The sequence below is a fragment of the Furipterus horrens genome, unplaced genomic scaffold (genome assembly GCF_987537825.1).
Source record: "Furipterus horrens unplaced genomic scaffold, mFurHor1.1.pri manual_scaffold_8, whole genome shotgun sequence".
Lineage (NCBI taxonomy): Eukaryota > Metazoa > Chordata > Mammalia > Chiroptera > Furipteridae > Furipterus > Furipterus horrens.
The window spans coordinates 100,149,277-100,217,629 of NW_028327178.1; the positions used below are offsets into that span (position 1 = coordinate 100,149,277).

Here is a 68,353-nt window from a genome sequence, read left to right on the forward strand (position 1 = left end):
CATTTGTCTCCCACACATGCCTCAACTGGGGAGTGAGCCCAAAACCCAGGTATGTGTCCTGATCAGGAATCGAACCCACAACCTATGGGACCAACCACCTGAGCCACTGGCCAGGCCAAGATGAGCAGTATTTGCATCACACAGATACAATAGGCGCAGATAATATCAAGGGCATAGATAACAGTAAAATGCAGGGAAATAAGTAGGAAGTGATGCATTTTGAGTACTTTCTTTGTTTTCTATATAGTTTATTTAATTGTAAGTTTACATAATTTAATTTTTAGTAATAGTTATGCTTAATTACTACCCACAAAATGCCCCAAACTTGAACCAGTACAAGTTGATTTCAGCACACCACTGCTCAACAGTTGTAAAAATTAGGAATAAAATTATTGCTAAAACAATCTCATTCTAGTACAAACAATATTCATCCAGCGATATGTGAACTAATTGAGGAGGGATATTACCCAATTTTCCCTTTTCTGTTCAATAATTATTTTTCACGGTTTGTAGGATTGGTTTCGTGAGCATGTATGTATGTCAAATTGTACACTTTAAATATGTATAGTTTATTTTATGTCAGTTGTATCTCAATAAAGGTGTTAAAAAACTTGGTAGAATGTTAAAAATTGTAATGTATTTATATTGTTTTGATCAATTGTATTCTTATAATAGCTGTAATGATAGAAAAAAATTAATCCCTGGTCTTATGGTCTTAGAAAGTGAAGTAATGATCCAACATTCATTTATATATTTTATGCAGAGAAATATGACAGAGCTATCAATAAGCTATGTAAGCATAAAAAAATACACATAGGGAAATGTGGTGGTGGAACATAGAGTGGAAATTTGCATTCGAGTAGAAAAAAGAATGATGTAAGATTTCTGACTGTTCAAGAAGAGCCTGTTCATGTATTTTTTAAATGGATGGTTGTATCAGATTGCTCAGGTACTTAGTTCACTGGATACATTTTAAAAAAGAATGTAACTTTATTTTTAAGTGTATGACTTTACAATGTGTCAGAAATTACAACATTTGTAACTATGTAAACTTTTGATGAAAAAAGGTTAGCTGTCAACTAAAAAGTGTGCCAGGAAGTACATAGTTTTCAATAATCATTTAGAGAGTACACTAGAGAAAAAGATTGAAGTCTTCTAGTTGAGACAGTTAGTGGAAGCTCTTCTATAAAACTATGCCAACCCCCCTGAAATTAAGAAATTAACTCACCCTTCTCCAGGGTCAGAGAATCTCTCTGAAGATGTGCAGTGTGTTTGAATACAGTTATTTGTGGATCTGTAGGGTTTGAACCTGTGCTTTTTGGATTGAGGGCAAAGGGTACATGGATGGTTCTAATTTGTAGTGTACATCTCCATGTAAATTTTTCTGGGGCAACAAACTTCAGATTTTCTTTTCAGATCTACAAAGAAGTCATGACCCCCAAAGAGTTAAAAACAAGTTGACTAGAACCCGAGGCACTTTAAGAAGTTCTAATGGGTTCGTCTTTGGCTCCCAGGAAACAAAATGCAATAAGTAGTCAAGCTTTGTGGACCTGAACTGAAGTCCCAATTCCCTGCCTGAGACTGAAGAAAAAACAAAAGAAAACAAAAAGCCAGCCAAGCAAACAAACAAAACCCACACAACTTTTAGGGTAAGAAATTCTTGATTAGCCCTGGGCAGGTAGCTCAGTTGGTTAGAGTGTTGTCTTGATACGCCAAGGTTTTGGGTTTGATTCCCAGTCAGGGCACATTTGAGAATCAACCAGTGAATGCATAAATAAGTGGAACAACAAATCTCTCTCTCTCATCAATAAAAGAATATTTTAGAGAAGTTCTTGATTAAAATCCTGGTTCCAGCACTTGCCAGTTAGAGGAAAGTTTGAGAATTACTTTGCTCCTTGGTAAATGTGGGTAAAAAACCTACCTCTTGGGGTAATTAGGAGGATGGAATAAGGGCCAGGTACCTTGCACATGTCCCTCATGTTGGTTTTCCCACCCCTTTCTTACTTTCTACCCCTGATATGGAGTAAGTCTGGGGGATGTTCTCTACCCCCCCCCCCCAGCTTTCTATCAAGCAAGCAGAGAAGTGATTCAGGGAGCCGACAGGCACCTGCCCCACACACAACTCAAAAAAGGAGCTGAGACTCAGCCTCCAGCAGGAGGGAGGCTGCCCCTCCCGCTCTTCCCAGGTCCCCTAGGCCAGAGTTAACTGAGGCTGGGTGCTCGGCTGGAACATCCAGAGCTACCAAGGCCAAGAAGCTACAACTATCCTGTCCCTGATGGTCCAGCTCTAATGCCTCCTCCTCTTGGAAGCTTTCTAAAATCCCTTCCCTCTCCTCCTAGCTCTCCTCTCGCTGTCCCCGAGACCTGCAGGTCTCCACCTGTCCCTTTCCTTGGGCATACATTCCTTTCTCACTATATCAGTCACAGGTTTAAAGCTTAGGCTTCAGGGTCAGAGAGACCCGAGGCAGGACATGTTAACCTCTCTGTGCCTCAGTTTCCTCATTTGTCACTTGGGAGTCATTATAGTTGTTATATATCATGTGTGTGGAGAGTATGGTGCTTAGCACAATGCCTAGCACGGAAGTGGTACCTGTTTTTGTCACTACAGAGGTCTCCTCAGTCTGGAGTTGTCCCCTCCCCAACAGCTCCTCTCTCACACAACAAACAACAGGTAATCCTGTCACTATTTTCAGAACAGCAGAGAGAGTGGGCATGGGGCTCTCTCTTGGAATGGCACCAACCCTCTCCGGCCTTCCTCAACATGCAAATCTCTCTCAGTTCCAGATAACAACAGCCTGGAGCTTCCAGAAGCCCTGGAATGTCCAGCCGCTGCTTTGAATAACTGCAGACACTGGGAAGGACACTCCCAGACCTTTCAACCTAGGAGATAGGCAAATCCATTATCAGACAGGCAAACCAAGGCCCACCAAGTGGGTCAGCAACCCCCAGAGGTATTTTAAAGAATTCTAAGAATAACCCTCACCTCCTCTGATCACTCTTTCAACCTTGCTTTTCTCTATTTTTTTGATACGCTTTCCTTACTTCACAACACGTATTGATTCTTTTACTTATGCATTGTCTGTCTCCCCACCAGATGTAAGCTCCATGACAGCAGGGACGTGTCCCCAGTGCCTACTCAGGTAAGTGCTTGCCGTACAGATAATTGGATGGCTGACATTGGCATGTTTGTCCTTAGAGGCAAGCATGGAAGGCATTTGTTCGGTCATTCCTCCAATGCACTTTGGACGAACAGCTTCTATGTGTGAGTCCCCTTGAAGCATCCTGGTGAAGCAGACACCATCCTTGCTCTTATGCAGCTTCCTGATCAGTGAACGATAGGCACCAGGGGCTAAGGACCTGCTACTGTATGCCAAGCTCTGGACTGGCAGCTTTAGGCGGATCTTCTCTGTGTTAGAGCCGCTCTTGCAATTTGCTAGGAACCATGTCTTGCTCAGAACTCTTTAAGAAAATAGTCCCAGAGGGTAGCCAGGGCTGGCGTCATTACAATCAGTGAATAGCTGAGGAAGGCAAAGCTCAGGCGGGTAAAGTGAGTTCTGGAGCTTTCAAAGCTTCTTCTAAACCCAGGTGCCTTGGTTTCTAGCTCAGGTTCCCTGGGCTCTTTCCACAGACTCTCTAGTGCCTCTGAGTCTGCGCTAGAACCCGCGTCATACACCTGAGCCCTTTACTGTGGTAGCGCAGGGCCCTGAGTCACATGCCACAGCGTCTGCAGCCAGAGCGCAGCGCACGGAGGGGGACACTTTGAACCTCAGCCCATCACGTCACTTCACCAGCCATTCATGGAGCCTCCGCTTTCCTCCCACTTCCCCTGGCCCTTTGAGGCCCTTTTCCCAGCCTCCATCCAACATCTGGTCAAGGTGGAGCTAGTGCAACTCTTTTCCGGATGCCGCAGAGCCCAGAAGGTGCTCTTTGCAGACAGCAAACGCTGTTGGTGCAACAGAGAGGTAACAGGGTAGGGGGGTAAAGAAGCCAGCGGCTGCCTGGTGGCCTTGTGATTTATGACGCGGGCAATTCATATCTCATCTGCACATTTCCTCCTCCGAAAAGTGAGGATTATCAAGTGGTGCCCCCGGGGCTGCTACAGACACTGTCTCCTTTGCCTGGCACAGCCTTGCCCTGACTAACTAACCTCACTCACCTTTTAGGTTTACCACTATCGGGCTACTTCCACAGAGAGACCGGAAAAGCCCGTGTCTGTCCTGGCTGTCACCTACTAGACCCAAAAAGCAGAGACAGGGATGGAATCTGTATGGGCACTTTATTCAGATGGTCAGCGATCTGAGAAGACAGCGGGTTTTTACCTTAACAGACCGTCTTAAATTCCACTATAAATGGGCCCTTTTTATAAGGAGGAGAAAAGTGTAGGGAAGGGGTTTGGAATTCAGGGGAAAGAATGATTGAAGCTGCCTGCGCCTCGTTCCATCCCTCCCAACCCCCCCTACTGCCTCCCCCACCTCCCAGGGGTGTTGTAAGGTGATTATGAACTGTAAGCTGGAAACCTTGGGCAAGGGTTGGTGGCTGGAGCCTCCACACCTCCCTCTGTCCACTCAGTTCCTGCCACAGTGGCCTCCTTCCTGTCCCTCTGATATGCCAACCTCATTCCTGCCTCAGTGCTGTGCACTTGCGTTCCCTCTCTCTGGAATGTTCTTCCCAGATATTCACTCGGTTCCAATCTTCACTGCAATCAGATCTCTGCTTATAATGCCAGCTCTCCAGGGAGGTCTTCGCTGATTGCCATTTCTGAAATAATTCCTGTTCCCATCCTTGTTCTCTCTCCCCCTCCCCCCATTTTCCTTCATAGCACTTCTCACTACTTGATGTTAAATTTTAAAATTCTGTTGACTTGTTTATTGTCTGCCTCCTCCATGAGAATATAAACTCTATGAAGTCAGAGTTTTTCTTTTTATTCACTTTATTTGGGTATATCTGTACAAACCAGACCATTTCCTGGTAAATGCATGACGAATATTCATCAGATGAATGACTGAATGAATAATAATGAAAAGAAGATTAAGAAAACAGCTTTCCTTCTTCAAATAAAGCCCTGACTCCTTCAAGGTCCAAGCAAGGAATAATTTCCAGGTGGGGCAAGACCAACCACACTCCAGCTGTAAACTGAGGGAGCCTCAGTTTCCTCACCTGTTAAGTGGGAATATTGTATCCACAATTCACAGCATGTGTTAGAAATTATATGTGTTAAATGAGATACTATAAGTGTCTGGCACATAGCAGGTGCTCAGCAAATGCTCCTCCCCGAACATGAAGGCACACATAGCCCAAAAACAGCCTGGGTAATTAAGGATTCTCAGCCTGGGGGAGAAAACAGGCCATGAGCCCTCTCTCTCCTCTCTCCAGCTTCCCTTCTGAGAAAGGAACTCTGGCCAGAGCCCAGGATGGTCACTGATGCAGAGGACAGGCAGCCAAACGCTAGCCTCCTTCATGGAGTTTCCAGCAAGTGTGACGCAGTTTGTAACCTGTCCCTGAGACACGTGTCTCCCTGAAGTGTTTCCACAGAACATTCCTTGAAAGGGATCACGTAAGCAGGGCTGTGTGGCAGTCTAGAAGAGAAAGGAGGGTGAAATGTAGGGAGCTGGAGAGCCTTGGGGGCGGGGTGGGATTAGGAAGACGGTACCACATTTCCTGAGATCCTACTATGTGCCAGGTACTGTGCTCACTCTGCTATCTACCTAGATCCTTCGGTAAAGCTGAGAGGTCAGCTATTGCCACTCCCACATTCCAAGGGAAGAAGAATAACAATTAATATCCCTAACGTTTATTTTTATTTTTTAAAAGATTTTATTACTTATTTTTAGAGAGGGGGAAGGGAGGGAGAAAGAGAGGGAGAGAAACATGCATGTGAAAGAAAATCATTGATTGGTTGCTGGGGACCAAACCTGCAACCCACAGGCATGTGCCCTGACGGGGATCGAACTGGCAGCATTTCGCTTTGCGGGATGACGCCCAACCAACTGAGCCACGTAGGTCAGGACAATATTGCTAACATTTACATAACGCTGATTACGATCAGGCAGTGGGGTAAGCACACATTTGACTCCCTGGACAGCCCATGACATGGGTACTATTCTGATCCTCATGTTATGGGGGAGAAAACAGACTCGGAGAGATGAAGTAACTCCCCCAAGGTCACCCAGTAAGGCAGTAGTAGAGAGCCAGGATTCAAGTACAAGCAGGGCTCCAAAGCCCTGAGACCTGTATGAGGACGTTTCCCAGGGGGTTCGTGGGTGTGGATCTGAAAATTGACCTCAGCAGCAGTTGTCCTTACTCGCCCACAGTGAAGGCCCAGTGTGGGGGTGACGTAAGTGACCAAGTGATCAGAGGCACTCTCTTTCTCTGCACCCGGGGGACAGTTTGTCCCAGCTTGTGGCTGTTTGTCATTCTGCCTCTGACCTAAAGTTTAAAATTTCATTCATAAGTTTGGAACCACAAACTTGGCTGCGAGGAAAGGGCCTTTGGAGATCAACTATTCTAGTCCAACCCCTCATATTACAGATGGAAAAAAACCAAAACAAAACCCTGGGGTCCAAAGAAGAGCATGCACGTGGCAAGGTCACAGAGTGGTTTTCTCTTAGAAGGAGGAGTAGGTTTGAAGTCAATTACAGATCATCTTGTTCTGTAATTACCAAATATAGCTGTACCTCTGAATCACTTGGGCAGCTCTTTGTTTATTAAAAAAAAATTTTTTTTTATCCCTGCATGGTGTGGCTCAGTGGATTGAGTGTCAGTCAGCCTGTGAACCAAAGGATTGCTGGTTTGATTCCTGGTCGGGGTACATGCCTGGGTTGTGGGCCAGGTCCCCAGTTCTTTCCCTCTCTTTCTCCCTCCCTTCCCCCCTCTCTAAAAATAAATAGGTAATAGCTTTAAAAATTGATTTTTAAATCCTCACCCGAGGACAATTTTTTCATTGTTTTTAGAGAAGGGGAGGGAGGGAGAGGGAGAGGGGGAGAGAAACATCAATGGGTTGTCTCTCCTATACGCCCCAACTGGGACTGCTGGGAATTGAACCTGCACGCTCCAACCGAGCCACATGAGCCAGGGTTCACTTGGGGATGTCTTTTTTTTTTTTTTTTTTAAGATTTTATTTTTATTTTATTTATTTATTTTTAGAGAGAGGGGAAAGGAGGGAGAAAGAGAGAGGGGAAAGAAATATTGATGTGAGAGAGATATATCAACTGGCTGTTGCCTCTCTCACGCGCCTCTACTGGAGAGTGAACCTGCAACCCAGGCGTGTGCCCTGACCAGGGATTGAACTGGTGACCTTTCGCTTTGCAGAATGACACCCAACTAACTGAGCTGCACTGGTCAGGGTGGGGAACTCTTTAAATATACAGATTTCTGCACTCTGCTTCCGGGGATTCAGACTTTGGTTTGCAACAAGGTCTGAGAATCTGACTATAGGTTATGTTCCTCAGGAGATTCAGGTGGAGCAGGGCCAGGGACTGCATTTGGAAGTTGTTTCATAGTTTGGGATACTAAGAACGAGCAGGGGACTTGCCTAAGGTCACATGACAGGTCCTTGTGGTCCTAGCTCAGGCTTTGTGGTCTGAACCCAAAGCTCATTCTTCCTCTCCAGGCTGCCTGTGGTCAAATTCTTATAATAGACCAAGGGAGCCCTGGCGGGGTGACTCGGTTGGAGTGTCATCCTGTAAACCACTGGTTTGATTCCCAGTTAGGGAAAGTGCCTAGGTTGTAGGTTCTGTCTCTGATCAGGGCACATACAAGAATGTAGGCAACCTATCAATGTTTCTCTCCCTCTCTCTCTCTCCCTCCCTTCTCCTCTCTCTAAAATCATGAGCATGTTCTCAGGTGAGGATAAATTTAAATTTTAAAAAATGGATTAAGGAGGCTGGCCAAGGAAATTACTGTGCTTTTCCCCAGTCCTTGATTTCCTTGTTGTACCTTAATTAAGACACAGGATGCTGCCCATTTCTGGGGCTAGAAATGGTGAGAATTCAAGAGCTGAAATCCTCTAGGGAAAAGAAAATTGCAACAGGCTGTCCCTTGGGGGTTTCCCAGAAGTTAGTTCCCAGAAGTTAATTTGAGACTCTAAGGATGACGTCAGGTACCAGCACCAGCTACCCAGCCTGCCCCAGCGCCTCAGGCTCCAGGCTACCTGCATTTTCCGTTTCAAGAGAATGGGGTGGGTGGGGGAGAGCCTTCCCTCTGTGGGAGAGATGGAGTGGAGAGAGTCCAGCTGTGTCGTCAAGGGACACGGCCTCAGGAAGAAACACACATTCCAGCACCTGGAAGGAAGACAACAGAAGCTGCTTTCAGAAACTAAGTTAAACCTCTGAAGCTCTTTTCCCAAACCTCTCCTCCCACCACCCTTAACCCTTCACCCCAGAGCTACTTGAGCTGAGGGCTTCACCGCTCCTTTTTCACCTCCCCACCACTCCTATACTCATTTCACTGTTTCCCTCTTCTGGAATGGGATCTTGGTGTTTGGAATCAGATGGCCCAGGTTTGAATCCCAGCTCAGCTTCCTAGGAGCTCTCTGACCTAGGTAGAGTCACACCCTCCCCACTCTGAGCCTCACTTTGAAACTATACCTTAATTTTTAAATTTTTATTGATTTTAGAGAGAGAGGAAGGGAGGGAGGGAGGGAAAGAGAGAGAGAGAGAGACAGAGAGAGAGAGAGAGAGAGAGAGAGAGAGAGAGAGAGAGAAAGAGAGAGACAGAGAGAGAGAGACAGAGAGAGAGAGAGAGAGAGAGAGAAAGAGAGAGAGAGAGAGAGAGAGAGAGAGAGAGAGAGAGAGAGAGATTGATTTGTTTTCCACTTATTGATGCATTCATTGGTTGATTCTTATATGTGCCCGGACCAGAGATCCATCCCGCAATGTTGGTGTATCTGAACAATGCTCTAACCAACTGAGCTACCCTCCCAGGCTCAGTTTCTACTTTTAAAAATGAGGATGATATCTATCTCCTTGGATTGTGAAGGATGAAAAAGATCAGGTAGATATTTAAACAGACGTTTTCTCAGAAAAACTAGATTATGAATTAGGGACCAGAGGGATTTGAATATATACAGAGTGGGCAAAAGTAAGTTTACAGTTATGAGTATGCGGAACAGTTTATTCTTGTATTATTATTGATTAGTGTATTATTAATTATTATTATCATTATTAACCTATTTTTGCTCACCCCTGTATTTATTAAACTGAATTAAGGCACCTAAGATAAGGGTTGGGCCAGAAAGCAACTCAGAAATCTTTGGACCCTAATGACTTCCAAACTGGAGTCCAAGCAAACTGCTTACATATCTCCAAATGATAAGGGAGATCACATACTTACTCTTGATAAAAGTCTCAAGGTTCTTTATTTTTGTTTAGAATTGTATCAACCCAAGGTGACAATATGGTTACCACATGCTGTTCAGAAGTTCTGATTTGTAGTTACATGAGTCTTTTGATTCTTTTTTTAAAATGGGAATATAATTAATGGAGGGTAGATTAGGTGTTGGAAAACATTTATCTTGTCTCACTGCCCATTTCACAAACAGGGAAGCTGAGGTTAAAGAAGGACGTGGCTGGCTGGGCACGCAGCTGATGGAGCTAGCTGGAAAACCCAGTTTCCTTTCCTGGAACCAGTTACTTTCCTTCCTTCCACTCTGGAGAGAGGGAACCTATTATCAATGAAGTTACGAAGTTTTGGACTGCTGGTCAGTAATAAAGTGACTCATCTGTTGCTTGCTGTTGCCCTTTCTCTGTTCTTGACCCTTTCAGCAAATATTTACAGACTGTCTACACTATTAGGACTCTAGAGAAGGCTGAGAGAAAACAGCCATGGCGGCAAGCAGTCAAGATCTGCTCCCAGGTCCTTCAAGACTTCTGAACCCGTGCCCTGCCCCCCAACCCCCATTGTAAATATATATGTATACATGATAAAATATCTACTACTCTGCCTACTAATTAGGTTTTGTCTGAGAGCAGGGGCTCTCTTTAGTATGAGTCCAAACCTTTCTGGCCCCCAGTGGGTATAAAATCAATGCTGTGGTGTTCGCAACATCTGAATTCTAATCCTGACTGCCACTCTCATGTCTTTGAGAGTACATTGCTCTCTTTCTCTGACCCTTAGTTTAATCATCTGTGAAACGCGGTCAGCGGGAAAATCATATGTGGAAGAACTGGTAGACTCATTTCAAGTATCCCAGACTACAGGAGAAAGAAAATGCTGGAAATCTTTGCTAAAGAGAGTCAACATTTCCTCGCCATTGGCTACTTCTCTTCCTTCTCCCATAGCTGCTCTTTTTCTCCAAGATTCCCCTCTAGAGGGCACGCAAGCTCTACGGCTCTCCGTGCCTCACTTCCGGTCGCCTTCACTCTTCATCTCACGCATGTGCACACCTCGCTGCCCGGCGGCCCCGTACGCCGGGTCAGAGAATCAAGCGAAACTTGCGCCACCACGCCTGCGCAAACTCAGCCCCGCCCCTCTACGCCGTCCCCGGAAACGCTCTCCTTTCCTACGCAGCCGCTACAGGGGCCCCAGTCGTTGGAGCCGTGCCTCTCTAGGCCGGAATCGCCTCTTCTCCATGATCCTGTCTGTCAAGACGGTTTCGGGGGTCGGCTGGTGAGGCTCGGCCACGTTCGGACGCTTCGATTCTCCAGTTGGTAACTGGTGAGTGAACCCCAAGAGAACGTGAGTACGGGCGGGGCGTGAACAGCCGGACAGGCAGGATTGCCCCTCACACTGGGAATGGGTCTGTCCGCCCCGCTCTCCCCTCGCTCCCGGAATGGGCTCGCCCCCTCCGTCCCAGTCCCTCCTCCTCGGCTGGGTGGTGTTGCCATGGTGACGGCCGGCTGGCTGAGCCCCCGCGTGTGTGCTCGCAGGTGCCGGGGCGTCCCGGAGCCCATGGCGCGGCGGCGCTGACTCAGGCCCCGGGCGGAGGCCGGGCCGAGGTGGCCGGCATGGCGGGCCAGTTCCGCAGCTACGTGTGGGACCCCTTGCTGATCCTGTCGCAGATCGTCCTCATGCAGAACGTCTATTACGGCTCTCTGGGCCTGTGGCTGGCGCTGGTGGACGGGCTGCTGCGCAGCAGCCCCTCGCTGGACCAGGTGTTCAACGCTGAGGTAGGATCTTCGCGCTGGCGCGGGCGGGTCCGGCCTCACCGGGCTCTAGCCCTGACTGGGCCGCCTTCTAGCTTCGTGACCCTGGGGGAGGGAGCTCACCTTGCAGAACCTCAGCTGCCTCCTCTGTCAAGTGGAATGGCTGATAACAGAGACGGGTTTACACAGCACAAAGGGAAGGGGCCGGCTGTCCTAGCAACGGGGCAGCGTTCCAGGCAGCCCGATCCGTCCTTCTGACGCTCTCGAGAAAGTGCCTTCGCTTCGCTGAGCCCCAAGGTTCTCAGGTGGCCAATTGGGCAGGGGGATGGATAGAAGAGTATCCCCGAGGTGTGATGGAAGCGCCCCGCACTTGGAAAGCAGGCCTCCGTGTAAGTTCCACTCACTGGCTGTTTCTGAACCTGAGTTCCGCTGTTTGCAAAATCACGAGACAGCAGAGAGGCTGTGGCCCGCAGTCCACGGAACCTGTGCTTTTGATTCAGAAAGGCTAGGCGTTCCGGCCCGGCCCGCACACGCTCGCTGTGGGCCTTCGGGCAGGTCGCTTCGCCTTTCTGAGCCTGTTTCCTCTTCTGGAAACTGGACACATGATCCTTCGCAAAACGTTAGGAGGCCCAAAGGGGCCTAGGAAGGTGCGAGTACTTTATAAAGTGTAGCGGGAGCCTAGGAGGCGTTTGCCCCCCGGGAGGCAGCGGTGGCGGATGGTCGGGAGCACTGCTTTTGGGGCCGGGGGATGTGGGATGGAATCCTTACTCCTGTTGCTTATTCTGTGGGCAGCCCTTGGGTGAGTTTTATCCAGGAAGAGGCAAGAATGGCAACAACAGCAGCAACAGCTTTGTGAGGTGGTTGTGCGGACGCATGAGGTTGTGGGTACTCCAGGCGGCTGTAAGCTGACAGTGTTGTGCAGGTGTTTGGTGGTCAGCAGTATTGGGTCAACAGTGGGGGAGCCCGCACCCCCACAGGTGCCCAGCAGCCCCCTCGGAGGAGCCCCTGTCCTGCTGGGAAGGGGACGTGGGGGTCCTAGGCTTCGTTGAAGAGCCGTCTCATGCACCCAGTCTAAATTCTAGACTGGGGTGGACAAATTTTTTTTTTTAAGGGATGAGCTAGTAAAGATTTTAAGTCACAACTGCTCAGCGCTGCCCTGTAGCACAAAAGCAGCCATTGACAATACTAAGGGAATGAGTGTGCCTGTGTGTCAATGCAATTTCATTAGCAACAATAGGCACCTGGCCCCTGGGGCCACAGTGTGCTGAACCCTGTCCTAGACCTTGCTCTTGTTGTTTACTTATTCTTTCACTTTGGGCAAGTCACCTAACTTCTCTGAGCCTGTATTTCTCCTCTGTAAGATGAGGGTAGTAACCGCTTCCCAGCTGCGGGGAGGGGTCACATGAGATACCAGGATGGGTGTCAGTGAAAGCACCTTGTTGGAAATAGACAGCCGTACAGATGAAGGAGAGGAAGGCGCGCATTGTCTTCTGTGCCCTGGGAAGAGTTCCTTAGGAGGCTGGCTGAGGTCCTGGAGCCTGGGCTCGACCAAGTCACTTTCTCCAGCATGTTTCCGTTTGTGATTCCCCCCCCAGATCCTGGGCTTTTCCAGCCCTTCAGGCCGGCTCTCCATGATGTCCTTCATCCTCAACGCCCTCACCTGGTGAGTATCACCAGTTCTGCTGCCTGGCTTTTGGGGTCTTAGCACTGGAACTAACTTCCTAAATTGGGATGTGAGATAGGCTGGCATTTGTTCGGGGGGGCGGGGTGCAGTGGGCTAAAGTGGGTGGCAGAGGCTTGTTCTGGGCTCCTTCATTGTGTTTGGACTCAGCGGGAAAGCTCTTATGTCACGCTGTGCATGCTGCCTGTAAGACAGCTTCTGTCCCAGGTCACCTCCCTGATGTGGAATGAGGTGAGGAAAGGGTTAGATTGGGAGTCAGGAGAACTGAGTTCTAGCCTTGGTCTGTGTGCCATTGGCCAAGTTACTTTCCTTCTCTCTGGGCCTCAGGCTCCTCATCTATACACTGAGGGGTTTGACTGGGTAGTGTGTAACGTCACCCATAACAGTTGCCTGTCTCTTGGGAGGCAGGTTTGCATAGTGATTAAGGTCTCAGGCTCTGGAGGCAGACTCACTTGGCTTTGAACCTCAGCTTTACCACTAGTCTAGTGACTATGGACAAGTTAATCTGTCTAAGCCCCAGTTTTCTCATCAGTAAAATAAGTCTAATAATATTACCCACATCATAGTTATAAGGATAAAGTGACCTAATTCATGGAAGTACTTATAATAGTACCTTGCACATCACTGCTCTTTTTAAAAAATTGATTTGAGGGAGAGGGAGAGAGAGAGATCAATTTGTTCCATTTATTTATGCATTCATTGGTTGATTCTTGTATGTGCCCTGACTGAGGAATGAACCCACAACCTGGCACAATGGGACGACCCTCTAACCTACTGAGCGACCTGGCCGTGGCGCACATTACTACTCTTGACCTTACACTGGAGATTGAAAGCTGGTGGGCTGACTCCAGTTGGCTCCCAGATCTGTTCTGTTGGGCTTACACAGTTGTCAGTACATGCATGGTGTTTAAAACATTTTTCCACTTAGTTGAAAGTCAGGGTATTTTATATTTAAAACATTCTGATTTCTGATTTCTCTTGAAAACTGGGAAGATTGATTCTAGGCCAGACTTCTTGCATGATGATTTACCCAGCTGCAAGTAGCTCTTGTCCCCACTTTGGATGGAACATGTATGCTTCAGGGTGCCACAATCCTCACCCATTTCCGAGCGACAGTTGCCATTTATCATCAAGCTCATACTTTTGTTTTTCTTCTACTTAGTCTGACTCACTCTCAGCCTTACCTGCCCAGTTCCTCTAGGCATCTAATAATGTAACCCTTGCTTCACTTATCTTGCTTGCTTCTGACCTCTATGCTGTCATCCTAATTGTCCCTACTCCCCAAATGATTTAAGGCCAGGACAACCCAGTGACAACTCACTGCTGTCCTCTCCCCACAGTGCCCTGGGCTTGCTGTACTTCATCCGGCGAGGGAAGCAGTGTCTGGATTTCACTGTCACTGTCCATTTCTTTCACCTCCTGGGCTGCTGGTTCTACAGCTCCCGTTTCCCCTCGGCGCTGACCTGGTGGCTGGTCCAGGCCGTGTGCATTGCGCTCATGGCTGTCATCGGGGAGTACCTGTGCATGCGGACGGAGCTCAAGGAGATCCCCCTCAACTCAGCCCCTAAATCCAATGTCTAGACTTGGGTTCTTTGGACACCCTGCTGGGCAGTGGCCCCCCCTCCCATCCCCCATCCCCAGCACCTTGGGCTGCTCAGACCCTCCAGATGAGGCCCATCCTGCGTCTGAGAGGAACCTTGGAAATGTGAAGCCTGTTTGTGTGGGAGAAATAGTAAGGCCCCGTCAAGAAGGCAGGGGGCAGTAAGGATCACAGCTGCAAGAATGGCCTCCATCTGCTGAAGCCTTGGTGTCTTAGAGGTCAGCAAAGGGATCTGAATTTGGTACCTGGGAGGCCAGCAAGGGGACTTCTTTGTGGGCAATAGCAGAATTGGAACCATGTCACTTTTGAGCCATCATACCTATCACCAGCCTGTTATTTTAAAAAAGAAAAAAAAAATCAAGGATATCTAATTGGAGCAGAACACTCTTCTATCATCTGTCTTATTTCCCTGGGACAGCTGTTACCTTTATCATGTTGCTGAACCGCAGCTATTTTGTTTGGAGAAGCACCTGATGTCTGGATTCACAGCCGCAGAAAAAGATGTCGGTGTACAGTATTAGGCTGCTATCAGGGAGAGGACGGCAGACGGAGTCAGTCAAGCACAAGGAAGACACAGAACCTGTGTCTTGCTATGGGCATGTGTGCATGCACGCATGAACCCGTGACTAACTTCCAGTTTTCTCTACTGGGTCCCCATCCTGCTGCCAGCGTTCAGCGTAGTAGGCCTTAGGACTGAGAGAAGCATCCCAGCGTCGTCCCTGTCTAACCCTCACAATAGAATCCCTGGGAGTGACCAGGCACCTCGGCTTCCACCAGATGTCAGTTCTGGCAATAGGTCCTTTTTCTGGACTTCTTTTGAGTTCTGCAATGGGAAGGGTATGATGGGTGCCCAGAGATAGGAAGCGCAACGTTCCAGCTCAACCTGCGCTGACAATGCCAAGGGAGATAGGCATTTGCTGTTCGGATTTTTCTTGGGAGTGAAGTGTCCTCTGTGAGGGGCTTGCAGCTGGCCTTCCTATGTACATAAATACAGTATTTTCCATGGTTCTGCCTGTACTTCCTTTGTAATGCCGTGGTTGGGACTGAGGGATCAGCACAGTCAGGCAGGGGAGCTGTATATAAAGAATTAGGTTACGTTCTCCTTTCCTGGACCCCAGATTTATTCCTCCATGTGGTTAAAATACTAAGTGCAGGGAAGTCCTATGCCCCACCCCCTGCACCTGCAGCCTCCTCTGCTACACCTTGGTTGGACCACCATGACTCTCGGGTTCCTTTCCCACTTGCTAGTGATTTCTGAACATGTCCAGTGGAACGCACTGGTCTAGGCCCACCTCTGCATTGAAACCATTGGTGCTCCTCTTTGGGTCCTCTAGAGTCTGCCCAAGAGAGCTGTCAGTTTTCAGCTTTTAGTGAGTTCTATATCTCCCCAGGAAGCCTTTCCAGCCTCCTGGCACCCAGCCCTCCGGAGTAGGGGGTGGGGTCTGACAAGACCAAGGCTTGAGAATGAACGTGCCTGGGCGAGGCTGGGAAAGCACTAGGGTGAGGCGCCTCCGGGAACTCGGGGAGCTCTGGCGAGGCTGCGGGGTCCAGGAGGCAAGGCCAGCTGAGATGACTTCCCCTAGGTCAGTGGGTTTTCCTCCAGGAACCACAACTCTAAAGGCACGTGACTAACTTTGTTTTGACAAAGGCATCAGACATTCATGGTGGCTGCCATCTCCCTTGTCACCTGTGCTGGTTGCTGCAGCTGGCACACTTCTCTGTGGGTTTCCTTCAAGAGCTGGTGCTCTTCTGCATATTTCCTGTGATGACAGAGTTCTGCCCCTTGCGTGTTAATTTGATACCACCAAAAGTCAGGGAAGCCGATTTTCTTTTAAATAGTGACTGAGCTGAATGACAGTTGGGGTTAAAAATATGTGACTTTAAAGAAATTTTTTTTTTTACTTGTAACAATAAAAGCAGTATCTAGGGGCAGGTTCCAGAGAGGATTGAGCAAAGGCAGTGATGTCATTTTAGTAATAAATAACATCTATTGAGTGCTTACTAGATGTCCAACAGTGGGCTAAGTGTTTTGCTTCTTGCTCACTTAATCTCCACAACAACTTTCTGAAGCAGGAAATATTCTCTGCGTTTTACAGATGAGGATACTCCAGGGAATTTGCCAAAGGTTACATGTTAGGAGCTGGGGGAGCCAAGATTTGAGCACCAGTAGTGACATTAACAAACTCATTTGGACGACTTTAATAGTTAAAGGATGTATAAGTTCTTATTGGTTAAATAACCCATTGCCTTATAATCATACCTCGACATCCTACTGTTTTAAATATTAAGGATGTATATAGTGCTTTATAAACATTACTAGCTTTCTAAGAAAAACTGATATACAGTACGTTAACTATGGCCACAGATTTCAAAGTGAACAGAAGAATGTAGGAAATGTTTTTATTTCCAAAGGATAAAGGAAAGTTACATCCATCCCACTTCTGAGTTGTTGTATCTCTTGACTTGCCTGGGGTCTGAAGTCCGGACCCCCCTTTATCCCAGCCACTACGTGAACTTGGGTCATTTGGAGAGAAGGGAAGGCTAGTGCGTAGCAGGTGCTCAGAATAGTTGATAACCTGCAAGGAGGACAGGAAAGCAGAACAGGATGTGCAGCCCCAAGGGTGCCTCTAACCTCTAGTTCTGCGTGGCCCTATCCAGATCAGAGCCAAATGGGGCCAGGTGGCAGTTGGTAGACACCAGGGGCGGGAGCTCCAGGTCCCACGAGTCCTATGGGGTGTGCACAGCTCAAATAGACACCCCTGGAAGCACAGGTTTTTAGACCTTAGACTCCTCCTTCAGTGACTCCCAGATCGGGGTAACTTCATTCTACCAGTCCCAGAAGGCGGACAGTGTGTGGGCAAGGAACTCCTGCCCAAGGACCACAGAGACTTAGGAGCTGGGCGACTAGGGGCAGATTGAAGGCACAAGAGAGGCGCTCTGTGGAGGGGACTTAAAAGCCACCGTGGTGCTTGAGGTTTTCTGTAGGAAATCAGCGAAGGGTGGTGAAAACAGCATTGACATGAGGGGGTGGGGAGAGCTGAGGGTTTCAATCCCTGCCCTACCCCTCCCTGGGCAAGTCAGAACTCTGGGGTCTCACACAGAAGGCCTTGGAGAGCTGTAGTGGAGTGCAGAGTGAAGTCCTGGCCGCCCCTTACCAGCTGCGAGACCTTGGATAGGCTACTTGACCTTTCCCTACCTCGGTTTCCTCAGTTGTCGACTGAGGATAATAATAGTACTTCCCTGAGTGGCTGTGAGGATTCACCAAGGCTCACGTGTAGGGCACTCAGCACTGGGCCTGGCACCCAGGAAGTGACCCATAAATCTTATAGTTATTGTCTGTCCCCCCCAACCCCATTGTACAGAAGGCACACCTTTCTTCTGAGCCCTTAGTGTTTTCAGCTGTTGGATGGGGGTCTGGCTTGCTCATCATGATAGATACAGCCTGCAAGTATTGAGGTCCTATGTGCCAGGCACTGAAAAGTGACATATATTCTCAATCCAATGAGATAGGCACCATTATTTTCCTCATTTGGCAGACAAATTGGGGGTAAGAAGCTAGGCCTGTCTGCCTCCATAGCCTCTTATTTCCATGTTCCAGTCCTGTTTGAGGGGTGCATGATTCAGATAATGAGAGGGACTGTCTCAGGAATCCAGATGCCACCTTCGCAAAAGGTTGTGAATGTGAACTTAGAACAGGCTTTTTGAAAAGTATCTAGTTCCCTATAGTGGGCAGTTAGGCAGCTGCTTGTAAGTGAGAAAGGAGGTCAGTACTGGCCTTGGGGCTTTGTTATGGGGCAGGGCCAGGACGAAGGCATGGAAAAAGGCCAGACCGCTGTTCAGTACCCCACACACTGGCCTTGCCTACATCAAGTCCAATTTGCTCAGAGCCTTCTGGAATGAATATTAGTATCGCTATTTAATAAACAGATGAAACAGCCTCAGAGAGGTCATGTGACTTAAAAGTCACTCAAATTCTCTAAAATTAATCCCCCCAACTCCAGTTAACTGTTGGGGAGCCACTTCTGGAGTGCTCTCTGATCCCCATTGCAACCTCCTGCCCAAATCAGGATCTGAGCCCAAAAGAGGAGCTTCAGCTTGAAGTGGTTAAATAAAGGGAGGGTGTAGTGGGGAGACCCCAGCTGTGGGATTGTGGGAGGCAAGTTGCCTGAGGACTGAGTACAGTGCTAGTGGGGGGCAGACTGGAAGAAGTGCCCCTGCTAGGAGTCTCTCAAACAGAAGGGCTGCGTCCTTGTCCCCCCATGGTGCTCCGGGCACGTTGGAGCCCGGCCTAGCCACACAGGCTCTGTGGCTCCATGCCATTTCTCATTGGCAGTGTTGGCTTCCAGGGGGCAAAGTGGAAGCTGCCAATCTCCCCAGGCCCCAATTGGGGTTCCCTGGGTAGTCTTCCACAAAAAATAGTGCTGCCCTCCGCGGCCCTCAACAGAATGTTTTGTGTTTTTCGTTGGCATCACACTGCCCTGCCTGCCTGCCTGCTGATAGCCTAAGAAAAGAAGTTCACGGGCAGGTGGATGATGGACTGGAAAGTACTTAGGGGGAGAGATGGAGGAGAGGTTACTTTTGAAGTTTGATGGGGTTCATGACGTCCAGCAAGGGAACCCAAATGGTGACTCAGGAACTGGGCTGGGAAGAGAGCTTTAAGTGGAGGTTCCTGGGGTGGCGGCTGCACAGCATTGGTGGGGGCCATGCGGCAAGGCAGGGAGGGAGTGCTGCTGGGCTGCCTTACCCAGGCAGAGCCGTGCAGAGCAGAGCAGCCCCGCCGGCCTGGCTGCCTTTGCTGCCCCAAAGGAAACACGTTCCATTTTCTGCCGGATGTACAGTCATGGTGCTGAGCACCAGTGGGGTGGGTTTGAGGGGAGTCCCTCCCATCCTTTACTCTCTCTCCCAATCTGGGAAGCCCTCTTCATCGCTGCCCTCACTCCTGGGGGGTGAGGTGGGGTCGGGCTCAGTGCCCCTGGATGGCTCTGCTGCTTTCCTTCGGGCATGTGTTCAGCGCCTCCTGCCTCTGGGGGAAGGAAGACAGAGGCTTATAGGCTTCATTCGAGAAAGCCTGGGGTTTCCTCTCCCCAGCTGCGTGTTCAGGGCCCTATAGCTTCCACCAACAGAGGGTCACTGCGACTGGATGGGCGGGCCAGGGCTTTTGTTGGATGATGTCCGTGCAGTGTCACAGGGAGCAGCAGGGGCACGGTGCCAGCTTCCTGACTGACGTGGTGCCTTCTGTGATTTTTGACTCACCCATTTATTGACACCCGACGCTGTGATTATCAGGGCGCAACGCGCATGCATGGCGGGCTGGATGGATGCTCCCTTGGGCCTTTTACCTTTCTTCAGAAAAGGGAATGGGTAGCAGCCAGAAGACTGAGGTCAGAGTCCCTGCTCCACCACTCCTAGTGGTGTGAACCTGGGCAAGTACTTCCCTTCTCTGCACCGTGGTCTCCTTCTCTCCTTGGTTTGTAGAGCCATCGTGAGGCATCTGGCACCCAGAAAACACCCGGAAAGCACCCACGAAATGTTCCCTTTCTATGACTTCATAGAGCACACCACTCAGGAGGCCAGTTCGCGGGGGTGGGGAGGGGTGCAGCTCTCGGCTTCTTTGTTCTGGGTTCTAGGCTGACTTTAGGGACCTGGGGATGGGGTGGAAGAAGCCTGAAGTGATGCGTACTCTCACCCCCCATCTCCGCAAGGGCCTCTTTTCTCCAACCTTTCCAGCCCCAGGCAAACAGAGCCAACGGAAGTATTCTTCAGTGCCATATGGGAGATTTTTTATTTGTATATTCGCAAATTTTCCCATCCAACCCTTCCATTCAGACAATTGCACGATCCGCCCTCTGCTCACACTCTGGCTTCCATCCGAGATCACACCACCTGCGAGCGGAGACCTGGTGTTAGGAGCGACGACCGCCCCCAGGGGGCGCTGCCGTCCAGGGAGCGGGCTTAGGGACCGGGCGCTGCGAAGCCTGGCGGATGGGATGAGGGTTTTGTGAAGGGGAAGCCTCCCTTCCCACCGGACCCCCAAGTGCATCACCCCCTTCCTTTCTCGGGACCTGAATTCTCTCTCGGTGTGACTGGAGTATTCTATTTTTTTCATGCTAAAGAACTTTTTCAGAGTAAATCTTATTTGAAGCATGAATAAATAAAACAAATGGAGTGGATTTCACCTAAGACAGGATGGGATGTAGCAGAGCCCCTACTCGACCACATCCCCTTCCCTCCCATTTAGAAATTCCTGAACTGCTTACTCGGACTTCTGGGAGGTTCTGAGTTGTAGCAGCTGTGGCCTTTCCTGAGGCCTCCAGGCAATGGGATGACCCACCTCAGAACCCACACTCCCAGGGTGTGCCTCTCCTTCCCTAGAGACCCTCATTGGGTCCTGAGAGGCTCCAGCCTAGCCACTAGGCTGCTGTGTGGTCTTGGTCAATGGTTTCTCCCTCTCTGAGCTTCCCTTTCTAGGCAGGAAGGGGGGGCCCCCCAGCACTGCCAGTCACAGCCCCCAAGACTGTATCTTGAGCCCTCTGACTCAGGGGCCCAGTGCTGGGCCTGCCTGGGGCCTGCATCTCACCCTGGCCTGGCAGTGGCGTTGTCACACCCTGTATGGGCGGCACATAGGCAGCTCAAGTGATGCAGAGCAGAAGCGGGTGCAGCAGCGCTTGACCGAGCGCCCGGTGGATGATCTGCACATCACCCGGGGCCCTGGGAGGTGGATCCGCGTGGGCAGTCCCTCAAACCAGACCCACTGGTCAGCTACTTCCAGCTGTTCCATGTCCCCACGGTGGGTCTTCAGGAAGACAACTCCGGGGTCCCCAGTGGGCAGTTGCCTCTCCCAGGCTCCAGGGCAAGTGGTCAGGCGTTGATCCCTCCATGTCTTTGGGAGCTCAGGCTCTACCTGTTCTTCTCTCTCTGACACTGCCGCACGGGACTGCCAGACCTTTGTCCTCTCCCGCAGCCCCACCTTGGGCTTGGACTCCTGAGGCTTTTTTGTGGACTCTAACTTCTTGGACTCCAGTTTCTTCTTGGAGCACCTAGCCTCCTGGAGCTCTTTGATCTTCTGGTCCACTTTAGAGCAGACAGTGTTGCTCCTGGCAAGGAGAGGAACAGCGGTCAGCAGCGCAGGACTAAGGCCTGGTCCTCTAGCATGGCCCCAAGACAGCTACTGAGCAGCATGCTCCGCACCCCAGGGGGTAGTTAGTCCTATAATTGCACAGTGATGACCAGGGTTACAGTCACAGCTCTGATAACAGACAGGAATGGCTTCAAATCCTGTTCTGCCACTAACCAGGTCAGATAACTGGGACAAGTCACTTCATCTCCTGAGTCTCAGCTTTTTATTAGTAAAATAAGGCTCATAAGTGCCTTTCTCACAGACGCTTGATGAAAACTAGGTTTTCTAAATTCCTGAGCACACTGCCTGTTCTAGGAAAGCTAGCTGTCAGGTGCATGTGAGGCCGTGGGTGGGCTGAGCTCACCTAGAGATCAGTACCACCTTCGGAACTTTGAGCGGCGAATTCCAGCACCTCTTGGCCAGGTTATACAGTTCTTGGATCCGGGGATTCGAGCTCTTGAATAGCATCAAGAATGACAAATGTTTTAGTACCTGTTGGAGTCGAGAAACCAGAGAAACAGAAGCTTCAGTTTTCCTGGGACAGCCTCCCACTCCCTATCCACATTGTGGCTCAGCTCAGCCCGGTGACTCGTTCTGGGTCATTTAACCATTGCATGAGGAACCACATGGGTGCTCAGGCTCTCAGCTGGGACCAAAAGGGGCATCTCACCATTTTAAGTTGGTTCCACTCAATTAATTTGTGGACAGGCTGCTGTACATTGTCCTGTAGTTTCTCATCTTGCATCTGAGAGACAGAGAGAGAGAGGGAGCACTCACACGGGAAGAACCCTGCCACCCCCCTCCCAGTGCCTCCATTAGGCCTCTCCATGTGGCTCAGCATGATTTGACCGACCCTAGACTGCGAGCTGTGTCACCTCAGCTTGGGGACAGAAATGAGGAGACCATTCTCACTCTCCCGACCCCCCTTCACTCTTCAGCTCCCCCTTTCTCTCCACCAGCCCTCGGTGTGGTTGGCCTCTGCGAGGTCCCCTCTCCGTCCAGGACCTAGTCTAACCTTGAAAACCACACCATTCTTGGGCCTCTTCTTTGCTGATGGACTCATGCTGGGGCTGTGAGGCCTCAAAGCCAGATGGAGACACACTGGTACCAGGTACTGCCTGAGCCCTGCCCTCTCGGTTCAGCCAGCTCGCAGGCTGGGTATGGGGGTGGTTGAGCTGCAGCTCCCAGGGAGGGGAGCTGTGACATCACTGAAATGTGTGACAACAGAAGGGCTGGGTCTCCAAGGAGAGTGTGTGGCAGGGGTGGTGGGTCAGGAAGAAACTCCCATCTGTGCAGAAGCCTGGGAGGTGGCAGGCAGAGACATATATTGTCACCCCTCCCTGTGAGGTAAGAGGGTTATTCCTCTTTTTAAATGAAGAAGCCAAGGTTCAAAGAGGTGAAATAATTTACTCAGGGTCACACAGTTGGATAATGGTGGCTCTGGAAACCCAAGGTCTGACAGTCAACCCATGAAACCAGGAGTTTGCAACTATTCTCATCTATTCATTCATGTCACATGTGCTAACTGTAGCCTAGGTACATTTCAGGTGTCATTCTAAGTACTGCAATAAAAGTAAATTCCTGCCCTTAAGGAACTTACATCCTAGTGGAAGGCAAACAAAACTGTGTGTGTGCTTGTAAATTTTAATAATTGGCTCTCTAAAACGAAGTATGTGTGTGTGTGTATATTATAAATTTTACTGACAGAAATCTAAAATGAAATTTGACAGTACTCTTTATTGTAAATTTCGTAGAGCTAGTTGATTCTTACAGTATGCTTTTCTTGAATTGTACCCAACTCTTACATCCATAGCCAACCTGTGGTTGTAATGGATAAATAAGTGTAGTTCCAACATGAATGTTGACGTTTTCATTTACACTAAGAGTAAGAAGAAAATGAAGCCCTGGCTGGTATGGCTCAGTGGAATGAGTGCTGGCCTGAGAACTGAAAGGTTACCGGTTCAGTTCTGGGTCAGGGCCCATGCCTGGGTTACGGGCCAGGTACCCTACTGGGGGCATTCGAAAAGCAACCAATTGATGTTTCTTTCCTTCTCTTTCTCCCTCCCTCTCCCTCTTCCTAAAATAAATTAATTAACTAAATCTTTTTAAAAAAAGAAAATGAAAAAATGAAAGAACAAAGATGTTAGAATTCCACCCATTCATCAATGACATGATCAACTTATTTGCCTAAGGGATCAGAGTTTTCAAATATTGGGAGTATATTTTCTCATTTTAGGGTTTGTGTGTGTGTGTTGCTATTTCCATGTAGCAGCTATAGACAAGGCACACGTTTACATTTGATCTGCATTATTAACCTCTCCATTACTTTCTTAAGGCTAGACCATGGGTTGGGAAGTTTCTATAAAGACCATATAGTTGCAGCTGTTCTGCTCTGCTGTTGTAGTGTGAAAGCAGCCATAGGTAATATGTAAATGAGTGGGCATGGCTGTGTTGCAATAAAACTTTATTTACAAAAACAGTTGATGGGCTGCATTTGGCCTATGACCACCCCTGGTCTATATCAAAACAATAAATCAAACCTGATTTATCAGGTTTCCCTTTGTCTGTGGTGTGAATACTCCTTCCACTGCTGATTTCAAGCTACTGGTGTGATGTCACTGAATGCAGAGTTGAACAGAAATGCGGAATACCATACTATTATATATGTAGTATGTATTTCTACAGATGTGAAGACTCTCAAGAACATAGATAATAATAAAAGGTAGTAAAAAAAATTTAGAAAGTGGTGAGTTTGAGCATTTTCATCTTTTGTTTTTAATATCATTAAGTAAGCTTGTATAATTTAATTTTTAAAGGTGTCTATGCTTAACTCCGGAAAATGTAATAGGCTTTGCCATCCCTTGTAAGTCAGTCCTGGCACACCGCTGTTAGGGCGAATGGAAATAAGTGTGTGGAGAAAATTAAACAGGGAAGAGGGTATAAGAGAGCAAAGGTAGAAGGTTCGCTGTATGAAAAGGGTGGCATGGAAAGGAGGAGATCTGAGAAGACGTCTGAAGGAGGGCAGGGAAGGGAAGGGGCGCGTGGCAGTGGCAGGAGACGTGGTGAAGGGGTGGGACCGGTCACGGGAGGCTGCGGTAACTTGGGCTGCCCTGAATCATCTGCCTCGCTTGCCGCATCAGGATCATCTGAAGAGTTTATGAAAAACAACTCCTCGGGCTCACCCCCTCTCCCGCATAGAGTTGGCTAATCTGATACCCATCCAAGCGTGGGAACCGATTCACACCATGTGGCTTCTGGGGCGGAGGGGCGTGCATGCCTAGGGAGTGCTTAGCTCTGCCTTTTAGGGGTGATGAATCAAGCCTAGACCACAGAACAGCTTTTTACATATATTAGGGTGAGGGAGCGGGGTGTGTTGGGGGGGGAGAGGGTGGCTAAACATGCTGGGAAGAGCCCCAGGAGGGGACTTGGGAGGGAAGACAGGGAAGGTGGCCTCCCTTCTCCTTGCTGTCTACCCCAATATTCCTTGGCCCCCTGCCTGCTCAGGCATTCCTCTCCTTGCCAGGCATTTCCAGCTCGCACCGGTTGGGCGCTACTGGACTCTGGTGGGCTGCATCAGCATCATCTAAACCTGCCACTCAGCCCCCAGGTGCCAAGTGCTGGGGACCCACTGTGTGCTAGGCACCGAAGACAGCAACATCAGAGGCAGAGCATGCCTCCCCTCAAGAAGCTTACAGGCCCAGGGCAGTATGGCTCCTCAGTGGCTGGGGGCTGGGAGTGTTCTGTTCTATTCATTGATAAATCCCCAGCGCCTAGAATAGTGCCTAGCAGATAGTAGGTACCCAACGAGTATTTGTTGGAATAGCGAAACAAGTAGTGTCATCTATGATAAAGGTAGCCCCGGGAGTTGTTGGAACACAGAGGACCAGCCTGAGGAGGTCAGGGAATGAAGGAGGAGAAGAAGTTGGTTGGGCAGAGGTGGGTAAGGTGGGCAGGACATTCTCAAAAGAGGGAATTCTTAAAAACATAGGCGTGGAAGGGGATTGTGAACAGTTATATGCCGCCAGAGTAGAAAGGGCTAAGAGGGGCTGTGGCTGAAACTGGAGGAGTGAGCTTGCCCACCAGGCTGCCTGGAGTTTGCCCTGAGGGCCCGAGGGCCTTGGAAGGGTCCCTGCAACTGAGGCAAGGCGGCTGGATTCGGCCCTGGGAGCCTGGCCCTGATGCCCCTACTGTTCTGTTCCAGTTCATGCTTTTCACCGCTCACATGCCCCTCTCTTCAGCTGGGCCTGCTTAGGCAGTTCATCCCCAAGGGGACAGGGAGTTCTTCATGACCGGACTTTGTGCCCCAGCAATGGCTCCCAAAGCCATTTTCCAGATCCCATCTGGTTTGGTCCTTCCATTTACATGGGAATCACCAAGGACACACAGCTGGTAAGCCTTGGGAACTAACTCCAAGGCTTTTTTTTTTTAACATGTGCTTTAATGAGGCACCAGGCCAAGGGGGCAGCCCTAACCAGAGCTCAGGGCCTGGAGGGGAGTCACCCGTGGCTCCCTTTTGTCCCTTCAGGAGGCCTAATTTTCCCCCAAACCTGAGGAAGTCTTAGCGGCTTGGGTAGCAGTCCTGTTGATGGTTTCCTGGTGGGTTTGGCCCCCCGGCCCATGGCTTTGTGCTCCACCTCTGTTGCCTGCTCCCCTACCTGCTGAACTGCTGCTCTGGCGACTCCCCTACCTGCTGAACTGCTGCTCTGGCGACAGTCACCGCGTCCTGGACAGCCCCTTCCACTTCTGCTTCAGGCCCTGCAACCTTGCTGGCCGTGGCTGCCGGGGGTCTGCGAGGTCGTCAGGGGTAGCCGAAGTGATACTGGATATTACCCCAAGGCTCTTGAGCAGAAAAGCACCACTCTTGCTTTTCTTTTTTCCTTAGCTGTGGTTTAAGTGTACAGTTGAGTCGTGTTAAGTGCATTCACATTCTTGGGCAAGCGTCCCCACCATCCATCTTCGGAACTCTTTTCATTTGGCAAAACTGACACTCCATATCCATTAAACAAGAACGCTCCATGTTCCCCTCCCCCGGCCCTGGCAACCACCCTTCTACTTTCTGTCTATGAATTTGACTGCTCTGGGTACCTTACATAGTGGGATCATGCAGTATTTGTCTTTTTGTGACTGGCCTATTTCACCTAGCATAATGTCCTCAGGGTTTGTCCATGCTGTAGCATGTAGAATTCCCTTACTTTTTGAGGCCGAATAATAATCTGTTGTGTATACATACACCAGTCCTGGCTGGTTTGGCTCAGTGGATTGAGCGTCGGCCTGCGAGCTAAGTGTCGCTGGTTCGATCTTCCAGTCAGGGCACATCAGAGAAGGAAAACTCTGACTCCAAAAAACCTCCGCTGCCTTGCGGCATACCTCTTCAGGGGAAAGGCTAAGGGAGTAAACCCCGACAGAAAATCCGGAGCCGGAGTCCCTAAGGTGGTTTGACATTGTAGTCAACACCGGCAACTCCTGCGGCGCACCTGAAGCCAAGCTGTATTGACTCCGTCTTTCCCTTGGATCCTTCAGCTGCGAAGAGGGGGGGGTCTGCTGCATGGGCAACAGCAGACCCTCCATATCACCCTGCCCAGGCTCTGTAGCTTCAGCTTCACTGGAGACCACTCCAGCGTCATCGTAAGATGTCGATTCAACACGGGAGGAGACAGATACCGTGTCACTCCCGAGTCGGACTGCACAGCCATTCTCGGCGGTGCAGATAGACTCTTAAGAAGCTACACCATCGTCTCTCGAGACGGACGGCTGCCGATACATACACCATCTTTTCTTTATTCATTCACCTATTGATGGACACTTGGTTGCTTCCATGTTTTTGGCCATTGTGAGTAATGTCACTATGAATATGGGTACCTAAATACTCTCAAGACCCTGCTTTAAATTCACTTGAGTATACTCTAGAATTGCTAGATCACATGGTAATTCTATTTTTAATTTATTTGAGGAACTGCCATATTGTTTTCTACAATGGCTACACTGTCTTACATTCCAACCAATATTACACAAGAGTTCCAATTTCTCTGCTTATTATTTCAACCTTGTTATTACTATTATTACTTTTGGATAGCAGCCTAATGAATGTGAGGTTCCACTCCTTTGTTTTTTTTCCTCTCATAATCTGCACTTTAGTTCCTCTGAAGTCAGGCTTATTAAGGTGTATTTTACATACAGGAAAATGCACCATTTAGTATATATTCTATGAGTTTTGACAACTGCATACTATTGCGTAACCATAATAATCGATGTATATTGATTGGTTTCAGAATGCCCCTAAGATCCCTTGTGCAAAATCTCTTTGTAGCTAACCTTCCTCACATTCCTGGCCCAGGGGACAGTTGATGTACTTTCAGTCCCTATAGCTTTGCTTCTTCCAGAACATCATATCAATGGGGTCCTATAGTATGTAGCTTTTTGAATCTCGAATTCTTTCACTTACCACAATGCATTTGAGATTCACACATGTTGGGCCTATCAGTAGTTTGTTTCTTTCATTGCTGAGTAGTATTTTGTTGTATAAATATGCCACTTTTTAAAATCTAATATAAATGTTATCTCCATTATCCTATGGAGTCTATCAGGTGAGGTTTTTTTTTCTGTTTGTTTGTTTTTGAGAGGGGAGAGGGAGAAAGGGAGAGAAACACCAATGTTCGAGAGAGAACTTTCCCAGGCATGTGCCCTGACTGGGAATCGAACTGGCAACCTTTTGGTCTGCAGGCTAGTGCTCAATCCACTGAGCCACACCAGCCAGGGCTGAGGTTGTTTTGTTTTGTTTTAAGTTTTGGTTTCTGTATTAGTTTCCTAGGGCTGCTGTAATAAATTACCACAAACTTGATGGCTTAAAACAACAGCAATTTATTTCCACACAGTGCTGGAGGCAAAAAGTCCAAAATTCAAGGTGTTGGTTCCGTCCGGAGGCTCCGAGGGAGGATCTGTTCCATGCCTCTCTCCTAGCCCCCAGTGACTGCCAGCCATCCTTGGCATTCCTTGGCTTGTAGACCTAACGTTCTGCCATCTGCCTCCATCTCATGCTGTTCGCCTCGGTTTTCCTATGTTTTCACAGAGTCTTCTTATAGGAATATCAGTTATCAGGTTTAGTGCCCACGCTAATACAGAATGACCTCATCTTAACGAATTATATCTGTAAAGACACTATTTCCAAGTAAGGTCACATTCAGTGGTTTTGGGCAGACATGAATTTTTGGGTGACTTTTGTCTCTGCCTGTGTGGCATGTCCAGGTTGCTGGCTTCTCCAGCACCCACCCTAGCAGGGACTCGGTGCTGTAGCATTTGAGTACTGAGACTCCTGGTTGGTGCGGCTTTTCGGGTTTGCTTTACATACAATGTCCAGCATTTTAAGCTGTGTTTAGTGGGAGGGATGGAGAGGAATGCATCTGCTCCATGTTGTTCAGAACTGGAAATTCTCTTGTTCTATACTCCCTTTATCCCTTTAAGTCCAGGCTGGAGATGTACCTGGATATATGATCCTTTTGAGAACTGTGGGTCATGCTGAACCTTATCCACATCCAGTCTATTAGACAATAGCCATGTCCAGAGTTTCTTTGAGATAGGCCCTTCTCTCCATTAAGCTTCTTCTGAAATGGCTGACGGACAATACCCTTAAGCTTTCTAGAATCCATATTGTTTGATTCACAGGATCCGAGAGGCACGCCTATAATTTTTTTAGAGGTCTTTTGTCTGAATAGTATGCTGAAGCATTGCCTTGAATCTTTCTGAGATGTGGACAAAAGGTTTTATAGTCACATTCTCAGTTTCATTATGGACTATAGTTTTGTTTGTTTGTTTGTTTGCAATACCCTGGGGTTGAGCTTTGCTAGGAAACCATTTCTTAATTTTACCATCATTTGCCATTTGGAGAGGTTGAGAATTTTCTACCATGAAGTCCTGGCTCCTTTACACTGAACAGTCCTTTTAGTTCATGGTTTCTCAGCCTGAGCACTATTGACATTTTGGGCAGGATAATTCTTTGATGTGGAGGGGGAAGGGGGTGATGGGAAGAGGGGTCTGTCTTGTGTGTTATAAGCTATTTAAGTGTCCCTGTCCTTCACTAACTAGAAGCCAGTAGCAACCTAGAGCTGGGACAACCAAAAGTGTCTTCAGATGCTACCAGATGTCCCCCAGGAAGCAACGTGGCTCTCATTTGAGAACCATTGTTTTGGTTTCGCTCTCTCCACGTGCATTTACCATAAGCAGCAAGAGGAGGGCAGGTGCCGTCTTCCGCACCTTACTCGGAAGTATCCTTAGCTGGGTCACTCAGCGCGTGAGGCACATTTCCTTCTTTCCGCTGTTCTGCGACAGGGTTGCTAAAGGTTGTGCCATGAGATAACAAGAATTCCTCCTTCCCCAGTTCCCAGTAGTATTTATTTTACTTTCTTCTGTGCCAGTGGATTTCAACCACCGTGTCGTGGCACACTGCCGAGCTGCAAGAATTTTTAAAACATGCGACACCTGACAATTTCATCAGGGACACTGGCCTCTTTTCCCTTAGATTGTCAAATAAAAAAGTAACAACAGTTGACACAATAATATCTGTCCAGTGTTAATGAATCAAAATTATACCTTTTTTTTGTCAGATCGGCAAAAAATACATTTTTTGGTGTACTGCAGAATTTTAGTAATTAGTTTATGTGCACCATGAGAGGACACAGGTTGAAAATATCTGCTCTATGCCCTGAATGCAACCGTATCAAAGGCCTGAGGCTTCTAGTAACAGCTTTTTTCCCAAGGCGCTGTAGCCTTTCACTACACTCTGCTCAAAGTCTGTTGTCTGGTTCTAATGCCACTCTCATATCTGAGTGCTGTGACAGCAGCATTCTGCCCCGGTACCAAAGTCACCACATGTTCTCTGTTGCTGCATAGCAAGTTATCCCACGTGTTAGCAGTTTAAAACAAGAAGTATTTATTATCTCAAAGGTTTTGAGCATCAGGAACCCGGGACCGTTGCAGCTGAGTGGTTCTGCCTCACGCCTCACGGCGCTGCAGCCACGCTGCTGACCAGAGCTGCATCATCTCGTGGCTCTGCGAGGGCCCATGAACCTGGTTCCTTGCCCACTCACGTGCTTGCTGGCAGGGCCTGCTCTCCTCTGGCTGTTGGTGGAGTCTTCAGTTCCTTGCCACGTGGACCTCTCTGTGGGGCTGTTGACAATGCAGTAGCTTGCTTCCCCAGAGTGAGTGATCCAAGCAGTAGAGAGAACATACACCCAAGATGGAAGCTGGGGTCCTTTTTTTTTTAGATCCTAATTTTGGAAGCGATGTATACCATCATTTCTGCCAAGTCTTATTGGTCACACGGAAGAACCTTGATACAGCAGCGTAGGATGGAACTATACAAAAGCCTGAATAAAGAGAAAGCAAGGAACATTGGGAGCTCTTTAGGTGGCTGGCTGCTTGCTGCATTTCAATTTTAGTCAAGATATTTTTCTAATTTTCTTTTCAACTTCCTCTTTGCCTCATGGGTTATTTTGAAGTGTTGTGTGTTCTTTCCAAGTATTGCACTGTTTTCTACATATTTTTGTTATTATTTATATTTTAGTTCTTTTATGGTTACAAAACATATTTTGTATGATTTCAATTCTTTTAAATTTATTAAGGTTTGTTTTATGGCCCAGAATATGATGTATCTTGGTGAATGTTTTATGTGCAGTTGAAAAGAATGTTTATTTTGTTGTTGTTGGGTAAAGTGTTATAAAAATGTCAGTCAGAACAAGTTAGTTGAGCCCTGACCAGGTAACTCAGTTGATTAGAGTATCATCTTGATGCACCAAGGTTGTGGGTTCGATCTCTGATCAGGGCACATACAAGAACCAGCCAATGAATGCATAAATAAATACACAAATTTTAAAAAAAGAACAACTTAGTTGATAGTGTTCAAGTTTCCTATATCCTTAGCTTTTTTTCTGTCTAGTACTTGTTTTATTGATTACCGAGAGAGAATCATTGAATTTCCTAACTGTATTATATAGATTTTTTTGCTTTCTTATTTTAGGTATATTGGTTTTTACTTAAGGTATTTTTGAAGCTCTGTTATTAGTTGTATACACATTTATGATTGTTACGTCTTCTTAGTGAATCGAACCTTTTATCATTATGTAATGTCCCTCATCCTGGTAATAGTCCTTCTTTCAAAGTCTACTTTTTCTAATATTAATACTGCCAATTGAATTTGCTTTGATTAGTGTTTGTATGGTATATCTTATTTCATCTATTTACTTTTAACTCATATATTTCTTTATAGTTAAATTGGGCTTCTTGTAGAGAGCATATTATTGCCTCTTGCTTTTATTCCCCCAATCTAGTCATCGGTCTTTTAATTGGTCATTGATACATTTGGGTTACAATCTTCCATCTTACTATTTGTTTTCTATTTTTTCATCTGTGATTGTTTCCTGTTTTTCCTCCTTTTCTACCTTACTTTGGGTTGATTATGTTTTGTTGGGAAAAAACCTTAACCTCATGGGTACCAGAAGCAGACAATGAGACTTACTGTATCCACTCTAGATAGAGTTTATTACTCATAGCATGCCAAACAGCATGGACGTCAGCAAAATTTGTGTTGGTTTCCTCAGCGCTAGGTCCAACAAGTGATGCCGTTGTACTAGATGCACAGTAACACACAGTGGGTTCACATTGTGGCTGAGAAACCCAGGTTCAGCACTTTTATGGCAAGCAGTAAGCAAGCCTGCTTTTGTTTGAGAAAGATATGATCAATTAATCAAGCTAATTTTAAAATATCATACAACTTCTTATATAGCATAAGGACCCTTTAACAATATATTTCCAATTCCTCATCCCATAATTTTTACTATTGTTATGCAATAACAATATTGTATTGAAAATATTGTCATATTTTCCTTTTATGTATCTGTGAACCCACAGTGGATTGCTATTCTTTTGCTTTAGACAGTCCATTATCTTTTAAGGTGATTAAAAACTAAAAATGTTTTATATTTTATATTTACCTTTCAGCCACTTCCAGAGATCTTCATTTCTATATGTAGTTCCAGGTTTCTCTTTGGTATCACATTCTTTCTGCCTCCAGAACTTCCTTTACTATTTCTTGTAGTGCTGATCTGCTAGTAATGACTTTTGTTTTTGTTTATCTGAAAAAAGTGTTCTTATCGCCTTCAAGTTTAAAACACATTTTTGCTGGGTATAGAATTCTGGGTTGACAGTTTTTTACTTCCAGCATTTTAAAGATGTCACTCTATTGTCTTCTGGTCATACAAGTTTTCTCATGAGAAGTTTGCTTTAATTTTTATCTTTGTTCCTCTGTAGGCAATGTGTCTTTTTCCTCTAGATGCCTTATGACTTTCTCTTTATCTTTGGTTTTCAACGGTTTGAATATGTAGATAGGTCATATTTTGTGAGTGCACGTATTTTTATTTATATCTTTCCTCCTTATGGGATTGAAATCACACATTTGTTAGCTCTTGGTTGTTCTGTTCTTTTACTTTGTCTTGTTTTGCTTCCCTCTTTTTTCTCTTTCTATTTTAGTTTGGGTAGTCTCTGTTGATTTATCTTCAAGTTCATTGATTTTTTTCTTCAGCTATGTTGAGTTTACTGATGAGCCTGTCAAAAGCATTCTTTACTTTGTTACGTTTTAAAAATCCCTAGACTTTTCCATGAGTGCCATGTGTAATTTGAAATTTGGGTCAACATGAGAAAAAACTATATCAATATATAACCTGAGGTACAAAAAGAGAAAACAAAACATAAAATACGAATTATGCCATTGTTATTTACATTTATAGCCATCGAAAAAAGAGTCGCTTACAGCGATGCTGGCACTCAAAGGGTTAATAGTCTCCATATCTGCTAGAATTCCCCTTCTGTTTATGCATGTTGTCCACCTTTTTCCACAGAGCCTTTCACATATTGTTATAATTGTTTTAAGTTCTCTTGTCAGGTAACTCCAGAGAGTTATCTGGGTCTTCCGTCTGGTTTTGTTGATTACTTTGTCTCTTGACAATATGGCTTTTGGGGTTTTTTTGGTTTTGTAAAGTTGCTTTTTGTTTATGTGTTATTTTTTATTGATTTCTGGACATAATGTGGAGAACAGGAGAAACTGGGGACAATATTATTTATGCTTAGAAATTACTATATATCGACCGAGTCAGTCTTGTCAGGAGTTAAACTAGGTTTGAGTTTTCTTGTTCCCATGATTACTTTTAGTATCTGCAGCCTCTCATTCCCACACTAGCCACACTGAGCTTTTAGCAATTCAGAAAGAACTGCAGCTGAACTCTTCTATCTGCTTGTCTTCTTCCTGCTTCACAGGTGCACCAGTGCCTGCCTCCAAGTCCTTCTTGGAGGCTCCTGTCCTTCTTTGGAATTCAGGCTAATTGGTTGCTCTGAAACCTCAGCTCTCTGATGGATTAGACTAAAGTTATAACTTTTCTCTGCATCTTAGTTTCTATATCTGTAAAATGGAAATAATAATTAAACGAGTACTTATAATAGTGACAGGTGTATAATAAGCTCTGTAGAAATATTCACTATTAGGGCGTACTCCTATAATTTCAGAAATTTGTGAAAGAAAGCAGTTTCTTCCCTTTCTCAGGACCTATTACAATCAAAACAGCTGTTTATGGAGCATCTCCAAAGTGCCCAAGTCCTGTACTAGCGTTTTATATGAATTATCTCATAAGACATAGGGATTAATTATTCCTATCTAATAGGTAAGGAAATCCTGGATCAGAGAAATTAAGTGTTTTCACAGCTGGTTAGGTGCAGGGCTAGGTTTACAACCCAAGAGGTTCTGCCCGCCTTTCCTGAGCTGTTGACCACTACACTGTTTCTTCTCCCAAACCAGTTTCCTTGCTTGTGAGATAGTGGGAAAGCTGCTTGCTGCATTCATCTCAGAGTGGTGTTGTGACCCCAATAACAATAACAATAAGAGGGGCAGTGCTTTAGGTATTTGTACAGAGTGCTGGTCCCCTGACACGGAAACCTGAGTGTGTCATGGATTTTCACACTTCCATTCCTTTTTCCTCTTCTCTGCTTGTTGAACTCATTTCTTCAGAAACTCAGCTCAAATAGCAGGCCTGGATTTTATTTTGACAATGGATGGATTTAAGCAGAGGTGGCCTGTCAGACTTGCATATTGAAATGACGCCTGACTGCCCTGTGGGGCATGGAGTGTAGCCGCAGCAGGGCCAGAGTGAGTACAGGGAAACCAGCTAGAAGGCTGTTTATAGGAGCCAAGGGAGAGATGGTGGTGGGAACGGAGAGAATGGTGGATTGGAAAGATCTTTAGGGAGGAGAATCGACAGGAAATGAATATGTATTTTAACGAGAGCAGCGAAGGACAGGGCCGTGCCAAGGTTGAGTCCTAGTTCTGGGCTTGCTCGAGGATGTTTGCTGACACCACGGCAGAAGCATCTCCAACAGACACCGCCTGTCCCCCACGCCGCACTGCCTTCTGAAGCTATGAGCACAGGAGGCTGGGTACAGGGAGGAGGGAGAGAATGGGCACAGCCTCTCGGTCCCGTAACTGCTAGATTGGATACTGACACTGGCCTGAGCCTGGAGGCACTGCAAGGGGGCAAGCGTTTCTCCCCTAGGCCCGGAGTTTGCGCCTCGCCCCTCCACCCCCGCCAGCCCGGGCGGGCGTATAGCGCCACTCTTAGCACCCAGCAGGAGTTGGCTCTTCCGCGGCGTCTGGGGGCACAGCGCGGCGGCCCATCCCTCCGGACCTGACCCGCCCCATCCCGGCGCCCGCCCCGTGCGCTGGGAGGCTGGGCGTTGGCTGTCCAGTCCTGGAGCCAGGAACCGGGGCTGCCGGGTGAGTCCCAGAGTCAGGGGTCCTCTGCCGCAGTGCACGTGTCCTGACGGGCGGCACTGGGTCGGTGCGCTCCCCCTCCCGCGGGTGGTCAGCCTCTCTTTCCCTGCGTGAGCTCTCTCGAGATGTGCGCGCACCAGCGTGCGAGTGTGGCCGAGGGTGCCGGTGTGCGGGGATCGTGCTGGTTGCTTCGGAGCTGCCCGGGAGTCCTGGAGCAGCAAGTGTGCGTGAGCTGGGAGCCCGCGTGTCCCCGCGGCACCTCTGCGCCGCGGCCGGCGGGGCGCGGCTAGTGGAGCCGAGTGTGCGGAGCCGAGTGCATGGTCGGTGGCGGCGGATGGAGCGCAGAGGAGGCCTCCTGGGCGCGGGGAGGAAGGATGCAGGTTGGGAACTTTTCGCCCGCCCTGGAAGTATGAGCTGTCGTGCCCGAAGGGGCTCCGCCACAATCACCCGGCAAGAGGCGAGCGCGTGTGCCCGCCGTCGCCCCTCCCCCACTTCCGCCTCCCGCCTCTTCCTCGTTCCAGGCTCCCAGGGCCGGTGTGTCCCGGGGGAGACCCGGCGGCGCAGCCCCACCCCGGCTCGCTCCCACGCCCCCGCCGCTGTCTCGCCCGAGCGGACAGACTGTCAGCCCGGGCGCCGGCGGGGCAGGTAGGGGCTCTGCGGCGGCGGAGGCTGCGGGCGCAGGTGCCGCGGGAGGGCCGGTGTGGGGGGGGGGGGCGGGGGGGACGCGAGCCTGGAAAGAACAGCCCGGGTCGGGGGGGGGGGTGCTCTTTTGCCTCCCCTCCCTTCCCCGGCGGACACGGCGTGTCCCTTTTAGGGAATTCTTTCGCTCTCCCTGACTCCAGTGCGGGTGGGGCTGAGACTGGCGCTCTCCATTTCACTGGTCCCAGCCGGGCCTCTGGCAGCCTCCTGCCCCCAAATCTCTTCACCCCTCTCCCCAGCGCCTTTAGTCGCGTAAACAACTCCCTTCTCTCCAGCACTCCGCTCCGCGGCCCCCGGGGGGCAGCTCCTTCAATCTTGTGATATTGATGGGGTTTGGGCAGGGGAAAAGAGGGGGCGTCCCAGAGTCCCTGGTCCCTTTTACTCCCTACCCTCATTCGCCCGCCCCCATCCGCTGCTAAAGCAGTCGGCCTCAGGGGCCCGGGTATTTTTAGCGTGTGACCTGGGCTGCAGATCTAAGCCATTCCCAGGAATCAGCGTCAGCGCCTTCCTCCTCCACCACCAGCGCGCGGCCCCAAGATCTCCCCACACTTCCTTGGTCCTGCCGGGCCCACTAGGTCTGGGTCCCTGGCGGCCGGCCCCAGCGCCTATGGGGCTGAGCAGGGTCTTGAATACGCAGATTACTGAGGAGGCGGGGAAGGCAGTCTGGTCCGCAGGTTAGACACTTACTCCCTCGCCTCCGGTGATGGGCTCTGAGCCGAATCCCTGGAAGGAGATGGAGCGAATGCCAGTGAATGCATAGGGCCCCGGGCTGGCCCAGAGCTCTGGTGTTCTGGAAAGCTCTCAGCATTGGGGGCCTGGTCTGAATAGGACCCAGGACCTGCCCTTCCAATTGCTACACACTGGCTAGTGGGGAGATAAAAGTGAGATGGGTCAGAGGAGACGTGTTCCAAGAGACATCAACGCCAATAAAGAGCTGCGGATCTTGACATTTTACAGAGCACCCTCACGAGCAGCGCCTTGTGTTTGAGGCAGGTAGGATGATTATGCCGTTTTCAGGTGGGGACACTGAAGCTAGAACGCTGATTTCCTTAGGCAAAGAGCCAAGCCTGGAAGTCAGGTCTGTGACTTCAGAGCAGGGTTTGGAGGGGATGGGGCAAAGGTGATGGGGTGTGTGAGAGAGAAAGGAGGGGCGGGGGTACTTTAGCTTTTGTCTGGGTGTTAAAGAACGGGCAGGAACCAGAGCACTAGAGGAAGAGGACCTGCCACTCTGAGATTGCTGTCCTGGCCTCTTCCCTGGCCTCTGAGGAGTGGATAAAATGCCTCCCCCATTTGGGCTGGGCCGTCCCGCCAACTCCTCGCAGATGGGCATGATTCTGAGACTTGGCCATTGCTGTGTCTGTCCCCTGAGTACAGAGGAGCCTCTCTTGCCGTGCCTGGAACTGACATCCCCTTTGTGGAGTTAGGGCCAGCCCCGCCTCTGTATGAGACTTGAAGTTTGTGGTAACTGGACTTTGTTTTAGGGAAGGGGAAGGAGGAAGCCAAGTCCAGACGTGTCTGGGCTGGAACCAGAGACCCCGTTACTGGGATGCTGGCTGCAGTGGGGCTCCCCAGGCTCAGGGTCCCACAGCATTGCCTCTCACCCTCATAGATCCATCTCCCACTCTCCAGGAGCTGACATGGACCCCAATCCTCGGGCATCCCTGGAGCGCCAGCAGCTCCGCCTGCGGGAGCGGCAGAAGTTCTTTGAGGACATTTTACAGCCAGAGACAGAGTTTGTCTTCCCCCTGTCCCACCTGCATCTCGAGGCACAGAGACGTAAGTTCTAAGTCCTGGGGAGAGGGACTTAGGGAGAAAGTCTTGTAGATCCAGAATCTTGGGGGCACCTCCCCTCTTGTTTTCTTGTCCCCCTGAACTTCCATCTCTGGACCTGACAGATACCTCTGACCATCCTATGAGCTCCAGCCAGGGTCCTCCTGACTTGCCCCCTTCTTGATCTGCAGCCCCCATAGGTAGTATCTCATCCATGGAAGTGAATGTGGACACCCTGGAGCAAGTGGAACTTATTGACCTTGGGGATCAGGACGGAGCAGACGTGTTCTTGCCTTGTGAAGATCCTCCACCAACCCCTCAGACAGCTGGTATGCTCCCATGCTGGGACTCGGGCACCAGAGCCAGATGTTGGGGCTCGGAAGTGTGGCTGCAAGGCTGGGGAAGTGTATACCCGCGGGGCTGGATGGAGGCTGGAAGGGGGCGTTTCCACCAATGAAACAGCAGTCTGTTCTGATTTTAGGGAAGTTGACCCTGAGGGTGACTGGGTTACAGATCTCCAATCCATTCTAGGAATGCCCAGCCCCCTCAGCCTTGTTAATTTTATGCTTGTGGATTTAATGTAAATAAAATGATATAAAAATGTCATTTTTACATCGGAGAACTTAAGCAGTTTTAGCCCCCTTAATAATACAGTATTTATTGAGCACTTTAGTAAGTTTAATGTGCTAAAATACTTTACATATATTATCTCAATCCATACAAATTTCCTATTAGGGCATATAGTATTATCTCCATTTTATAAAGAAGAATATTAGACTCAGAAGTGGTAACATAACCAGGAAGTAGAGCTAGGTTCAAACCATGGCTTTCTGACTCCAAAGTCCATATACTAACTTATAAGATAGATATTCTCTTATTTAAAACTGCTGCTATTAATTGATAGACTACTACTATGTACCAGACATTTTATAAGCATTATTAGATTTCACCCTCAAATCTCTTCTGGAATGTAGGAATCCCTTTTTTTTACAGAGAAGGAGCACAGTCCTTGAAAGGAAAAGCGACTTGCTCAAAGCTACTGAGTAAATGAGTGACACAGGTAGAACTTGAACTCTTGAATTGATTGGCCTGACTCTAGAGCCCAGATGTGATCCCAGAAATAGAAGGAGCTGGGAGTCAGGAGACCTGGCTCTTTGCTGGACTGGCTAAGTGACTTTGGACAAGTCCCTGCCCCTCTGGGCTTCAGTGTCTCCTGGCCAGCTCATCCCTGAGAATCCTCTGAAGCCCTGTTAGTGGCCCTGACCAGCTCTTCCCTCTGGGCAGGGGCGGACGACCATCCAGAGGAGCTGAGCCTGCCAATGCGCACGCCAGACAGGACCACATCCCGCACTTCTTCCTCATCTTCTGACTACTCCACCAACCCGCACAGCCCAAATCCCAGCGATGGCGGAGCAGACACGCCCTTGGCACAGTCTGACGAGGAGGAGGATGGGGGCGAGGGAGGGGCAGAGCCTGGAGCCTGCAGCTAGCAGTGGGCCCCCACCTATGGACTGACCGGGCTATTCTCCACATGAGACCTCGGCCCAGCCAGAGCTCTTCGGAGAACACCAGACTCTACTCGTAGTAGGCACCAGAGGGGAGGGAGGATGGTAGGATGGTGTGCCTCCCCGGGAGCTGACCCTCCCCTGTGTGACTGCTAACCTTTTCCTGCTGCAGCCCTCCCTCTAGCTTTTGGCTTATGCGCAAGGTAGAGCTCACAGGCAAGGAGGTGGGGATGAGGTAGGACAGGATGCCACTGCTTTTCTTAGCACCCCTCCCCCACACTACCCTTGCAGCCTTCTAACAGAGTCTCCTCCACCAGTGTCTCTAAAGAGACATGAACTCTTCAGCACTAAGTGAGGTGGTGACTCCAGCCATCCTGCTTCCTTACATCCTTTTTTGGAATAAGGCACAGTATAAATAATAAATAATAATATACCAACCATTCCACTTCATTTTTCACATTGTAAAGATATCAAACCCACTGTATTTGTTTGGCTCCATAACCAAAACCATATCCCTCTTTTATATACTCCATTTATTCCAGACATTTATTGAACACCCATGCTGGGCATTTGGAATACAATTTTGAATAAGAAGCTGTATCCCTGCCTTCGTGGAGTGTACTGTCCCTGGAGGAGGAGATGAAGTAAATGGCACAAGTCACAGTGTAATAAGTAGCAGGGCAAGGAGCTACTCTGGTATCAGAAAACGGGGGCCTCTTCACCTCACTTGTGTGGTTGTTGAAGAGCTGATTCTTATGCTGAAATCCAAAGGGTGAGTAGGAGTGAGCCAGGTGGGGGCTGCATTGCAGGCGGAAAGAACAGCTTGGGAGACTTTAAATGGAGGGAACTAGCTGTGAGGACCTGAAAAATACTCAGCTTGGCTGAATTGTCGCGTTTGAGGAGGTGAAAGGAGAGGTAAGGTTGACAATGGTCAAGTCATAAAATGCTTAGAAGTCTGTGTCATTTCAGTTTGACTGCTAGTAAAATATCAGTAAGTCAGGATACAGATTTATGTCCTCATCGAAAAGAAGTCCAAAGTGCGGGGCTATATGGCTGCTCCACAGTGGACAGCGGGGTCCAGTTTGGCTCTTTTTGCTCAGCCATTCCAGGCACGTGGCTTGAATTCTTATTGATGTTTCATGTCTAAGATGGCTGTTGAAGTGTCCACCATCCTGTCCTTGAAACTGGCAGAGAACACGAGAAGAAACTTGGGGATTGGCACAGCACACCCAGCTGTCTGTTCCCACGTCAAGAAGCATTTTTGGAAGTTCTAACTGGTACCATTTCATTTTCATCTTACTGACCAGCATTTACTAACACAAGAAGTGTTTTATAAATGGACATTTTATATACATAGGGATGTGGCATTATCTAGAAGAAAGAAAATTCTGGGGGCTTTTTAGTCAACCTTTCAAGTCATGGAATTACCAATGCATCTGATTTCTTTTCTACCTTTGAAACCTCTCAGAAGCATGCCAGCTCCTGGGAAGGCTGGGTTAGTCCGTTAGTAGGGCACACTGCCATCTTGATAAAATCGGGGTTATGTTACTCCGGAACAAGAGGACAGCAGTCTTTGGATAGGTAGCTAGCAGTTTATATGTTAGAGGCCATGTTAATGAATTTGAACTCTATTGGGAGTAATGAAAGATTACAAGTGGTTGAATTTGCTTGTGACAAAGATAATTCTGGCTGCAATGTAGAGAAGATACCGGAAGAGGACAGGGTCAAGACAGACGTACAACACAATAATCCATGCAAGACATAACAGTGGCCCAGAAGATTGTGGTGATGATCAGCTTACCTGGGTATATATAGCAAATGACATTCATTCAGTAAATATTAGATGTTGGTGTTGGACTGTGTAAGACTGAGCATGGCCTTGGGAGTGTAGTAGTGGCAAAAAATAATGAATGAAAACAAAAAAGCACAGCCCTCTCTTACAGAGTTTAGAGTTCATGGAGGCCAAATGTAAAACTGCAACTCTGACTAGTGCTAGAAAGGAGTTAACAGCCTATTCAGAGAGGTCACGAGGTGTTTCCCTTGAGGAAGTGGCTTTGGGCTGAGCCCTGAAAGAAGAGTAAGAGTAGGCCAGGGGAAGAAGGGCTGGGAGGACTCCTTGCAGAGCACTGACTGGAGGGGACCCAAGTGGATGTCTGGAAACTGGGAGATGATCGCAGTCCCCTAGGTAAAAGGTAATGGGCTGGGGGGTTGGGGGGCCATGGAATATAGAAAAGTGGAAGGAATGAAGAGATATTTAGGAGGCAAATTCTGAAAGATTTGATAGGTGGGTGTGGGAGAGGAAGGGGTCATGGGTGCCACCACTGTTTCTGCCTTGTGCAACAGGATGATTGGGGGGTGATTCACCCAGATGGGGAGTTTAGGAGAGAACCCGGTGTGGGAAGAGGGTCATAAACTTGGTTTTGGACATGAGTCTGAGGTGCTTTTTGAGACATCCAAGGGGTCATGAGTAGGCAGTTGGACCCATGTGTGTGGCTTAAGATGAGGGCGTTGGTGGCAAGTGTGTAGGGTGTAAGTGAAGTCACAGGTGTGAATGAGCGTGCCCAGGGAGAGTGTGTGGAGTGAAAGAAGGGGTCATAGGACCCAGCCTTAAGAGAAACATGAAGTCATTTCTCACATGGAAAAACCATATCATTCCACCCTCTCTTCGTACATCAGATAACCACCCCTGGATCAATGACCTTCAGCTAAATCCCAAAGGTCTTTGTGCCACCCAGGCTGAGTGACAGGGCTGCAGTCTTCCCACAGTCCCATCCCGCTTTCACCCCTGCAGGAGGCCATTTTAAGTGACAGTTCTTAAGTGCTTTTCCTAGCGCTAGGGAGAAACTTGTGGGAGTTTTGTGTTCCTTTTGTCTAGAAGCCGCTGTGTCCAAGCTGAGATCATCCACTAAGCTGGGTGAGGGCCCCGTCTCATGTTGAATTGTGTAGTTTTTCTGGGTTGCTTATGACTGCTGCACACATGGTCTTTGTCCTTTGTCCTGTCTGATTATGGCTGAGCCTTCTTCTGAGCTGTAGCCCATAAGCTCTGCAGTTTTGCTATGCAGGGGTTCTTAGCTCCCGGGATCACCCCACTCCCTTCCAAGGTGAGTGATGAGAAGCCACACTAGCTTGATTGCTGTCAACATGTCAACAAACCTCTTAGTACCCCAGGCACATGATGCTAGGATCTGTGGGGTTTGGGGCAGGGAGCCTGCCTGGGGAGAGGGGTCTGTCTACAGCCCTCCCGAGAAGCAGACTTGTTTGTGAGCCCATGGGGAGCCTTGAGTTCAGCTGCTATGAATCCCAGCGATGCCTGGGGAAGTCTAGGGTTAGCTGAGACCCCAGGACCACTTCCTGTTTGGACAATGACCTCTTCTTCTGCCAAACCACAGGGGCTTGGCTGTCTTCAGAGCCAGCATCTCCAGCTGTCTGTTTCTTGAGGCAACACAGTACCCTTGGAGATGGATGATTTGGAGCGAATCCCAAGGCAAGCAGCCCAGCTTTTGGTCTCTAAGCCACAGCGTGGCTTCTTCTATCTGTTTTATAGACTTATCTTAGACTCTGGAAATGGGGGGAAGAAGACAAACTCATTCTATAGACTCCTGTGTGTGGAGGAAATAGGAGGGGCCACAACCCAGAGGAAGACTCATTAGAAGGCTCACACTGTAGCAGCCCCCAGGAGTGCACAGAACTTGATACTGCGAACAGCATGGCAGTGTGGGGCATAATGGACCTGTGCTACGATATTGTCTCTGTGTTTGTTCATTCAGTATTACTGAGCACCTGTTGTACTGTATGCTAGCCTTCTTGCTTAGGCAACAGAAATACTAAGGTGATGAAAAGCTCTTCCAGGAGCAAGCCTGGCCAAGGATAATGGAAGTATAATGGGGGCTGTAGCAGAAGTGCACAGAAGACTGCAGCACACTAGAGAGGGAGAAGTCTCCTCTGGAGGTAACTGGGTCTTGAATGACGGGGACAGGCAATTTCAAAAGGAAAGAAAGCATAGAAAAACAAAATCATAATCAGAGTGATGGCAGTTATTTTATTTTATTTAAAAATTTTTGAGGTTGATAATGTGGCCTCTAGTCTTGGCTCCATCATGACTCACTGTGATCTTAAAGAATTATCTCAGTTTCTGTCTTGATTTTCTCATCTCTAAAATGGAGATAATAGTACCTACCTCAAAGAGTTGTTAGAGTAAGTGCTATTAAGCATTTACTACATTCCAGATCCTGCATGTATATAACTTTTAATCCTCACAATTACCCTGAAATAGGTTTATCTACTTTAGAGAAAAGGAAAAGTGTCACTCACATTGCTCATGCTCCTGTGGATTAATGGCTGGTGTGGGGATTTGAACCCATATCTGTCTGACATCGAACTCATGGCCTTCCTTCTATTCCATGTCTAGTGGGACAGGAACACTAGATGCAAGTAGAGGTAGTCAGAATGATTTAAAGACACCTCTTTGACACTTCCTCTCTGGTTGGTTGGGATATATCTTAGCAGACCTGCTTTACGCCAAAATTGGCTCTTCATAGAAGTATGGTTGTGGGTTTCACCAAGAGACTGTGTGTAACATTCTTCATGAATGTGATCCCCATAGGGGAGCTGAAAAATCTAAAGCAGAAATTGAACACTGGAACCCCTACAACTTGATAATAAAAAGGCAAACAAGCCACTAAAAAAGAGAGGAGGGTGCAAAAAGATTTTAACAGAATTTTCATGAAAGAAAATACATGAATGGCCCATAAGCACATGAATAGATGCTCAACATCATTAGGTACCGGGGAAATGCAAGTTAAAACCATAATGAAATACCACTACATACATTCCAACATGGCTAAAATGAAAAGGCAAAATTAAAAACAAAAGTTGACTAGGAACTCATATATTGTTGATACAAGTATAAAATGATACATTTTAGAAAGAGGTATGATGGTTTCTTATAAAATTAAACGTACAGACTTGGGGTGGTGAACACACAATATAGTGTACAGATGATGTTTGTGGAATTGTTTGCCTGAACTCTCTATAATTTTGTTAACCTGTGTCACCCCAATAAACAATTAAAAAGAAAAATAAATAAATTATGTGAAATAAAAAAAGAAAATAATACTAGTGGTTAGATTTGATTTCCCAATAAGAGCAAAGGTATTCTTCCTACTTGGTTCTAGTAGAAATTGTCATATTTTGAATAAACATTGTATAATATTTGTGATTTAGAATCAGATTTAAAATCTTATCTTGATGCAACAAGCAGTCAGGCTTTTTCTGGTACTCAGGACAAGCAAAGGAAGTTCGTACGAAGCTTTCTGGGCCACAGAATATCCACCCAACACACTCCACCTACAAATATCTTGAAAACAGAATGACTCCCAGGCCCTCCCATTTCCCTTGGTAACGGCAATCAGAGCCTGTTGGCTTAAATTCTGTGAACTAGTGGAGATACTCTCCCAAGCAGAAGAAAAGAAACCCAGTGATCCTGATCTATTTGAATTTTAATAAAAAGATTGCAAAAAACTGCAAAATTTTTGCTACAGAATTCATCTCAGCTGAATGCCTGTTAGTCTGTCACTTAGGGAGAGTCTCTGTAAAGGGACCTGGCTTTACTCTGCCTGTACCACCAGCCAGCTGTAGGTTGATTGTGGGCATGCCATTTCACCTATCCATTCTTAACTTTAATTTCTTTAGCTGAATGATATCTTTAATGTCTTTTCTAGTTCTAAAATAATATGACTTGATGTTTATAACTGGATATAGGTCTGTTGCCCAAGAATAAACTGGCAAGAAAAAAAGTTAAACATACACCTAACATACTCTTTACTACTAAGTATTTACCCAAAGTAAAGGATAAACATGTGTCTGCAAAGTACAGCGGTCTAGTTTATAATAACTAAACACTTTAAAGAGCTCAGGTTTCCATGAACAGGAGAATGGATAAACTATGGTATACTTCATATAATGCAATACTACACAGCAATAAAAATAAATGGCTGATACACGCAAGAACATGGGATGATTTTCAAAGACATCCTGACATGAAAGAAGTCTTACACAAAAATGCACATACTATATGATGATTTTATTTATATGAATCTCTAGAACAGATTAACTTATTCTGTGAAGGAAAATCAGAACAGTGGTTACCTCTGGAAGGTGGGGAGGGGCAGAAATTGATTGGCAAGGGGCATTAGCCAACTTCCTGGGGCTTTAGGAATGTTCTCTATCTTAGGAGTTTGGGCACACAGCGGTATGCATTTGTCAAGACTCAGTGAATGTGGGCCTCAAGAGTTGTAAATTTCATTGTATTGTATATAAATTTAACACCAAAAGGAAAATGTAAACAAATATTGAATTCTAGTTCATGATATGCATGCTGAAATATTTAGGGGTAAGTGTGCTCATGTCCGCAATTTACTTTGAAATGCATCAAAACATACAATTAATTGAGGGATTTATAGACCGACCTGTGATGAAATATAGTAAAATGTTAATAGTGAAGTCTAGGTGATGGGGAGACAGGTGTTCATTCTTTCAACTTTGCTGTATGTTTGAATTTTTCATAAAAAAATAGCCAGTTATTTGAGGGCTTTGCGGGAAAGCTCTGCCACCAGAGGGGCCGGCTAGTCTCCGGACCAAGCAAATGGAGACACTAGAAGCGGAGGGAGAGCAAGAGCAAAGCCTTGTTACCTCGCAAGTAATTAACCTTTTTCAGTTTGTTATCTCAGCTATCACAGAGGGACAATGGCAGTAGCGGCACTCAGTATTACTAAGCATTTTCTCGTGGGTGGGAATACCTCAAAGTTGGGGATCCTCAATCCAGCGCCCGGCCACGCTCCACGCCTACCGCCCTTTATACCCTCCCAACGCCCACTTCAAATGTAGCCCTGATGGGGCTAACCTGGTCGTTGCTCTGGTAACCGCACCCCGGTTTCCAGGATGATACCGGAAGTCGGTCCTTATTCGCTCTTTCTATTGGAGCCTGGCGTCTCGTGGAGGCGGGCGCTGTTGGAGGGCGGAAGCAGCCGCAGGCATGGCGGCGGCCGCGCCGCCCGCTCTGTTGGTGCTGCTGCTGCTGCTGGGGCCGGGTGGCTGGGGGCATGCACAGCCCCCACGCGACAGCCTACGGGAGGAGCTCGTCATCACCCCCGCTGCCTTCCGGAGACGTAGCGGCCACATTCCAGTTCCGCACGCTCTGGGATTCGGAGCTGCAGCGGGAGGAAGGTGAGAGAACGAGACTGACCGGAAAACAATATCTGGGGCACCTGCTGAAAGTGGGTGGAGGCAAGCTTGGGGGGCGGGGCCTAGCCCCTGGGCGGGGTTCCGGCCCGTGGGCGTGAACTGGACAAGTGGGTCCACGGGGCAAGGATGGGATAGTTATCGGCACACCCCATTATACCGTTGGTGAAACTAAGGCTCGGAGAGGGGCGGCGACTCCTAGTCCAGCTCTTTCCGCAGCTCCAGGCTGCCGCTCTGCACCTAAGTTAGCGCTCCCTGCCCACAACACTGAGGATGATGTTGCCTGTTCCCATTTCTACTGGGTGCTAAGTTCTGTGAAAGATTGCTAGGAGGAAATTAGAGTTGTAGAGAGGTAAAGAGTACTTGTTCAAGATCACATCGCTGGTAAGTACATGACAGTCTGGTCTGGAATTCAGATCTCTCTGATCCCAGAGCCTGGGGGCTACGGTTTCTTTGGTGTAGCTGAGAAGGCTCCCTCCAGGGTCATTCCTCACCTGCTCCTCCTTCTCTAGTTTCTCATTATAGACTCTTCCCCAAAGCCCTGGGGCAATTGATCTCCAAGTATTCTCTCCGGGAGCTGCACCTGTCACTCACACAAGGCTTTTGGAGAACTCGATACTGGGGACCACCCTTCCTGCAGGCTCCATCAGGTGCAGAGCTCTGGGTCTGGTTCCAGGACACCGTCACTGAGTGAGTGCCCACCTTGAGGCCTATTGCAGGCCATGAAGGGAATGTGGCAGGGAAGGTGTTGTCATCTTGCTACTGCCCTTGGGGGCAGTAGTTGGAGCAGGCTGTAATTCCATGAAGGTAAAGCTGCCTTAGAAGTAAGCAATAATGTTACCACTGAGTGGCATACTTTACTTTGCTGAATATACTTCCTTTCCCTACTGCGTCCAGACCTGAAGTAGCACATGCATATCTCTGCAGAGGCAGATAAGAAATAATTGAAGCTTACTTGGATTCAAGGCCAAACAAAACATGGGTGGGCTAGAATTGGCCTACAAGATGCCAGATCTCCATATTAAAGGAGTTACTTTTGTTTGGAAGTGGTAGGGCTAGGCACTACTATGTACCACAATTTCCTCTTCAATCCAATATGGAAAATCAATAGCAGAAGTATGAGTTTTTTAAAAGTTGGGGGCAATAGGGAGTAGTGGGGACTGTGGCAGGCTAGAGAGCTTCAGAGGACAGCTGCCACTCATCCCCTATGGATTGTTCCCATGGGTATAGAGGCCCACTGTGTGAAAATTGGCAAATTTAAATATCAGGAAGGAATTTAAAAATGTAAGACATGCTGTGTGGGTGAGTGTTGTGCACAGCATATGAAACCCGGTTCTGGTTTGGGTAGAGCTTTCAGGCTTCAAGTGTGCAGCGTTTATTTGAGGCTTAAGACTTGGAGCAATGGAAAAGCTCTGAACAGAGGATTATCAATAAAACCCAGGACAGCACTAAGGTGATATCAAGTGAGGAGCAAGCAGTGACCCCACAACTTCTGCCTAAACACTGGCTGCCTTGCCTTTTTCCCCATCTGTTCTGCTATCACAGTCTCCACTCAGCTTGTAACTGCCTATAATATGGAGTTGATGTTTAGATTTTTAGTTTTATGCTTTCTATGGTTAATATAGAGATCAAATCTGTTCTGATATTTCTCTTAAGGAAAAAAACACATCATTTAATTTTTTTATTTTTTAATCCTAGAATGCTTATTTTCTCTTGTTCATTGAGTCATTTTAGATGTAAGACTTCCCACCCTGAAGGTAGAACCAGGACTTACCTTCCTGCCCAGGGTATTCACAGGGAAGTACATTCTTTTGCCCAACTGAGCATACCTCAGTGCGGGTCAGTGAGTGTTGTCAGGTGTGGGGCTCTTCACATGGTGTTGAGAAACACACATAGGTGAGTCAGACTTGCTCCCTGTCCTCTGGTTGCTCTAAGCCTGGTTGAGGAGAAACAGTGTTTAGGACAGGATGCTACCACCACCTAGCCATTTCCCCAGAGGGACCTGGGGAGAGGCTTGGATGGTCTGACCCGCAGCAGCACAGGTAGAGGCTGTGGTTGAGGAGGGCAGGAAAGGCTTCCTGGAGGAGGGAGCCTCCCTGAAGGTGGGCAGAGAGGAGTGAGTAAGGCATTGCCAGGCAGGAGGAGGAATCACTGGAGCAAAGACATGTGTGGCTGCAGGGCTTGAGGAGGAGGGGGCTGAGCAGGGGCCATGATGTTGTTCCAGCTCCATCAGCTATCTAGTCTAAGTTGTGGCAGCCAGTGCAGCCTTTGGGAAGGGAGCAGAGACAGCCCCGGGACAGTGAGTGGGTCTGTGTTTCCATCCAGTGTGGATAAGTCTTGGAAGGAGCTCAGTAACGTCCTCTCAGGGATCTTCTGCGCCTCTCTCAACTTCATCGACTCCACCAACACGGTCACTCCCACTGCCTCCTTCAAACCCCTGGGGCTGGCCAATGGTGAGAAGCCCCTGCAGCCCTTTCCTTCTTCCTGTTGCCTCTGGCCCAGACCTTGCCTCCTTTCCCCTCAGCTTCCTCTTTCCTCAGTGGGGCCAAATCATAGCTCCCCTGGCTGTGTGGGCCCCAGAAGAAGGCTTCCTGAGACTGTGCCTTCTCCCGAGGGGAGTAGCGGGTCCCACTCCCAGCTGGGACTGTTAGGGTGGTGGTGCCAGAGAGGTGTATGGGGAGAAGGAGGGGTCATCCCCATAACTGGCGTGTGGGTCCTGAGGAGTGGGGTCCAAGGCTCGCCCTGGACAGACTTCTGTCCCCCACAGGCACTGATCACTATTTCCTGCGCTACGCTGTGCTGCCGCGGGAGGTTGTCTGTACCGAGAACCTCACCCCGTGGAAGAAGCTCTTGCCCTGTAGTTCCAAGGTGAGGCCAGGATGGTCTTAACATGGGTGGGAGCCCCAGAAGTGGATGGAGTTGGCAGGTGCCCTTTTACTGCTAGTCAGCTGGGTGTATTCACAGATGACCTCTGCTAGGTACCCAGGTTCCCCGGGCACTGATGTTTTATCTCTTCCCACCTCCTCCAGGCAGGCCTCTCCATGCTGCTGAAGGCTGATCGCTTGTTCCACACTAGCTACCACTCCCAGGCAGTGCATATCCGCCCTGTTTGCAGAGTGAGTCAAGGGGCATGGGGGTGGGTGCCATCCAGAGGCTCTGAGAGAAAGTGCAGGTAAAGCACGCAGCCCAGGGTCTGGGAAGGCCTGAGCCAGTAGTAAGTGCTGGACACAATGATGACTTCTCAGGGCATTGGCCACGCACCAAGGAAACCGAGTGGTTGCCTGGCAAGCACTCAGTAAATCTTTGTCGTGGAGCGTAGTGGTTCAGAATAGCTATGCGGCGCACCTGCTAGCTCAGTTACTCACCAGCTGGCATGACCTTGAGCAAATCGTTTTGTTTCCCTGAGCCTGGTTTCCCCATCTGTCAAATGAGAGCAGTCGTAGTAGCAGTGGTTCCTGCGGTTGTTGGCCACGGTTCCCCCCACTGAAGCACAGGAAGCTGCTGGCGCAGGGTATGGCACAGGGTCACGTGCTCATGAGTGGTAGCAAACTGATGGATGGGAGGATGCGTAGTAGACAAGGAACCAGCCAAGGTAGGAGTCCCTGGGGCTCTGTGGCTGGAGTGATGTGTCCTCATTGTTGCTGTCTGGCCCCTGTGGTAGGATGCTCGCTGTACCAGCATCTCCTGGGAGCTGAGGCAGACCCTTTCCGTTGTATTTGACGCCTTTGTCACGGGGCAAGGGAAGAAAGGTAAGCTGCCACGGCCGCTCGCTTCTGCTCACCCGTCGCCAGCCCCGCCCTGCCTGTGCACACCAGCCCCCCCTCACCCCTGCCGTCTGCTCCTCAGACTGGTCCCTCTTCCGGATGTTCTCCCGGACCCTCACGGAGCCCTGCCCCCTGGCTTCGGAGAGCCGCGTCTATGTGGACATCACCGGCTACAACCAGGTACCAAGGTCTCCAGCCCTACACACTGTCCGCCTCCCCAAGGCCAGCCTGCCCCTGTGCTCCCTTCTCAGCCCTGCCCTTGTATCCCCAGGACAATGAGACACTGGAGGTGAACCCGCCCCCCCTCACCACCTACCAGGACATCATCCTGGGTACCCGCAAGACCTATGCCATCTACGACTTGCTCGACACGGCTGTGGTCAACAGCTCACGCAACCTCAACCTCCAGCTCAAGTGGAAGAGACCCGCAGACAATGGTGGGTGTGGGTGGGCCACCGCAGGCTGAGATGTCGTCTCCTGGGGAGACCTGCCTCACTACCACGAGCTAACAGCCTCGTGTTTAGACCCAGATCTCTAGGGTCAGCCATCTAACTGCATTTCTTTAAAGCGCTCAGACTGAGGGCAGTTCCCGACCTTACTGGATGAGATCATTAATTTAAAGTATGGAGTTTGTTCATGTATGCATTTAGTCAACAAATATTTTCTGAAGACAAAAGATACCCTGCATTTGAGAAACGTAATGTCTACTAGTTGAGGCAGACATCAAACAATTAATTATGATCATGTTCAATGTTACCAAGAGGAAATGCAGAATATCACGAGAGCACCTGGTGTGGGTTGGAAGGGGCGCAGAGCTCAGCATACGTAAATATTTAGGAAATAATAGTAATTCTATTACTGCTGTGGGCTGGGGAAGATGGGGATGATCCCAGAATGCAGGTTTCCTGGTTCTGATAGAAGAGTTCTTCCCGGTCCCCTTCCTGGCCTTGAGACTCTGAATGTGGCCTGGGGGGTGGGAGTGGGGAGTGACTGTTCCTTTAGGAGCCGTTAGCTGCTGCCTTTGGTCTCTGCAGCAGCCCCCCCAGTGCCCTTCCTGCACACCCAGCGGTATGTGAGCGGCTACGGGCTGCAGAACGGGGAGCTGAGCACGCTGCTGTACAACGCGCACCCTTACCGGGCCTTCCCCGTGCTGCTCCTGGACACCGTGCCCTGGTACCTGCGGCTGTACGTGCACACGCTCACCATCACCTCCAAGGGCAAGGAGAACAAACCAAGTGAGAGCCGAGTCCCCCGTCCCCCGCTCCCCGCCAAACCCTCATTTCTCGAGATCATTTTTGAAATCCATAACCCAGAAAAGCTACACAGGCAGAAAGAGTTCGAAATAGTTTGACAGATGGAAAGGGTGGCCTCATCAATGCCCGATCTGGAGTAATTTATAAAGCAAAAACAATGAAAACACCTAGGACTGGTGATTCTTACTAAGACCTTCGGAGGGCAGTAGTGGCCTGCACTCTCCCGCTTTCTCCTTCCCGGGGCCCCAGGCACAGTCTTTTGCCATGAGTCATGGGCCCTTTAAGGCAGAGGGTCAGCCAGAGCAACGGAGGCCTGGGGACCAGACGATCACAGACCTGGGGATGCCTTCTGCTGCCTTGGGAGGGAAGAAGTGTTGTTTTTCAATTTTATATTTATTTTCTATTATTTTTCTGAAGAGGAGTTACTCTTTCCCGATTGCTGACCCTTAGGTGCCAGGCATAGCACTAAGTAAGGCACTTGTTTTCCTCTGGAGTGGAGAGGGGCGAATGCTACAGAAAAGACTTCTCAGCAAGAGGTTAGAGCACATTCCAGGTGGCCGGACTTAAGGTCTTCTTTAAAACTCTGTCGTTTCCCATATTTTCAAGGCTGCGGTTAATAGTTGTCCTTATTTTCAGTACCATGGCTTGTTCCACCTTCAAAGGATCTTCAAACATCCTACCTATGTATTTTATAGGGTTTTTTTGTTGTTGTTGTTTGTTTTGTTTTTACCTTTTGCTCTGGAAAATTTCAAACACACACCCAAGTGTAATCCGCCCCCCTGTACACATGGGCGGCTTCCTGTCGTTTGTGTTTCATCTCTCCCCCTCCCCCCGCTTTTTTTGTTTGGTTATTTTTCTGCTGCCGTATCTTAAAACAAGTCCCAGGCATCGTAGCAGTTCACCCTGAAATACTGCGCTTCGGTATATATCGCTAGCAGGTAAAAAAGGCGGGGCCTGTCATCATTCCTGTTCTCCCCAGTGGCCTTAAAAATAGCTTTTTAGAATTGCTTTGTTTAAATCGGGATGTAAACCAAGTCCTCACATTGCATCTGCTTGATTCGCTCTTCGGTGTCTCTCCTTTTAATTAATAGACCCTTCTTTAAAAGAACAATTACAGATCTGCAGGAAAATGGAGCAGAAAGTACAGGAGCTCCCGTATGCGCCCTCTCGCCCCACCCACCGCTTCCGCTGTTGTTCACACCTCGTGTTGGTGTGGTACCCCTATGTCTCAATCCGCGGCGGTTGGTGCATAGAATGTTCTGCATTCTGGGTTTGTCCTTGTGTCTGTGTTTAACATGTTCCTCTATCCCCTATATTTTTTGGGTATTGATGGAAAGTATTAGAGACTTGATTAGATTCAGGTCCCCTGTTTTGGGCAGGAAAATGTCCCAGGCGGTTCTGTGAACTTCCTGATGTCCCCTGCCCAGTTTTTGCGGTGTGAAGATGGATTAATTGTTAGTTGTCTGCCCGGACAGCTGCCCTGGAAACATAATTTTCCTTCTTTGAGACCCTACTCCCTTTCCTGAGCCTGCCTGGCTTCTCTGATCCAGAGCCCACCTCTGGGCGCCCAGATCCAGGCCTCAAGGCCTCAGTAGGTGGGGCAGGAGGTGCAGGCAGTCTGACCCCAGGAAGGAGGTGTGAGTGACGCCTGAGCCTTGCCTGTCTCCAGGTTACATCCACTACCAGCCTGCCCAGGACCGGCTGCAGCCCCACCTCCTGGAGATGCTGATTCAGCTGCCAGCCAACTCTGTCACCAAGGTCTCCATCCAGTTTGAGCGGGCGCTGCTCAAGTGGACCGAGTACACCCCAGATCCCAATCACGGCTTCTATGTCAGGTGGGCTCCGTCCCTCACACGCTGCCCCCACCCTCCCGACCCACCTTCTCTGCCACCAACCCTGGTGGGGCGCCAGTGAGAACATCCCTCACGCAGTACCTGCCTGCTTCTCTGCAGCCCGTCTGTCATCAGTGCCCTCGTGCCCAGCATGGTGGCAGCCAAACCTGTGGACTGGGAAGAGAGTCCCCTCTTCAACAGCCTGTGAGTGTGATGTCAGCTGCCTGGTTCTGGGTACAGCAACACAGATGATCTGGTTCCTGCAGGGTGGGCTGGGGTTCAGTGGGGCCCTTCCCCCAGCAACGTGCAGATTTAACTCAATCCTAATGACAGCCCCCGTGGTCTGTAATGTTCGTACAGACTTTATAAAATGATTCTAAAGTGCTTCTGAAGAATAAATAGGCGAGAAGAGCAGTATTTCAAGCTTACATCTACTCATCGACGCTCTTAACCAATATTCTGTTAAGCACTTACTGAATACAGGTATTTTAGAGAATGCTCACTGCCCAACAGTGGACAGAACAGACTTGCCCCTGCCTGGCTAATGCCGCCAGTTCGAGGGGAGATTGTGTTCCAGAGAGCAGTGGGGTCGAGGCGGTGCTGGGGGTAATCCGGTGGGTGATCCAGGAAGGCTTCTCTGAGGAGACAGCCTTTAGGCTGAGACCAGAAGGCTAGGGAAGAGGCAGCCAGGTGAAGGCAGGGCCCCCCTCCTCTCCATCAAACAAGGCAGCTCTCCGCCAGGTTCATGTACTGAGCCTTCATCTGAGACATCTTTTGTTGGAAAGGTTTGGAAATCCTTACCGCCAAGCACGGCCCAGTGCGGCCCCAGGGGGGCCGGGGGTGAGGTGGGCGGAGCAGGGGTCCGGCCTCAGCGCCCCTTCCTGGCCCCCAGGTTCCCGGTCTCTGACAGCTCTAGCTACTTCGTGCGGCTGTACACGGAGCCGCTGCTGGTGAGCCTGCCCACGCCGGACTTCAGCATGCCCTACAACGTCATCTGCCTCACGTGCACGGTGGTGGCCGTGTGCTACGGCTCCTTCTACAACCTCCTCACCCGGACCTTCCACATCGAGGAGCCCAAGAAGGGCGGCCTGGCCAAGAGGCTGGCGAACCTCATTCGGCGTGCCCGGGGCGTCCCCCTGCTCTGAACACGACCGCCCCCTGCACAGCGGGGCTGCTGTTTCTCTCTGGGGAGGGCTGGTGGTGTCCCCAAGAGCTGCTTCTGCCACTTGCTCTCCCCAGAGTTCGCTCTTGAACCAAAACTGCCCCGGACTAGACCAGGGCCTAGAGCTGCACCGTGCAGTACAGTAGCAACGAGCCAGATGTGGCATTTGAATTTAAATTAAGTTAAGATTTCATCTCCTCAGCCGTACCAGCTGCATTTCAAGGGCTCAGTCCCCAGAAGGGAAGTGGCTCCTGTACCGGACAGCGCAGACAGACGTTTCCATCTTTGCGGAAAGTCCTGTTGCACAGCACTGGCCTCGGTGACGGGGCATGCTGGAGGATTTCTATCACTGTGTGGCACGTGGGCATTACTGGTTGTGGAATAAAATGTGGCTGCTTCCTCGGTCTTTGCCTCCTGTCTCCTTGAGGGCTGGGAAGAGCTGGGGACTAGGGCTTATTTGCTGAGTACCTGAACCGGAACTCCTACCCCCTAAAACAAACTAACCTTCCCTGTCTCCTCCCATCTCAGCCAGTCTGCTAACTCCTCCCCCACCAGCCTCATCTGAACCCGTGGCTTTGCCTGGGGGTGTTTACGTAAGCACATCCATGACCACGAAGATGAATCATCCTCTGCCTTGTCATCCTGGGTCCCTGTGTGGTCCTTTTTCAGTATTTTTCCCATTGCAGTAAGCACCTACGAGCCTGCTGTCACATAGGAAAACCAGCCCCTTGATAGCAACTGATTTGATAATAATTGATCCCCTGGCTGTGGTGTGGAGACTAGACTGTAGGAGGGAAGAATGGACACTGGGCGGTCAATAAGGCGGTGATGGAGTCATCAAGAAGAGGGGGGCCGGGTGGTAGCAGTAGGGGTGGTGAGCAGTTGTTGGAGTTAGGGATGAATGTTGGAGGTAGACCCTCAGGACTGACTCGGGGACTCAGTGGGGTGGAATCTATGCACCCACGCATTCAGTGATTAATAGTTCATTAACTATTCACTCAGTGCTTAAAATATATGTAGTCCTTTGCAAAATATGCGTTTGACATAATCCCTGCCTTACTCACAACCTAGAGACAGAGATAGATAAACTAAAACACATTGGAGTAAGTGCTGTGATTCAGTGAACCCGGGGAAGGGTTGATTCGTTTTCTGGGAGAGGAGAAAACGGTTAGTTCTGACTCGGCACATGGCTGGTGCTAGCTCTTGTCCCGTCTCCTCCCCCCACCCCCCTCTCTCTCTCCGATGCGTGGTGTCATTATTTATTAGTGGCATTTCACTGAATTGCTACTTTAAAATAGTTACTTACACATTTTACCAACTTTAACTTGATTATGTCTTAATTAAAATAGGAAGAACCATGGACGTTCCATGCAATGGAAGTTCCATCTCTTGATGTGAGCTACTGATTAAACACTCTATTGTATGTGTTGTTTTTACTTTAAAATAAATATTTTTAATACTCGTTTTTAAACTGTGTAAGCATCAGAAAATAGAAATTATTTTAAATACCAGTCAAAAGCTATCCTCCATCTTCCAGAGCTCAAATCTCGGTAAGTAGAGTTAAGAGCATGGCAGGAAGTGGGGAAATAAAGGGGGAAACCCCCTTTCTCCCTCTGTTCATTCCACCTTGAGCTCAGGGCAAGGTGGGCTATTCAGCACGCTCTTCCTGATGTGATCTCACATGACCTAGGTTAGCTCCGGGCCAAGTAGAGGGGATGTCGGGACATCTGAGAGGTGTGGGGTTGAGCCACACAAGTGACGCCACCAACGGTCTTGTCTGGCAGTCCAGGTTCTGGCTTCTCATACTGCTGTTTCATCTCGGGCAGCAGTTTTCCTTTTAACAAGGGGAAGTGGTTGGACTAGATGGAGGACAAGAGGAGAAGATAATGAAGCAGGTAGGTGTGGTGGTCAGGGCAGACCCCCATCTGGTATTCAAAAAATTGTGTAACAATGGGATTTTACTTAATCTTAAAAAGGAAGGGAATTCTGAGACATGCTGCAACATAGATAAGCCTAGAGACATCATGCTAAGTGAAATAAGCCAGACCTAGAGTACTTAAATTTGTGGGAACAGAAAGAGAAATAGGGGTTGCCAGAGCTGGGGGGTGAAGGGAATGGGGAGTTCATTTTATTTATTTTTAGAGGGAAGAGAAGGAAGGGATAAAGAGAGGGAGAGAAACATCAATGTCCTAGAGATACATTCATCACTGCCTCTCACATGCTCCCAGTTGGGGACCTGGCCCACAACCCAGGCATGTGCCCTGATGGAAATCGAACCAGCGACCTTTGATTCACAGCCAGTACTCAATCCACTGAGCCACATCAGCCAGGGCTATTTATTTATTTTTTTATTTATCTTTAAAATTAAAAAAATTTTAATCGATACTCATTTTTACTCATCACAATTTTTAATAAAGCAATATTAAATATTTTATTTATTTATTTTTAGAGAGAGGGGAATGGAGGGAGAAAGAAAGGGAGAGAAACATCAATGTATAGCTGCCTCTTGCGTGCCCCAAATTGGGGACAGGGTCTGCAACCCAGGCATGTGCCCTGACTGGGAATTGAACGGGCCACCCTTTGAGCCACACCAGCCAGGGCAGCCCTTATTTATTTTGTGCATCACAACTATAAAATGGCTTGAACAGTGCCATTTAACCATTTACAAAGTACAGCTACACAATATTCTGCATTTTATTTGGGATGTAATGAATGTACCCTGGCTCCCATTTCTACCACTTCTGAAGAGATACAAAGGTAACTACGTCAAAAGCTTTCAGTTTTTCCTTTGTTTTCAACGCTCAGCCACTAGATGATTGTATGAGTGGATCTTGCACATCATTTAGGTCTCAGTTCAAAAGCCAACTCTTCAGAGATCACTTCCCTGGTCCCCTCCACCCCCTACTCACAATGATGTGACCCAGCTTTTTTTATTTTATTTTTTTTTACAGCATTTATTGATATTTTCCATTTAGTAATTTATTTGTTTATTTTATTCACTAGAGAATATACTCCATGAGGGCAGATACTTCGTTCATCTGGTTTACCACTGTTACACTGATCTATTGTGCAGAATGAACCATCCCAAAACTAGTGACTTGAAACAAGTTATTTTTTTTGTGGTCTTGTGGGTCTACCTGGATCAGCTGGGGTTCTGTTTGGGGTTCTGTATGGGGTTCTTCGTGCCAGGCACTTTCTTAGTGCTTTACATTTGTAATTGCAGATAGCCCTTCAAAGGTGCCCACGGGGAAGGCGTCATCATCCCATTTTACACATAGGAAACTGAGACTCGTACAAAGTATGGGGATTGCTGGGTACCTCAGAGGGCAAATGTGGCAGAATGAGTTCCCTGTCCTCATGTGGTGGCAAAGTCTCGGAGTAACTCTGAGAGAGGTGATCTCCGACGGTGGTAGAATAGAATAGAATAGTACCCAGTGCCACTCCCTGCGCATGTATTCTGCGGCAAGCATTGCACATATATCTCCACCTTGAAACCTCATCCATCTTAAAGACAAAAACAGCTGAAGCTCAGTTTAATTTCTTCTCCAGCGTCACATAACCGATCACGGCAGGAATTAGGATTCCAATTCAAGACCCTTTGACTCCAAAGACTGTCCTCTAAAAAAAGGTTTGAAGGCTGTGTCCTCAAAGACCCTGGGGGGTCACAAAAGGGGACTTGGGTGCTTCAAATAGTGAACCAAATTTTTATGAGTTTTTTTTTTGTTGTTGTTGTTTTTGTTTTTTTGCACTGAGACAATGCGGGAAATTTTTTTTTAAAAAAAATTTGGTTTGTGCAATATTTACATCATGAAGTCCTTAACTGGGAGTTGGGGGTGGGGGCAAGGACTGAGAAAATGCCTTTGGGTTTGGATGAGACACTTGGCGGTGACCTGGGTATGAGCGGTTAGAGCTCACTGGTTCCTAGCAAGAGAAACAAATTCGGGCCATTCTAAGCAGAGAAGGGACTTGTGAAAATGGTGTGGGCATGGAGTGGGCATCTATTCTCCCTTCACTGGAGCAGCCTTAAGTGTGTTGCTGTTGGATCCTTCATCTTGCAGCCCGTAGAAATGGGGGGAAAGCTAAAAGAATCCAGCTTGGGAAGAATGATAAAGCAAAAGCGAGGTCTTCTCAGGGCCCCTCTGAACAAATGCCTTACACTTTTAGGTCTTTAGTCATTCATTGCTCCAGGTTAAAATTCCAGGGAGAGCCCCTCTTTGTCCAGTGGTAGGGCAGGCACTTGCTTTGTGTTTTTTGTTTTTATCAGCAGGCCCTCCCTGAATCACCTGTCCTGGGTAGAAAGAGTCATTCCTGTTATCAGGAAGAGGAACAAACGAATGCTAAGTAACAAAACAACAAAATAGACAATATGTTCAGAGAGAGTTTTCCATGAAGTGAAGGAAGTTTGTGTGGGTCCAATGGTCCAAGAGGATAAGACCCCATTGTACGGTTAAAGACACCCTGTTTGTTCCTGGGAATTTTTGAAATCTTCAAGGTTACCTTGTTTATAGTCATTTTAGAGAGGGAGTGTCTACATCTGACTAATATCACCTCCCTTGTAAACCTTTCTTTCTTTCCTATTTCCTTTCTTCCTTTTATTCTCTGATAAATATTATTTTATGACCAGGAAGTCATATTCAAAGTCTTTGATGCATCATCTATGCTAACCTCAGATGTGTGTGTGTGTGTGTGTGTGTTTAACATTAAAATCATTGGGACCACATGACTCAAAGCTTTTGGCAAGTGTCTTCTGTTTTACTGGCTGTGTTTCTACCAGTAAGTCACAGCTGAATTTCAGTTTATTTATTTGTAATACATGAATAATAATACTTAATTCATAAGATTGTTAAGTAAACGCTAGCTACCTTTTACTGAATACTAACTATGAAACTGCCCAGAGGTCACAATTTTAAACCTCCTCCAGGCCAGGCGAGTCCTGTGAACAGAAGTAGTTAGTGTGGGCGTGAGGGCATGTGAGACAATAAGGAATGGCGGAGGTGATAGGAAAAGTGCAAAGAACTCTCCCCTCATAAAATGAGAGCAGATCTACTTAACTGTAGTTAATGGTTTTCAAAGTAGGGTAAGATACTGATATTGGCCAGCGGTATCAGTGTCACCTGGAAACTGGTGGAAATGCAAGTTCTCCCAGGTCCCACCTGTCGATCTCAGAAAAGAGTGTGGAGGCTTTGCCAGAAATAAATGGTAAAGGTTTATTAAAGAGTCTCAGGGTTTGCAAACTGGAAACATAATTAGGAAAAGACCAAGAAGTGTTCCAAAGAAGAAAGAAAAGTTAAAGGTTCTTACAGTAAAAAGTACATTCTTTTTTTTTAATTTATTTTTATTGTTTTTCTATTACAGTTGTCCCACTTTTTCCCCCATTGCTCCCTCCCACCCCACCTACCCCTTCTCCCACAGTCAATCCCCACCCCGTTGTCCATGTCCATGGCTTATTTATACTAGTTCCTAAAAAGTACATTCTTGAGAATAATCAGTCCTCCATTCTTAGATTGATTCAGGATGGTTATCAGATGCCAAGTGGTCTGGAGGATGAGTGATAGGAGGCCTGGTCATGTTCAATGATCTGGATGATGGATGTCAGGTGGTCTGGACACATGAATCCTTCAGGGAGTAATCACAGGGTTAGCTGGAGTTTTCATATATATTCAGGCATTGACACAGGACTAGAAAGTTCAAAAGTTTAAGTTCCCAAGCTTGTTAAAGCAAGAATAGAATAGTTTCCTCATATCTCAACCTGTTTGAGTTTAGTAATTTAGCAGCTGACTGTAGCGACTCCATTTTATTTCTTCACTCTATTCCTCACATCCCAGACCTACTGAGTCAAAACTCTGGGGGTAGAGATCTCCAAATCTGTGTTCTAACAAGCTCGCCAAGTGATTTGAGATCCACTTACTGCTACGCAACACTGCAGGACTGTGTTGCCCGATGTTTTACTTTTTCCAAGAGAAGCTAGGAATTTATCTTTATGTGAAATCCCCCACTTTCAAGTCTTGGCAACCAATTCAAATTTTAAAATATACTACTGTGTGGGACCTGGCTGATGTGGCTCAGTGGATTGAGTGCTGACCTACAAACCAAAGGGTCCCCAGTTCAATTTCCAGTCAGGGCACATGCCTGTGTAGCAGGCCAGGTCCCCAGTTGGGGGCATGCAAGAGGCAACCACACATTGATATTTCTCTCCCTCTCTTTCTCCCTCCCTTCCCCTCTCTCTAAAAATAAATAAATAAAATCTTTTAAAAAATATTGTGTGGGCTTACAATAGATATGTTTTAGCCAGATTTGCAACCTCTGGTTTATGGGTTTTTTTTTCCCCCCTTTAATCCTTAAAATAATCCTACAACACAGTTATGTTCATACCTCTTTTATGGAAGAAGATGCAGATCCAAAAAGCGAAGCGTTGCTCTAGGTCAATAGCCAGGATTTGGATCTGTATGTATTTGGTTCTGAAGCCTCTGCTTTTCTTACCTTTTATGTAGAAGAGAAAACACATGAATGTCCCTAGCAGAGACTAGCATCAGAAAAGTGAAGCATCTTTCACTTGCTAAGGGCCATTGACTGAAGAAACTCTCTTCTCCATACTCTGCCTTGCCCCATATCCTCTGCCTCAGGCTAATCCTTATTCCTGTGAAAGGAGCCTATCAGCAGGGGAGCCCAAGAGGGCTGGGCAGTGGTGAGGCTGGGCAGTTTCCTGGCCTGAGGAGCTGGGTCAGTCCTGGAAGAAAGCTGTGGGCAGCCGTGCCTAAGGCTGAGTGAGTATCCAGTAGCCAACTGGATCCACAGGCTAAAACCGGCTGCTCACCAAAGAGCCCTCTGCCCTGGAGGAGCTCCCCCACCTGGCTCATGCTTCATTGCTGTTGAGGTCTCTGAGCTCAGAGTCAACAGTCCTGGCCCCTCCCAGTGAAGGCATGTGTCTAGTTCCCCAGGCTGGGCATGGGAAGTTGGGGGAGGCATTCTCAGCCTTACCCATCTGTGGGGACAGTGGCTGGAGGTGAGCCCTATTCACCTGTCACCCCAATGGTCACTGCCCCAGACCCCCTATAGCCTTCAGCAGAAAAGACTTCCTGGGACTTAGAGAATCTCAGTGCTGGAGCAGGAAGGATATTGGAAGGCAATTCTTGTCTAACTCCCTGGGTAACTGTCTTGATAGTTGCCTGCCTGGATTGTAACACATGGTACATACTTATCAGTGTTATCAGTTACTGTTACTTATTAGTAACAGTAGACACCAATTATCTGTTATGTATCAGGACTGGGTTCCTGTGCCCATCATGTGGACCTAGCCCTCAATCACACAGCTATTCCACGTCAGGAACATTGCATTCTTGTTCTCATTGAATTCTGATATTATCATCGTCTTTGTAGATGACAAAATGACAGCTCAGAACCGGGAAGTGATTCATTCAAGGTCCCTCAGCTGGAAAGAGGTGGAGGTCATCAAACCCAGCCCATCACCCCAAGACCAGTGCTGGAAGTTTCCTTTGATTACTTTCTAAACCAAGTGCCTTGCCTGCTATACAGCACCTAGTGGGCACCTAGAGAATATTTATGATGGGACAGGAAAAACGGGGGCTTGGAGAGAAGGAGACCCAGATTCAAAACTTTGTCTCCACAGCCTTACACGAGAGCTTGCTGGGGAGCGCGTCTGTTTCATATTCGGTTGATGCTAATAGTTAGTAACTCTTTGTTCACAGGTTTGCTGGGAAGATCCCTGAGATTGCATCAGACAGCGAGCATTGGGCCTGGCATACAGTCGGTCCTGATAGGCGGTTGGTGAGGGAGAGAGGCAGAAACGCACTCCAGGTGGCTGGAGACCGTTAACAGGTGTTTCACCTTTACCGGCCTCAGTTTCTTGTGTCAAATGGGTTCACTTATTCATAACTGCTTTTTTTTGTTTTGTTTTGTTTTCTAGCTGTTGCTAGGTGTTCTCTATCTCTACACTAGACCTCCATCACTAATCCCTAAAGAGGGGTCTGTTCTGACCTGGCTGACCCCAAATCCAACCACTGAACCCCCAGGCTTTATAGCCTCCCCGTGGGCCCCGCCCTTCCCCCTCCTCCTCGGACCCTGGCCATTATGGGTAGACCTCAGAGTCTTGGAATGGGATCCCAAAAGTCGTGGGCCTGACCATCTAGTCCCGCGGCCCTGCCCTCAGGCCCCAGGAGGGAGGGGGGAAGGGGAAGTGGACTAGGGTCCGGCTGTACCTGCCTGGAAGCTGATTAGGTTCCTGGTTCCCACCGGGGCCAAGAGTGACACCTGATCCCAGGGGATTGTGAAATGTCAGGAGGTGGCCGCCCGCCCGCCCTCGGTGCAGTCTATCCCCGCCGGCTCGGCCCCGCCCCTACCCCACGCCCCCCGCGCGCACGGTTAAATCCCCCCATCCCGACGGCGGCGGCTTTCACCTGCACCCCGCCGGGCGCAGCACCATGACTGCCTGTCGCCTCGGCCCGCTCGTCGCCCCCCTCTTCCTGGGCCTGGTGCTGCTCGGCTTCCACCCGGTCACAGGTGCGTGGGGCAGGGAGAGGCCGGACGCCGGGAGGGCCGGGCCAGGAACGCCAGGAGGGAGCCGGACCGAGGCGTAGCCTCTCAGCGGCTGGAGAAGTGGGGTTTCTGGGGCGGAAGTGGGGAGATCCAGGAAGACTAAAATTTCGGGGTCCCTGGTGCCTAAGGTGGTGGTCCTTTGAGTTTAGGGTGTGGGGTCCAAAATACTGGAGGCGGTGAGACCACTGAAGACTGACATTTGAGGGGAGAGGCTTTGTGCTGAAGCCGGAGGCTGTCCAGAAGCGGGAGGGACCCCCTCTGCCTGGAGAGACAGCGGTAGCTCCCAGACGGTCAGCTAGCTGTGTGGGGGTCCCCCTGAGGATAGAGAGCTCTGGGACCAAGGGTTAGGTAACTCCTGTACTCCCCTGGCTTGGAAGTGGGGGTCCGCTGCAGGCTGTAAAGGAGGCGCCTAGGGCCAGACTGGGAATTCCTTGAAACTTGAGATTTGGGGTCTTTGGAGGAGGAGGTGGCTACCCTCCGGGACCCGGGCTCCAGGCTCTCGCTGACCGTCCTCAGCCTCCCCTTCCAGGCACGGAAGCAGAGAAAACGGGCGTATGCCCCGAGCTGAAGGAGGACCTGAACTGCACGCAGGAGTGCCGCTCGGATGGAGAATGCGCGGCCAACCTCAAGTGCTGCCCGGCCGGCTGCGCCACCGTCTGCCAAATGCCCGATGGTAACTCCAGGGCCACCCGCGCGGGGGCGGGCCGGGGCGCAGGCAGGAGGCGGGAGTGCCGGGGTTGCAGGAAGAGGGACGCACCCGGACCCAGAGACCCCTGGCAAAGTCCAGGCGGGTGGAACCAGATCGGTCCGAGCTCGCCTGGTCCTGGGGAAACAAAGGCGTCGCTGAGGCGCAGCGGGAGGTCAGGGGGCCCCCCACCCCTACCTGTATTCCGTTCTCTGGTGCGTGACCGGCTTCCGGCACGCACAACAGGGACGTTGTTCTGGCACATCAGGGGACCGGGTTTGGGAGTTTACTCACGCACCGGGTGGGGCCGCGGGGAAACCCAGAGCCGGCGAGGGAGCTGGGTCCCAGGGCCTGGGGCCTCCGCCAGCCCCCAGGGAAGGACTTTGGGACTCCTGGCCTGGCCGAACTTTCCGGATTGCTCTATCCAGACAGGAGGAAATCTTACAGATTGAGGAGAGAGAAAAGTTCTTCCCCAAGATCTCGCCGCCAGCCCTGGACTTAACAGGAGTCATAGCCAGGGGGTTCGACTTTTGTCACAGCGGTTTGAAGAAGGTCAAGACTCTTCCCTGAGCCCTCCTCTCTCTTCCTCACCTTTAAAACAACCTCTTCCACTCTAGGGATTGAGCAAGAGAATGTATGAAAAAGCTTGGGTGCTCCATAAAAAGTACTTGCGCCCTGGCTGGTGTGCCTCAGTGAATTGAGTGCTGCCCTGTGAACCAAAAGGTTCGATTCCCAGTCAGGGCACGGGGCCTGGGTTGCAGGACCAGGTCCCCAGTGGGAGGGGGTGTGTGTGTGAAAGGAGACCCACATTGATGTTTCTCTCCCTTTCTTTCTCCCTCCTTTACCCTCTCTCTAAAATAAAGACATAATTTTTTTTTAAGTACTTGCTAGAGCTCAAGTCTCTCCACTAGGGCCACGGGACACCCATCAGAGCAGAAACTGGCATTAGGCAGCATGGAATCCAAACTTCTTGTTTTTCATAGGGAAAAACTGAGGACTAGAAGCAGGTCTATGACCTGGGGTACCAAGGTATGGTGATTGTTGGTCCTTATCCAGAGTATGGTCCCTGTGATTTTCCCTCTTTGTTACTTCTCCAAAGATGCCTCAGACACTTATCAAGGAGGAAGGAGGCAGGGAAAGGATTGGCCCATTGGGGCAGCAGCTTCTGGGTCTGGAGGCCTCTAATCTGCACCAGAGAGAGGAGGCGCAGAAGGAGAGGTAGAGACCAGGAGAGAAAGCAAAAGGTAGATAGACAGGTGAGAGAGGTGGACAGGCAAAAAAAGAAAAATAGGAATCTCTGCTGTTAGGTGGAGTCTTTGCTGTTCCCTGTCTCAGATGGACAGACTGCAGCAGGAAGAGGGCCAGGGCCGGATGACCTCCTAAACTAGAATCCTGGTTCTGTCACCTGCTAGTCATGTGATCCTGAGGAAGTCTCTGCCTCTGTGATCCTCTGCTTTCTGTCTCTCACTCAAACTTTATAGGAGCGACATGAGAGCTAAATAAAATAATGTATGTAAAATATCCTACTAGAGAGTAGATGCTCTATACACAGTGCCTTGTTTTATCAGTAAACCGCTGGGCAGCTGGGTCTCCAGAGCCCCTGCCCTTTTCAAAGGAATGGATTTCTTTGTGCTAGGAAGTCAGCCACTCCTGTCCTCTGCAGCTGGTCACCCAGTTCTGTGCCTGTGTTTGACATTGGCTGGGCTTGCTCCTGGGGCTTCTGGGAAGTGAGCCGAGTTCCCTTCTCCTTGACCCAGGAAGTGGAGTGTGGTGTGTGTGTGTGCGCGCATGTCTGCATGTGTGTATGTGCACATGTCTGCGTGTGTGTGTGTGTGTGTGTGTGTGAGAGAGAGAGAGACAGAGAGACAGGGAGTGAGAGATACGACGGATGTTGGTTGGAAGGCTGAGCTCAGGTCTGTTTTCCTTTTGATCAGCAGTTTGGTGTTGGGTGGTGCCTTCGCATCTCTGCGCCCCATTTTCCTCATCTGTGATAGGAACAGGGTTAGAACTGTCCCCTACAGAGGAGATAATTGTTGTGAGGATTAAAGGAGGTAATGGATTTACACAAAGAGCGTTGTAACTGGCACCTCTGCAGCCTTAGCTGTGTGTGTGTGTGTGTGTGTGTGTGTGTGTGTGTTAGTGGAAGAATGCTTGTCTACACATGGAAGGAGGGGGTCATGGTGCTCTGTGGTTGTAAAGGGGAGTGAGTGTATGGGAGTGAGTAAGGAGATTATGGGTGTGTAACCCCTCACATGTGCACCGCCCTTTACAGTTCATGAAGCAGCAGAGTGCATGGTGGACAGACTCTGAAGCTGGATGCCTGCCTCTGTCCTATATGACCTTAAGCAAATTACTTAACCTCTGGTGCCTCAGTTTCCTCATCTGTCACATGAGGAAATAGTAATGATACCTCTCCCCCTCTTTTAGGACTATTATGAGGCTTTGATGAGTTAATACACTAATTAACACACATCAAGTGCTTAGAATAACACATAGGAAGAGCTAAGCAAATGTGAACTGCTGTAATTACTCATTGTTATTATTCATGCAAAGGAGCTTAATTTTCCAGGGAGAATTAATGCAGTATATTCCCTCCGTTCCTTTTACAACCACCCCACGATGTGGGAGTGCTGTTCTCCTGAGGCCCCTGAAGTACAGCGACTCTGGGAGATTTCTGGCCCAGGCTACACAGTTGGGAAAAGGAGAGCCTGGGACTCACGCTGAGGTCCTGTGGTTCTGAAACCACTGAGGGTGATCTCCCAGGGTGAGGGGCGGTGGGAGGCCAGGCGCCGGTAAATGTTCACCGCGGGCCATTTCCCTCTGCTCACTTCCCCTGAATCCTTTTTTTGCACAGATAAGCCAGGCTCCTGCCCCCAGGTGGACCTTCCCTTGACTCCGCTTGGCCTCTGCCGGGACCAGTGCCAGGTGGACAGCCAGTGTCCCGACCAGATGAAATGCTGCCGCAATGGTTGCGGGAAGGTGTCCTGCGTCACACCTGTCTTTTGAGGTAGGTGAGTGGGAGGAAGTGCCCTGATGCCCGGATGTGCTGACACCTGGCTGAGAGGAGGAGCTGGGCTAACACACGGCCATTCACTGGTGTCTTCATTTATTTACTTTCATCCACTCAACAGATATTTCTTGAGCATCTATCATGTGCCATGGTCTGCTGTAGGGGCTGGGGATGCTTGATGAGGGAACCAATCAGAAGTCTCTCTCTGGTGGGGTCTCTAGCTCACAGACAATAAACCAAATAAGAGGCACATTCTGTAGAATGTTAGAGAGAGAAGTGTCATGGAGAAAAAGGAAACCGAAGGGGCATAAGGAGTGCTGGGTGGGCTGGGCCAGTGGCAGTGTCCCGGTATTTTACACGGGCCAGCCAGGGCACACCCCATCTGCACATCTGGACGGGACTGACGCCGACCGAGGGAGGCCTGAGGACATGTGGGAGAGCATCGCAGTAGGTGCAAAGGTAGGGGCCTCCTGGTGCATTTCAGGGAAAGCCAGAGGCTGGAGCCAGTAAGACAAGCAGGCTGGAGAGAGAAGGGAGAGCTAGCAGCTCCTTAGGGGCCTGAGAGGCCATTGTAAGGACTTTGGTCTTGAGCCAGACACGTTGCACCCTTGGAAATGGACATGCTCTGACTTAGATTTACAAAGTCTTGCTCTGGCTGCTGTGTGGAGAATAGGCCTCAGGGGCAGTGGCAGGAGTGGGAAGGCCAGCCAGGAGGCCCCCTGCAAGAAGCCAGGTGGGAGAGGGCAACCCGAAGAGAGAAGTGCTGGGTTTGGGTCATATGTGAAGGTAGGTGATGAACTGGGCTATTAGGGAAAGAGAGTCACTCCTTTGTTTCCTTAATGCCACGGCACTAAGGAAGGGGCAGCCATGCCTTGGGAGAGGCAACAGGGGCTGGAGGGCCCTTGTGGGGGGTGGGGGGTGGGTAGGAAGCTCCACATGACCAGTGGGGGCAGAAGAGTTGATCTTTACTTTTGCCAATAAGCTTGGCTTTTCAGGATGAGCGTGGTAGAGATCAGTTAGCTTCAGTTTCTTCCTCAAATGTATGTCTCAAGTGTGTTGGACACGTCTTCTGTGGCAGGCTGGGGCTGTATACAGCCACCTCTAGTGGCTGACACTACAAGGAAAGGATCGTGGAGCCTCTCTGTCCCCATCTATAATTAAAAATAAAACCGTATTAAGTCCTAAAGTAAGCATAAGGAAATAAGGCAAAACAAACCCTGATTACATGCTCAGTTGGCCCATTGGGTGATCCAGGACCATGCCACCAGCTCTGTCCCAGGTGCTGGGACAAAAGGTGACTGCTGCCCTTCCTTCCAGAGTGGCAGCCAGTGGCTGCAGTGGACAAATGGATGGACACTCCTAGTGCCTGTCGTCAGTTCTACAAAGGAGACAGAATGAACAAGAGCCTGGAAGCGCCCTTTGGTTGCAATTTCATTGTTGATCTGCCTTTGACAAGTTCTCAGCCAAGGGACTAGCGGGTCACAATGGAACCCAGTATTGCACCGATAAGACTGAAGCCCAGGGAAAGGGGAGGACGAGCCCAAGGCTCCTTGGTTGTTATTTTGAGGCATGACTTCAGTGCCTGAGAGGGAGCTGCG

General features: G+C 48.8%; 5 protein-coding genes and 1 long non-coding RNA gene across 13 annotated transcripts in view; 4 read left to right on the forward strand and 2 right to left on the reverse strand.

The window, feature by feature from the left end:
• The first annotated feature begins 10,939 nt into the window (after window positions 1-10,939).
• SYS1 (SYS1 golgi trafficking protein) lies at window positions 10,940-15,369 on the forward strand. The gene is made up of 3 exons (XM_090286470.1): window positions 10,940-11,105; window positions 12,677-12,744; window positions 14,103-15,369. Exons 1-3 carry the CDS (start codon window positions 10,944-10,946, stop codon window positions 14,341-14,343), a joined length of 471 nt encoding a protein of 156 aa, XP_090142596.1. The 5' UTR covers window positions 10,940-10,943; the 3' UTR covers window positions 14,344-15,369.
• DBNDD2 (dysbindin domain containing 2) lies at window positions 12,680-39,697 on the forward strand. Of its 6 annotated transcripts, XM_090286468.1 has the most exons (5): window positions 35,783-35,928; window positions 36,940-36,975; window positions 37,612-37,758; window positions 37,944-38,081; window positions 39,037-39,697. In XM_090286468.1, exons 3-5 carry the CDS (start codon window positions 37,620-37,622, stop codon window positions 39,240-39,242), a joined length of 483 nt encoding a protein of 160 aa, XP_090142594.1. In that variant the 5' UTR covers window positions 35,783-35,928; window positions 36,940-36,975; window positions 37,612-37,619; the 3' UTR covers window positions 39,243-39,697. The 6 variants fall into 6 exon arrangements, with proteins under 6 accessions (XP_090142591.1, XP_090142595.1, XP_090142590.1 ...); XM_090286465.1 differs by lacking the exons at window positions 35,783-35,928; window positions 36,940-36,975 and adding an exon at window positions 12,680-12,744; XM_090286469.1 differs by lacking the exons at window positions 35,783-35,928; window positions 36,940-36,975 and adding an exon at window positions 35,205-35,286.
• Window positions 20,958-26,433, reverse strand: TP53TG5 (TP53 target 5). Its single transcript, XM_090285979.1, has 5 exons — window positions 26,427-26,433; window positions 26,167-26,255; window positions 22,150-22,224; window positions 21,844-21,971; window positions 20,958-21,453 (listed from the first exon to the last, which is right to left on the reverse strand). Exons 1-5 carry the CDS (start codon window positions 26,431-26,433, stop codon window positions 20,961-20,963), a joined length of 792 nt encoding a protein of 263 aa, XP_090142105.1. The 3' UTR covers window positions 20,958-20,960.
• A 6,578-nt stretch (window positions 39,698-46,275) lies between the features above and the next one.
• PIGT (phosphatidylinositol glycan anchor biosynthesis class T) lies at window positions 46,276-54,912 on the forward strand. The gene is given in 13 exon segments (XM_090286471.1): window positions 46,276-46,404; window positions 46,406-46,481; window positions 47,009-47,186; window positions 48,822-48,949; window positions 49,264-49,364; window positions 49,526-49,612; window positions 50,158-50,245; window positions 50,343-50,440; window positions 50,532-50,697; window positions 51,295-51,495; window positions 53,183-53,348; window positions 53,466-53,549; window positions 54,238-54,912. Coding segments are annotated over 13 exon segments (1,740 nt in total). The 5' UTR covers window positions 46,276-46,290; the 3' UTR covers window positions 54,491-54,912.
• Window positions 54,913-59,894: 4,982 nt separating this feature from the next.
• LOC150003628 (uncharacterized) lies at window positions 59,895-64,179 on the reverse strand. 3 transcript variants are annotated; one of them, XR_016512789.1, is made up of 3 exons: window positions 64,040-64,179; window positions 60,880-60,987; window positions 59,895-60,123 (listed from the first exon to the last, which is right to left on the reverse strand). It is a non-coding gene; the product is annotated as an uncharacterized LOC150003628 (long non-coding RNA). The 3 variants fall into 3 exon arrangements; XR_016512787.1 differs by lacking the exon at window positions 64,040-64,179 and adding an exon at window positions 63,944-63,996; XR_016512788.1 differs by lacking the exon at window positions 64,040-64,179 and adding an exon at window positions 62,724-62,834.
• The window catches only part of WFDC2 (WAP four-disulfide core domain 2), a 6,113-nt gene continuing 657 nt past the window's right edge, over window positions 62,898-68,353 (forward strand). The window contains exons 1-3 of the mRNA XM_090286472.1: window positions 62,898-63,024; window positions 63,590-63,733; window positions 66,600-66,752. Of these exons, the coding sequence (XP_090142598.1) occupies window positions 62,946-63,024; window positions 63,590-63,733; window positions 66,600-66,751 (375 nt within the window). The 5' untranslated portion in view covers window positions 62,898-62,945 and the 3' untranslated portion in view covers window position 66,752. The remainder of the gene's footprint in view (window positions 63,025-63,589; window positions 63,734-66,599; window positions 66,753-68,353) is intronic.

Bases quoted from the DNA above. Each gene is read 5' to 3' on its own strand.
- SYS1 (XM_090286470.1), top strand. From the start codon at position 10,944: ATGGCGGGCCAGTTCCGCAGCTACGTGTGGGACCCCTTGCTGATCCTG. The intron at 11,106-12,676 runs GTAGGATCTTCG...TTCCCCCCCCAG, and splicing joins ACCAGGTGTTCAACGCTGAG to ATCCTGGGCTTTTCCAGCCC. The intron at 12,745-14,102 runs GTGAGTATCACC...CTCTCCCCACAG, and splicing joins ATCCTCAACGCCCTCACCTG to TGCCCTGGGCTTGCTGTACT.
- TP53TG5 (XM_090285979.1), bottom strand. The intron at 21,972-22,149 runs GTGAGATGCCCC...CGACTCCAACAG, and splicing joins AGTGGAACCAACTTAAAATG to GTACTAAAACATTTGTCATT. The intron at 21,454-21,843 runs GTGAGCTCAGCC...CCTTGCCAGGAG, and splicing joins AAGGTGGTACTGATCTCTAG to CAACACTGTCTGCTCTAAAG.
- DBNDD2 (XM_090286464.1), top strand. From the start codon at position 35,618: ATGGAGCGCAGAGGAGGCCTCCTGGGCGCGGGGAGGAAGGATGCAG. The intron at 37,759-37,943 runs GTAAGTTCTAAG...CTTGATCTGCAG, and splicing joins GCATCTCGAGGCACAGAGAC to CCCCCATAGGTAGTATCTCA. The intron at 38,082-39,036 runs GTATGCTCCCAT...CCCTCTGGGCAG, and splicing joins ACCAACCCCTCAGACAGCTG to GGGCGGACGACCATCCAGAG.